Consider the following 72,089-nt stretch of genomic DNA (forward strand, 5'->3'; position numbering starts at 1 on the left):
CTTCATTAGCCTACTATAATATTGAAGGTAGAAATTAACTGATTTGTATACAAACACTTAAAATACACTTATTTATTATTCACGCCACAGCGCCAAAACGGTAATTATGTTTTTGAATTTTGTAAGAAAATAAACGTACTTTGAAATCTGAGACTTTGTTTCATATCAATAATAACAAAGCACAAAGATTATTGTGATTTATTGGATGGGATGCACGCAACAATGTTCCATTCATTCATCAACTGAAAACAGGATGACTAATCGATTCTTGGGATTTAAGAATCGACATCATTTCGTAAAAATGAGAATCTTTATTTCTTTATTTAAATCGAGAAATCTATATTTTTTACCCTGCCCTAGTAGGAACTATCACATTTTCAAAAATAGCCTATGGTGCAATACTTGCAATACTTGTACCCCCCATACCCCCCAGGCCATTGTCGCACCTGAACACGAACCCCTCGAGGAAGACATCTCTGAGCCTGTATCTACTCTTCATCCCACCACCCCAGTTCGTCCCACTACAGGTTTTTAACACTCTTCGAAAGACTTGTGGACAAAATGCCTCAACAATAGCTGTTATGTTGTGTTTGCGGTCAAAATGCCCCAACAATAGCTATGTTATGTTGTGTTTGTGGACAAAATACCCCAACAATATTTATTTTATGTTGTGTCTGTGGACAAAATGTCCCAACAATAGTTGTTGTGTTAAGATGTCATTAAAAATGTTCAATTTTTTTTTTTTGCATGTCTAGATCATTATAAAAGAAATCATCACCAACATGTTTTAAAAATATAATTAAGTTTAATAGAACTAAAGTTAAAATGAACCATATGTCCACACAAGAACAACCCAAAAGAACATGGTCATGTAAAAAAAAAAAAACACACACACTCAGAGAGTTAAACTATTTACAATTTTCATCAGAATTTTCTAATGTCTAATGAGGGGCTTGTGCGCTGATCAAAGCAGCAAGTCTGTCCCTTGTGGCATTCCCTGGTGTTTCATGTGCCTCAGTAGCTTCTTGTAGGGGAGGTTCTGGGTCCAGGATGTCAACTGCCACATCAGTGTCTGGTTCCAGGACATCTCCATTGTCAATACAAACATTGTGCAGGAAAGCACAGGATGCTATGACCTGGGGTGCAAACGTAGGACTGACCTCGAGGGCCCTGAAAAGTGTGGACCTCCAACGAGTCTTCATGATGCCAAAGGCCCTCTCTACAATGGAACGTGCCCTTGATTGGTGATAATTGAATTTCCTTTGCACTGGGCCATTTACAGGTTCCCTGTATGGAGTGATGAGGCAGATTGGTGTCTCCAAACAAGGATATCCGCCATCTCCCAAGATAAAGTATCCATTGGGTGGATAATTTCTGGCCAGATAAAAAGAACTGTTTTTCAAAATGCGTGTGTCGTGTACAGAACCTGGATAGCCTACAAAAACATCCAGGAACTTTCCAGCAGAGTCACAGATGGCTTGCATGTTTAGGGAGTAAAACCCTTTGTAATTTAAATAGTCCAGGCGATGAACTGATGGGGGCTTAATTCTTATGTGACAACCATCAATAGCACCTACAGCTTTGTTGAGGACGGGCGTTCCAGAACACTGGGCAAATCCATTAGCCACAGTGTCCAGGTCTGCAGGCTTCGGAAAGGCAATGGCTCTATGTAGATTATCCCAAATGAACTGTGCCACCTTGTGAATAATTCTGTGAACAGTGGATTTGGGCACACTAAAAACTCGCGACACCACACGATAGGAAAGTCCATGGGCAAGCCAATAGACATATATGTGACCCGCCACGGAAACCAGGGACGCAAGTCGGCAGCACAACTTACGAGCAAAATGAGAAAGAAGCGTTTTTTTTTTTTCAAAACTGGTGATTTTCGCTTTTTTGCAGAATCTGTTAGTTGAGATCACGAAGAAGCCTCTCCATGTTTTAGATATCAATATTGGTATATTGAAAATCGTACATTTTTAGGTTGAAATCGGCTTGTTTTGTGAGATTCTAGCTCGCAGTAGGGGCGTGTCATTGTCTGTGTGTATTTCCATACTGGATAAGCCGGCTTTTGTTTCTTTTGTTATTGCCCCCGCCCTCCAAGGGAGCGTGTTAGGACTGGGCGATATATTGATATATTTTTTAAATGGGATATGGAATTAGACCATATCGCATCGATATAGTTCAAAGCTGCGCTGTGATTCTTGCAGCAAGCAGTCTGCTGCGTGCTTTTGTAGCAGTCTGCGTCTCAACAGCCCAGTGTACAACGCGACAAATACTCACATTAAATGTTTACGCAGAGGAACAGGACACTGCAGTTCTCAAAAGTTCATTATTTGCATGTGCTTTAAAGCCTTGCCGGTTAAACATGTCATTCGCTGCTGAAGCGCTGTTCTAATGCGCTTTTCTGAGCACAAACAGCCGACGCGCGCATGCACTAAAAGCCTGTCTAACAGCGCCTGGATACTGGACTAAGTTATCTTTCGAGTCTTTTTGAGCTAATACTGTCAAATACACACAATGTTTACATAAAGAAAGTTGGTTATGTCTAAACTGAAAGCAAACCGAGAAAATTGAGAGAAATCTGCGTGTCATATTATGCGTACATATTAGACGCGTTGCTTTCAGGTCTTAAAGAGACAGTAGCCCTAATAGTAACACGCTGCCGCTTGTCCTTAAAGGGATTGTTCACCCAAAAATAAACATTTTGTCATTCTTTACTCACTCTAATGTTGTTCCAAACCTGTATTTATTTATTTATTGTGCTGAACACAAAAGAAGATATTTGGAAGAATGTGGGTAACCAGACAGTTGCTGGTCCCCATTGACTACCATAGGAAATAAATATAGAAGTCACTGGGGAACATCAACTGTTTGGTTACCAACATTCTTCCAAATAACTTCAACAGAAGAAAGAAACTTATTCAGGTTTAAAACAACTTGAGAGAGTAAATGATGACAATTAAACATTTGGGGAGAACTATCCATTTAATGTTAATAAAACAACATCACACACTGCTCTTGATTGAGAACTTTAATAAGAATCAATGTATAATTTATACAGTGAAGTCCATATTTGGCTTTGACTTTCACTGTACATTTGCTCTCACTTTGAGTAAAAAATATCGGTATATATATATCATATATCGATTATTCAGCCTAAATATATCGGGATAAGACTTTTGGTCCATATCGCCCACCCTACAGCGTGGTTACTTATTATGCAGCGCTCTAGCGGCTCTATCTGATATCAAAAGAGTTGCCTATACAGTTTTATCGGTAGATGCTAAGAGACATTTATTTCTATATTACCTGTTTGCAAACTTTTTTTTTTTCTTTGATGGCACATTTTCCTGACCTTTTTGCTCCCCCATGTGCTTTACAGGGGGTATGGCTTATCTAAATGAGATGTAAATGAGCCCTATTGTCACTCCCAGCAGCAGAGAGGTGAGAACTGCTCAATCTTTAGAGGCAGATTTCTCCACTTTTAATTTTTTTGAGTGCCTACCTTCAAATGGCCACAACTTCTCCAAATATTATCAGATTTCCATGTGTTACACATTGTTGGAAAGCTTGGAGACTACACTTTCAGAATCTGTGAATAACTCAAAATGCCCCAGAACCGACATGTGTCCTTACTTTCCGTGACCGGTCACATATCAGGACTTCCAATTCATTGCCCCATCCATGGTCCTGCTCTCTCTGCATCAGGCGCTGCAGGGCATGCATGGCCTGCCTATTTAACCTGAAGTCCTGCTTGATCTCTAACTCCACATTAAACCACAGGCGAAGGATGGGCACAAGGGTATTCAAACTGCAGTATGTCACTGGACGGTCACTCTGGAAAACAATGAACAACAAGTAGCCTAATAAAAACATGTTTTGCATTCCACATTCCACAGTCAGTGTAGATTTGTGACATTTACAACAATAACAATTTTAGCATTTAGTCTTTTATTTGTAATAAACACTTTAAGTGGGCTATTTAAAAAGTATTATTTATGTTAAATAAAGTTTTTTTAATATACTTATGTAAAAGTGTAACGTTACGAGTAAGATACATTTTATTCATTTAACTAACGTTATAATATTTAATATATATAATATTTAATATATATTATATTTAATCAAAATATTTAAACAAATCGGACATACCTGAAATAAATCCTCAAGGCAAAGAAGACCACGAATGCGTCTTCTATATTCCACATGTCTTCTCTGTTGATTCATCAGACGTAGATAATCGAACACAGCCCACACAACAGCTGGAACCGGCATTTTTCTGAATGAAATAGTAGTAGTAGACGAGTCGACACTGCGCGTGACATAGTGAGGTTTCCTGCGCGTGACGTAGTGAGGTTTCCCTCGTTTGCCGCGCTAATTTGCATATAGTGGTGTCCCATTTCATAGGGAAAGATCTTCAACTCCACTTCCCTCGTTGAGGGGACTTACTTCTGAGGGCACTTAAAACCAAGTGGAAGTTTTAAGGGGGGAGAAATGGGACAGGGCCTTAGTGTGCGCATGGTCTTCATACAGTACAGGCATTTGTCATATGGCGCCGTGGGTATAGGGTTCCCACCGCATCTCAACGCAGCTCGAGTTCCCAAGAAAGGGAACGTCTCAGATTACGTATGTAACCCTGGTTCCCTGAGAGGGAACGAGACGCTACGTTGCTTTGCCATACTCCCAGCATGCCTGTGATCATCTTGCTTTAGGCTTTTTCAAAGCTAGTGTGTTATGATCTCGGGAGTGCTTTATAGCTTCCTGGTCGATGACGTCACCCGCCTATGTCTCCCTTTTTCCATTGGACTGATTATACACATGCTTCACGACGCAACGCAGCGTCTCGTTCCCTCTCAGGGAACCAGGGTTACATATGTAACCTGTGACGTTTTTTGCAGGTCAAAAAATTTCTGCACTAACCGAATGTGTGAATGACACCATAAAACAGGCAACACCGAACCAGGTGAACACATTTCTGCCCACAGATCTGATTGTAATGAGAGCAACTTGAAATGACAATATGAGTGATAAAAACTCAGATTAATCCAGAAGATTTCCCCAGCAGAACTGGGATCTCTAATGCTCATGACACAAGCAGACTGTGAAGGCTCAACTGCAAGAGTAGCTTTAGATGTCACGCACTGTGCTGAAACAACAGCAACAATTCAGACCTGGTCAATGAAACTCGGTTTCATGTGAAAACAGGAATTAAGAATTCGAAACTGTTGAAAATATCTGAATTAACTGTGGTTCTCTCTGCATTTGTTTCTGTCTCAGGTTTAACACTGAAATTCCTCGGAGGACGGAAGCCAGGACGGGCCGGACTCCGCCTGCACCAAAGCAGGACAGCGGGATTGTAGAATATAACCTGAGATTCGGGAGATGGGTGAAAAAATAATTCAAGAGGCCACTCACACCTCACAGTAACACACTACTGCATACGTATGGCCCCCAGTTTAGAACTGGATCTAAATTTACAACATAATTGTCAGATTAGATTCCACCCATCTCCTAGGCATGAACACTGAACACACACCTCCATTACCATTCCCTCATACCATCTTCACCCGGAATAGATCAAGTCTTTACAGGCTGAACACTACACATAAGAAGATAAAGATGGCATAGAGCCCAAAAGTGACACTTCACTAAAGATCTATTGTCCATCATCACACTAACAGATCCAGACAGCTTCACACACATAGGATGGCAAAGCTGATCCCATGATGACAGTACACTCTACTAACTCATGGGAAAACACTGTAACGTACACATGAATGGCTACAGTCACAAATTGATAATGCAAATTCTAAAGCAGAGGCAGACCTGCTATTAAAATTCAAAAATGTTTAACTGATTGGTATTGGTGTGGTTGGAAAATCATAGGGCCCATGATTTCTCAACAATGCCTCTAATAACAGACACATTATAAAAAACAAACTAGATCTGAAGTGTAAACGCTTCAATCAATTACAAAAAAATACAATTCAATCCTGTCATCGACTGACTTAGCCAGCCAGCCACACACACACACACACACACACACACACACAAACACACACACAAACTGTTGTATGACTAAACACACACACACAAACAAACACACACACACTGTTACAAGGAATGAACGATCTCCATTCTTGTATCATGCAAAAGCCACTTAGATCGGCATAGGTGGCTTGTATATGTATTATATATGTATTTCTTCATGATTTTTGATTGAATATTATTATTGATATTACATGAATTATTGATGCATATACTCTGCATATTTGTATTTTGACCAATTGACCTTACAACAACTTTTTGGACATTGATTAAATTGAATCTCTGTGTTTGGGTTACACTAAATATTTTACAGATACTCTACATGAAATGAGGTTATAAACCAGCATTGTTGTTTTGTTGTGATGAAATTTATTTGAGTGTTTCCAGAGACAGTGTAAGAACTTGTTGGATCTTCTTTTGTCCTCTCTTGACCATGTTTCTAAATACATCAATTTAAGAGCTTTTTGCCAGAGACAAATTTGAATCTGACCATATCAATCCTTTGACCAATGACAAATGCCATGTAACTACTTTTGCTGTTTGTTGTATTGGATGCTCTTTTAAATCACAGGATCACTGCTACCGAAGGTCATGTCCTGTGTCCTGGTTCAGAAAGAGACCGCTGCCAGATTGCTGTCCCACTCGTTTGCTCCCAGACAGTGCCTGTTCTTGTGGAGGTGTGAAGTGTGCGATGAAGAATTGCATATCTATGAACGGTGAAAGACCATTTGATGGAGCCTCGTCATGCAGGGCTGGATAGTGAACAAAGACTGAACACTGACAAACTGTTATTGCTACAAAGCCTGGACGAAAAGTCTGAAGATGCAACTGCACACAACAGAAAGCATGTCTCTATGGATTGTGCCAGCTTTGAATTCCATGCGTGTGGCCAATGGTGCCAAACGGCGGACTGTAAGGTTATTTCAAAGCAACAAAGACATTTGCTTTTCTCTCAGACATTTTCAGCACAGCAGTGCTAAGAGTGATTTAGGCCTGTAGGCCAGAGGTTTGGGACAATAGGGAAGTTGTGATCATCTGATTGGTCAGTTTTGAATATCTCACACCTGGATGTGACAAGGTCGGGGGAAAATGACAAAAGGGGTTTGTAACGGGGGTTCTGTCTTTTTTCTTGGGATGCTGAGCTGGTCTTGAGACAGAGGCTCTCTGTCTCTCTCTCTCTCTCTCTCTCAGGTAACATTATACATTTATGCTGGGTACAAATGGTTTAAATTATCATTACATTACATCCATGTTGTAACTATTTTAAGTGTAAACATAACCTTATTTCACATTTAACCTTTTTAATTCATGGAGTCAGATTAAAACGAGATAATTGCATATGAGAACATGTCTTATTTAACCAAATTACTTTGAGACGCTGGAAAGACTTGAACACGCGCGTCCTTCACCCAATAGCATCCAGCTGCAGCCCCGCAGACTCACCTCCGGCTAGACACCAGTGGCTGGACACCAGTGGATAGACAGCCTACGTCATTTCCTTTTTCTCCGTCATTTCCGTTTCTCCGCTAATTTCCGTTTTCACCTCTGGATTGACATATATTCATTTTATATTTTCAAAATATTTATTTTCTGTTTTCACCAGTGGATAGACAGCATTCTTTGCAGGCTTTTGCACACGTCTTTAATATCTGACGTGTAATATCTTTCAAATTGGCTTAAACTGTCTTTATATACAAATACATAATTAAAATGTAAGTACTTTGAAAAAGAGAGTATAAAAATTTAGTGACTATAGTGTATTTAATCTTCAAAAAACACAGCTCATTAATTCCTACCGGGACGAAACAAGTGATTGGCTTGCGCGACTGTCACTCTCCGTCGCCATGACTACCGCTGCTATTACTGGCTCTGCCCACGTGCGCACAGTCGCGTTTTTAGGTGGGAGTGAATGGAATTAATGAGCTGTTTATTGAAGATTAAATACACTAGAGTCACTCAGTTTTTATACTCTCTTTTTCAAATTACTTACATTTTAATTATGTATTGGTATATAAAGACAGTTTAAACAAATTTGAATAAAAGTTTTTTTTTAGACAATTCTGACATAATACTTTATAACATTCCTTTAAATAAACTGACATACCTTTAAAATATATAATATAAAAGCTGTGTGCAAATTGAAATATGATCTTTATCATATGTCTTAACATAAAACAATTCTCAATAATATATATATAGGCTAATATAAAAGCTGTGTGCAAATTGAAATATGATCTTTATCATAATGTCTTTACATAAAAAAATTCTCAATAATATACTTAATATTATAACATCAATAATGCATGCAAACTGCATACACAAGAACCACCTCGAAAATATATATTGTTCAGATCATATCACTATTCTTTGTGACTTAAATTCAGCCTAGATCAATGGACTATAACGTTGTGTCAATACAACAGACTTGTACATGTTAATTAACTTGTACATGCTTCTTCTTCCTGCTCAGCTACTGTTCGGACGCTCTTGCTTACTGCTCCGCGCTTTGCTCTATCGCTTTTATATTTTTTATATTTTATCTTCTTTTATCAACTAATTTTAACCTCAGCAAATCAGCACAGTGCTCAAACGCTTGGATTACTACAAAAAAGCTGAATTATTTTATTCGACCAGCCTCCCACTGAAAGCTTACATTCCGGGGAAGAGAAAACACAACTGCATAAGGATAAGAGAAAATGCCTCTTCTGGAATCTACTTGCTGCACTAACTGCCACAGACTTTTGCAAAGGATTGCAGTTCTTGAAACAAAGTTATTTGCGGGACTACCAAACCAGACGGAACACACAACAGAGCTCCGTCATGGACGCCCTCAGCATACAGCAGGTGAGCCCCATGAATCTACTGCTCCTCAACAGGCCATACTGAGTGTAGAGAAACAAGCCGATCGACTTACAAATCGATGGCACACACAGGGAGCGAGACCCAAAGGCACTCGAGACATCAGATTGTCACGAGTATCACATATTGCCGCAATAGCATCCTCTACCCCAGATACGGCTCTGACAAGGATTGCAAACACTGGTCTCCTACCACCGCCTATACATCTTGAGAACAGATTTGAAGTATTAATGAATGTAAATGAGGAATCTCCAAACGTGATCGAACACAGACTGGATAAGCCAGTAGCTAACACTGATGCTAACTTGCGCTCAAGGTCGAGCAGACAGCGGCACAGAGCTCAGAGCCTAGCCGAGCACACGACTCTGATAGTGGGTGATTCAATTATCCGACACACTAGTAGCAGGGATACAACTACGTGCTGCCTTCCACAAGCAACAACTTCTGATGTAAACAGGGAACTTGAGAACATTCTGATGAAACATAAGACTGCAAATCGACTCATCATTCATGTGGGGAAAAATGATATTCATAAAGAGCAGTCAGAACTCCTTAAGAAGGATTTCAATGAACTTTTTGAAACACTTAAAAGACTGAAAGTACAAACATTCATCAGTGGACCACTCCCAGCAAGAGGAACAAACAGGTTTTCACGGTTGCTTGGGCTTAATACATGGCTCCAAAAAACCTGCAATATAAAAGGAGTGAACTTCATTGACAACTTCAATCTTTTCTGGAGTCAGAGGCAACTGTTCCAACAGGACGGACACCACCCAAACAAACTTGGTTCAAGAGTGCTAAAGGACAATATCTACTTCTCCCTCAATCATCCTTCTGCAGTGTGTGCCAATCCACTCAACCTGAATGGCACACACACACCTGGACACAGTATGAATGACCACAGGACTTCACTCCAGCACCTGAATGGACATGCGGTTGACACGTCACACAAGGACAATGATAACACCACTCAGCCACAACAACTTCTGCTCACGGACACAATCTCAGCTGAGCCCTGCCCACAGACAGACTGTGACATACTAGAACTGCTCCAAGATTCAACACCCAAGGACGACTTCCTGGAAAACAGCCAGGGAAACCAGGACAGCATATTACAGCCTCCGATAACACCAGAACAACAACAGCCCCTCTCACCAGACACGCTATCTCTATCTCCAGCATCTCCACTTCTGTGCTTCTCAGAGAGAATGGAAAAACTGGTCTTTGCTGGAACCAAACTATCCCATTCTTTTGCAAGCCCCCAGATATCAACCAAAAAACGGCAGGCCCCAAAACCACCAAAGCCTGCGGGCCCCGCTCGCCCTCCCCCTCCTCCTGCAAGAGTTCTTCGGGCTCTGCCACAACGACAGGGCTCACACCCTCCTCCTTCTGCTCGAGGTGAACTAAAAACAACTGATACCAGCTCTCATTGATATGTGTCGGGTCCCCGCTATGATAACAGTAACTTTCTCAAATGTTTACAGAACAAGCGGGAACCCTGTGTGCCTGTATCTTTCTCTATTGCTGTTCGATTACATGATAGAAAGTCTAAGGCCTTCAAAAGCCGTACAGCAAACCCATCTAATCTGGTGCCTATTACACGCCAAACTAAGACTGCTGTGCGGACAAAAAGTAAGACTGTTAAGTTAGCACTCTTAAACATCTGCTCACTTAAAAACAAATCACTTCTAGTCAATGACTTAATAACCACATACAACCTGGATTTTATGTTTCTAAATGAAACTTGGCTAGAAGACAAGTGCAGTGCAACTGTCCTCAATGAAACATCACCTCCTAACTTCACTTTTATGAGTGTCTGCAGAGCGGGTAGGAGAGGTGGGGGAGTAGCTGCTCTTTCTAAAGATGTCTATCCATGTAAGCAAATATCATTTGGTAATTACCCGTCTTTTGAATATCTGGGTATTGTGTTAAAAGGTGCTCCACGCATTTTACTAATCATTGTTTACAGGCCTCCAGAATACTCTTCAGCCTTTGCTGAGGATTTTACAGAACTGTTATCAACCATTTCCTCAGAGTTTGACTGTTTTGCTATTGCCGGAGATTTCAACATCCACATAGACAATGCAGAAAACAATATGGCAAAAGAAATCAAAACTGTTTTAAAAACTTTTGATCTGACTCAGCATGTACATGGACCGACACACAATCGTGGACACACTCTAGATTTACTTATCAGTAAGGGTCTAAACATTTCATCGATTGTTATTAAGGATGTAGCACTGTCTGATCATTTCTGTATTTTCTTTGATATATTGATCTCTCCTGCCATTGAAGCTAGATCTGTGTCTGTCAAAAAGAGATGCTTAAATGAGAACACTAGTGTACTATTTATGAAGGCTATATCTTTAACACCAAGCATATCTGCTGACTCTGTTGATTTTCTCCTTGATTCTTTTAACTCAAAAGTTAAAAGTGTAATTGATGATATTGCTCCTGTGAAGGTCAGGAAGAGTGGTAGACAAAAGGCACCCTGGAGAAACTCAACAGCAGTGCAAAATATGAAAAGACAATGCAGAAAAGCAGAGCGCATGTGGCGGAAGACAAAACTTGTAGTCCATTATAACATCTACAAAGACACCATCCATGCTTTCAATATGGAACTAGGCAAAGCTAGACAGACTTTCTTCTCAAATATTATTAACAGCAACTTAAACCACACACGCACTCTTTTTGCTACTGTAGAGAGATTAACAAACCCCCCGAGCCAGATTCCCAGTGAAATGCTCTCAGATAGCAAGTGCAGTGAGTTTGCTTCTTTCTTCTCTGAGAAAATCAATAATATCAGAAAGGTGATCAGCACATCCTTGAGTTGCACTGGGGTCAGACAGATCAGACCACAACCTGAGAAAGTTACTATGTCTGATTTCAAAGAAATTGATGGCAAAATTTTGGAAGAAACCGTACAGCACCTTAAAACATCAACCTGCGCCCTTGACGCTCTTCCCACATCTTTCTTCAAAAGTGTGTTAAACAGCTTAGAAGCAGATCTGCTAGAAGTGGTAAATGCCTCAACAAATTCTTAAGCTCAAACGGATACTTTGACCATTTTCAATCTGGTTTCCGATCGCATCACAGCACAGAGACAGCGCTCATAAAGATAATTAACGATATTCGCTTAAATACTGATACAGGCAAAATATCAGTGCTGGTACTACTCGACCTCAGTGCTGCATTTGACACTGTTGATCACAACATACTTCTTGACAGGCTGGAAAACTGGGTGGGTCTTTCTGGGATAGTCCTAAAATGGTTCAGGTCATACTTAGAAGCGAGAGGTTATTATGTGAGTATAGGAGACCATAAGTCTGAGTGGACATCCATGACATGCGGAGTTCCTCAAGGCTCAATTCTTGCGCCACTCCTATTCAACCTGTACATGCTTCCAATGAGCCAAATAATGAGAAAGAACCAAATCTCTTACCACAGCTATGCAGACGACACACAGATCTACTTAGCCCTATCGCCTAACGATTACAGCCCCATTGACTCCCTGTTCCAATGCATTGATGAAGTCAACAGCTGGATGTGCCAAAACTTTCTTCAGTTAAACAAAGACAAAACTGAAGTCATTGCGTTTGGAAACAAAGATGAAGTTCTCAAGGTGAATGCATACCTCCACTCTAGAGGTCAAACAACTAAAAATCAAGTCAGGAATCTTGGTGTGTCTCTAGAGTCAGACCTTAGCTTCAGTAGTCATGTCAAAGCAATAACTAAATCAGCATACTATCATCTAAAAAATATTGCAAGAATTAGATGCTTTGTTTCCAGTCAAGACTTAGAGAAAATTGTGCATGCTTTCATCACCAGCAGGGTGGATTATTGTAATGGACTCCTCACTGGCCTTCCCAAAAAGACCATAAGACAGTTGCAGCTCGTACAGAACGCTGCCGCCAGGATCCTGAGCAGAACCAGAAAATATGAACATATCACACCAGTCCTCAGGTCTTTACACTGGCTCCCAGTCACATTTAGGATTGATTTTAAAGTATTATTACTGGTATATAAATCATTTAATGGCCTAGGACCTCAATACATTGCAGATATGCTCACTGAATATAAACCCAACAGATCACTGAGATCATTAGGATCACATCAACTAGAAATACCAAGGGTTCACTCAAAGCAAGGAGAGTCCGCTTTTAGCTATTATGCCAGCCGTAGCTGGAACCAGCTTCCAGAAGAGATCAGGTGTGCTCCTACTGTAGCCACATTCAAATCCAGACTCAAAACACTTCTGTTTAACATTGCATTTACTGAATGAGCACTGTGCCGCTGTTCGTCCGACTGTTTGCACTGTATTTTATTTTATTTTTATTTTTTACTCTAAACTGTTTTAATTATTCTTATTTATTTTGATTATTTTAATTTCTTCTATGTAAAGCACTTTGAATTACCATTGTGTATGAAATGTGCTATATAAATAAACTTGCCTTGCCTTGCCTTGCCTTGCCTAATTGACCACAGTTTTTTGCCTTGCCCATTTGGATATTCTTATTTTTTTTGTAAATGTAACCACTTCTGTTTTTTAAAATATACATAGATTCATATACATGATCAGACAATTTACCAAACAATCCAGATCAAATGAACACTTCATGGTTTTGCAATATTTATTGGAAATTACACAATCAGAATGAAGATGCCACAGTCAGGCCCGTAAGGTTGTGGGAGAAGTAACCTAGAGCAACCTAGCTCTAGAATTGAGGCACACCAGAGTTCACTAATACCTTTAAAAAACACGACACAGTACCTTGAAAACAAGACGATCTTTTTTAAATAGCTAGTTTGTGCATTTGAATTCTGACATGACCTATCATCATCGACAGTTTATTATTTTTTCTTACCGCTGACATCTGCATGGCGCGTCAAATTTGAAAAGTGAATGAAGATACGGAAATGACGTCAATTTGAAAAGGAAATGACGTCTGCTGTCCATCCACTGGTGTCCAGCCACTGGTGTCTAGCAAGAAGTGAGTCTGCGGGGCTGCAGCTGGATGCTTCTCTCTTCACCGGCTGATCGAAAACCGGAAGTTGTGCTGAATAGCCGGCTTTTACACTGGAATGATCTACCTATTTCTATCAGATTGGAACCTACATTAACTGTTTTTAAACACAAGCTTAAAGAATACCTCCTAGCATTAGCATTGAATGGGGTATTGTAGTTGTTCTTGTAGGCTATTAAACTGAGGGGTTCATTTCGCTGTATGTTATTTAACTGTGGTGTTAATGTTGTGTGTTCTTATGGTGTTAATGTTGTGTGTTCTTATGGTTGTCTATGCGTTTTTTTATTTTATATTGTACAGCACTTTGTTCATTGACCAGTTGTGTAAAAGTGCTTAATAAATAAATACAATTTTTTTTTAAATGAAATCGATGGTTCCTTGAAGAACCTTTAACATTCATGGAACTTTACACAAAAGGTTCTTTATACCGGACAAAGGTTGTTTAGAATTTTCATGCTAAGAAAAAAAATGGTTCTTTTAAGAAAGCAGATATGGTTCTTCTATGGCATTAATGCAAGAACACCCCTTTAGAAGCTTTCTTTATTTTTTGTATGTGAAGGTATTCTTGTGCCAATACCTGTATACTGAAGTGGTTGAGTATTTCAGCACTGATCCAAATTGTAGGTAACTTATATTTTATCTGACATTACCAGTGTTTCTTCTTAGATACCAATCTTTCATTTGAAAGTCATGGGTCTAGTATCTGTAAAACCGCATTTTTCCATCTTAAAAATATATCTAAATTACGTCATATGCTCTCATTGACAAATGCGGAACAATTAGTTCATGCGTTTATGACCTCAAGGCTAAATTATTGTAATGCTCTACTGGGTGGTTGCCCTTAATAAACAAACTACAGCTAGTTCAAAACGCAGCAGCTCGAGTTCTTACCAGAACCAGGAAGTATGACCATATTAGCCCCGTTCTGTCAACACTGCATTGGCTGCCTATTAAACATTGTATAAACTTGAAAATATTGCTGATTACTTACAAAGCACTAAATGGTTTATCTCCGCAGTACTTGAGCGAGCTCTAAACGCATTATAGTCCTTCACGTCTATTGCGATCTCAAAATTACGGCCAGTTAATAATACCTAGAATATCAAAATCGACTGCTGGCGGTAGATCCTTTTCCTATTTAGCACCAAAACTTTGGAACAGTCTTCCTACCATTGTCCGGGAAGCAGACACACTCTGTCAGTTCAAAGCTAGATTAAAGCTAGGGTTGGTAATCCTGTTCAGAAACATTTTTTTTTTATACTGGGTGAAATGGTCCTTCCATTCTGATAGTAGTCAATACATTATGTGTTCAGAAAAAGGAATGAAAAAAATCTGACCTCTGTAGCAGCTGTAGGACAGTAAAAACTCTGACCAATCACTGCCATTCGGTGCGAATGTAAAGAACCAATCAGATGCCTTCATGTCTCGTGCCCGAGCACCACTGAGTGCACAGCAGTGATGCGCGGGTCAATGTATAAACAACCCGCACCCGACCGACGTTTTCAACTAACCCGCCCGCAACTCAGACTGCAAAAAAAAGAAAAGAAAATATTGCTTCTGACCCGCGTTTTTTAAAAGTAGCTATAGTAAATGCGCATCGTAGCGTCATTGGGCCGTAGACGGAGGAACTAGGGGTGCGCATTTTTCTGAATGCTGTATGATATAGGCAAGTGTTTTGTAATAAAAGCTTGATTTATTCATTTATTTCGTTTCATTTTCTTAACAATTAAGATCTGCATGTGTTTATCCAGTCTAATCGAAGTGTGCGTCTCTCCCCGGACTTTCCCAACAAAAACCCCGCCCCCTCTCAGCAAATAGCCTACATAAACTGACATTACTGAGCTATATGCGTTTAAAAGTAGCCTATTAAAATGGCACAATGGCATTGCTCAGTTCAACGCGTTAGGAAATCGGGTATTTTGTCCCGCGTCAGCTTTTATTCAAAAGTTAATAACGCGCTCAACATTCAGGTAAATAAGGATTTCCCACTGTCATCTCTGCAGACTGAGCTCGTGCGTCATCCTCGCGCAGTTATTCAGCCAATAAAGTGTAGACCTACGCACGTGAGCGGCATCAGTGTTTCTCACAGGTTCACGTTTAAAGTCTGTGTAGAGAGAACGGTGTCGTCTTAGCGGCCCCTAATTTAATAACAAATTATCCTTTCGACGGAAGTGAATCAATCAAAACTAACTTTAACTGGAAAATAACTTTATTCAAGAACCGCTATAAAGCCAAAATAATCTGTTACCTTAAACTATACGTTTATCTCTGTAAAGCAGCTTTGAAACAATCTACATTGTTAAAAGCGCTATATAAATGAAGATGACTTGACTTGCCTTGACTTAGAGTTATCTACTCCAGCTTCCCACGTCCGCTGTTTTGGTCAAATCTGACTTCCCTGTTAATTTCTTAAGGACAATTTGAAAATGATTACACACAAATAGCATTGACAAATGGGTCCAATATTTTTTTTTCATTTGTTTTAATATCATCTTATTTTTCTATGAATATTATTATTATACATCAAATTCAAATAATAAAAAAAGTATCTTATTATTATTTTGCACAGTACAACAAATAAATTTCGTTACTGCATTGCTTTGGATGTACAGATTTGATGCTTTGACAGCTTTGTTAAAACTCTATATCCTTCTCACATATCCATACAAAGGTGTAATAACATGGATAATCAGCCAAATGAAGGCGTAATACAGCACAGTCCTCTTCTGGAACGTAGTTATTGGGTTCCCCAGCCCCCCAAAACCTACAACAACAGAACAGCTTGTGTTTGTGTCACATATCGTTAGTTAAAGGGATAGTTCACTTTAAAATGAAAATTCTGTCATCATTTACTCACCCTCAAGTTGTTTCAAACCTGTATGAATTTCTTTCTTCGGGAAGGAAGATATTTTGAAGAATGTCAGTAACCAAACAGTTACCAGGTCCCATTGACTTCCATAGTAGGAAGAAAAAAAATACTATGGAAGTCAATGGCACCTGGTAACTGTTTTGTTACAGACATTTTTCAAAATATCTTCCTTTGTGTTCAGCAGAAGAAAGAAATTCATACAGGTTTGAAACAACTTGAGGGTGAATTTTAAAGTGAACTATCCCTTTAAGTAAATGCATTGTTTGTTACAGTTATTTCACATGTATACATAATGTGTTCTGTATTAGCCAATCAGATGTGGCTACGTCATTACGCATTGCTTGTTTAAAAGGTATGGTTTACATTATTATTAAGCAAGCTGCTCACCCAGAGGTCAGTTTGCTGCCATCAACCCACTTCCAGACTCCCTCCACATCACTGTCAGTCAGACCAATCCAGACAATGTTTCCACTTGTAAACTTTGCAATAAATTCCTGTAGAATTAAATATTGTTTAGACCATAAACAGTTTTCAGTAAAGATTCAGACACAATCTCTCACTCACCTGTTCCTCTTTGTTGTTTATGACCATCAGATGCGCTCCTCTCTGCAAGCAGTCCTGTCTGCTATCAGTCCAGTTTTTCCACTCAGAGGAAATTTAGTAGGAACTGAAGTTGTTTGTTATCCATTTAGGATTGTCAAAGCACTGACCTGTTGATGTTGGAAATTTAGCTCTTTAAACCTGAAAAATCAACTACCGTAATTTCTTTAATTTCCTGCCTTTTCTATTTAATTAAATAAAGAGCAGACATTTAAAAAAAAATTGTGCGCAACAATATGACTGTAACGGTCACCAGCTGGAGTGCCCTTGAGAGCCACCTGAGGGCACTCCACATCAAGACTATTATCATTCACTCACAGACTACATCTCCCATCATTCTCTGCCCGGACTCATCATCACTTGTCACTGATCACATTCACCTGTACCTCATTCACTGATTGCATTTCACCTGTGTCTCATCCTGTTAGTCTGTCTATTTATACCTTGTTCATTCAATCACTCACCGCGAAGTCTTGTTTTAGTGTCACACTGCATTTCTGAGCATTCTCCCAGTTTTCTTGTCTTTTGGTTTTTGGATATCTTGCCCTGTTCCCTGGTTTACTCTCTTGCCTCTGGTCCCTGGATTACTCTCTTGCCTCTGGTCCCTGGATTACTCTCTTGCCTCTGGTCCCTGCCTGTTTTGTTTGTTTGTTTGTTTGTACGGACTGCCTTCCTGTGTTTGACCCTGCCTGTTTTTGGATTACCCCTTAATAAAGCTGCGTTTGGATTCTCCACCTTCGTGTCTCAGAGCAGTTCATGACAGAAGACTTCGCCGCAAAATGAATCCAGCAGTTGTTAGCAACCAGGCCCTGAGGAAGTTCCTTTCTTCTGTGTTCCAAGATGGCCAGCCTATTGAGAGGTATGTGAGGGACTTTTTGTCTTGCTGTCATCTGGGAACGTTGGATGACACCCAGCTCATGGACCTGTTTTTGAGCGGGCTAGATGATGACGTTGCTCAATTTATGCCGGAGGACTATACAGGCTGGACCCTCAAAGGGTATGTCGACCTGGCCCTCTCCTTGAGCGGTACGGCATTTATTGTGGGCTTGGCTGATGAACCACCCTGCACCCCCACAGTACCCCCAGAGCCCTCACCGCTGGCCAGTCCAGGGTCTTCACAGCTCCACGTCCAGTCTGCCCAGCCAGAGTCAGTTCACGTCTCGCCCGCCTGGCCTGGGAATCGTCACGTCTTTCCAACCATCAAGCCAGCCACTGGATCGGTCTATGGACGTACAGGACCGGTTTCCAGCGTGGCCGATCCCCCGCTTATGTCTGCACGCGCTGCCAAGAGGGCTATTGTTCTAGGGTTTCGTCCTGCCGAGCCTACGCATCACGTCAGTCCTGCTGAGCCAGAGCCAGAGCTTCACGTCAGTCCTGCCGAGCCAGACAAGAGGGCTATTGTTCTAGGGTTTCGTCCTGCCGAGCCTACGCATCACGTCAGTCCTGCCGAGCCAGAGCCAGAGCTTCACGTCAGTCCTGCCGAGCCAGAGCTTCAGGTCAGTCCTGCCGAGCCAGAGCTTCACGTCAGTCCTGCCGAGCCAGAGCTTCAGGTCAGTCCTGCCGAGCCAGAGCCAGAGCTTCACGTCAGTCCTGCCGAGCCAGAGCTTCACGTCAATCCTGCTGAGCCAGAGGCCGTTCAAGAGTCTCGTCCCACCAAGACTGCCCTTACGTCTTTGTCTCCGGACAAGATGGCCGCCGCCACGTTGCCTGAGCCCTCGGACCCAAGGGTCGTCACCACGTTTCCTTTTCCTGAGACTGTGCCTGTTCCAGAGACTGAGCTTCACGTCACGTCAGCCGATCCAGAGTCTCGTCCCACCGAGACTGAATCTGTGCTTGAGCCTGAACCTGAATCTGTTCCTCTTTCTGAGCCTTTGTCTTCGGACAAGATGGCCGACTCCACGCCTGTGTCTTCGGACAAGATGGGCGACTCCACGCCTGTGTCTTCGGACAAGATGGCCGACTCCCCGCCTGTGTCTTCGGACAAGATGGCCGACTCCACGCCTGTGTCTTCGGACAAGATGGTCACCGCATCCCCGGAGCCCGTTCCTGAGCCGGTGTCTGTACCTGAGCCTGTGTCTGTACCTGAGCCTGTGTCTGTACCTGAGCCGGTGTCTGTACCTGAGCCGGTGTCTGTTCCTGAGCCGGTTCCTTTTCCGTGGTCTCCCGAAGGGTCGTCTCCGCCCCGGCCGCCCGAAGGGTCGTCTCCGCCCCGGCCGCCCGAAGGGTCGTCTCCGCCCCGGCCGCCCGAAGGGTCGTCTCCGCCCCGGCCGCCCGAACCGAAGGGTCGTCTCCGCCCCGGCCGCCCGAACCGAAGGGTCGTCTCCGCCCCGGCCGCCCGAAGGGTCGTCTCCGCCCCGGCCGCCTGCACAACCTGCTCCGCCCTGGTCGCCTGCACAGCCTGCTCCGCCCTGGTCGCCTGCACAGCCTGCTCCGCTCTGGCCGTCTGTCCAGCCTCAATCTCCAGGCCCTCTTCCGCTCCACCGTTTTATTTTCTTTATCTTAGTATTTGCTTTCATTTTCAAATTCTCCTTTGTTCGCTTTCACCCAGTGTTGCCAGACGTACGATAATTATCGTATTTGTACGATAATTTTGACCTCTGTACGATGTACGATCAATAATGAAAAAAATCCCATAATGTACGATAATTTCAAAATTGCCCGCAAATTAGTTAAAAAATCTCACGGAATCTAGATTGAGAAAGCAAAAGCGCGCATGTGTAGCGCGCGCACAGCAGAGAAAGGGAGCGAGAGACCTTGCGTGTGTGTGCTAGTGTGCGTGTGTGCGTGTGTGCCTCACGAAGCGCATGTAAGGACAAATTTTTTTTACAGTCTATGGTAAGGACCCAACCAAGCAAATTATTCAGATGATTATTATTCACCTATGATAGAATAGGTGATTTTGCTATTCTATGATCATTCGTGATCTGTTCCTCTCTCTCTCGCACTCAAATCTACGGCGCTCGTCTCTCCTACGAGTCATCCTAAATCACTCTCTCTCCAACTCTCCCTCTCTCATCTGTTATCCGTTTGTCTTGTATTGTTTAACTGTAAGTTATGTACATAGACATAATCAGTGTATAATGTGTAGTCCGTATATTCGGTAGTTTTGCATTTATTAAAACCATTATATGTTTCTGTGTGAAAGTTCATAATAATTACAAGTCAATGACATCAGATCCAAGAGCTACCAGGCTCTTATTATTTACTACATTGAGTAGTTTAATTTTATAAACACAGGAAAATTAATGTTCACGGCCGGAAAGTTAATATTTCTTGGCGTTTATAAGAAGGGATAACTTTAGTGAGAAATTGATAGGTTAATCTTATATGGTCGTTGCTGGACAAACACCTATTTGATAATCACATTAATTTCCCTTAAGGATTATCTCATAATCGATCTGAAATAAGATTATTGATATATGAATGAGGAATTATAATTCGTTGTGATTGATTATTCATATATTCATATAATCTATTTTCAATTTCGATAGTTTAATGTAACTGTAATATGCAATATATTAATCATATTCATGATTAGTTATTAAAATTCCCTATAGATCATTTGAGCTAATTCATATGGACCCAGAGTCCGAGTCATTTACGTTACAGCTCCATACGCTTTCTAATTGCTCTCGCAGTATTTTGATGTCATAGAGCGCTCGGTCGGTCTGCATAGCGCCGGCGCCGCCTCTTAGTTACAATTACAATGCAGGCTGCAGCACATTTTTCGAAATCGAATCACCACTACACTCACTACGTGTAACTGAACCGAAAACTGTTTCTTTCGGACGCGTACGACATAATGAGAACCGATGAGCTGGAGATACTGAGCATGCTTGTAAATATTTTCCCCGGACGAAATACATGCTACTTTATTATTTTGTTGCAAACCAAAAAGGGTTACAAAATAAAACATTGGAAATGTTTATGACTTAATTACTGTATTATCACTGTATGAGTTTTTGAAACAACTGGTGAAGCCAAAGTATTAAATTGTTTATTTAAAAAAAAAAAAAATCTTGTCTTAAATGACTGTGCATTGTTTTAGTTGAAGATGCTGTTGAAGGCTAAATGAAGGGTGTTTTAGGGTCTCAATAAGGGATTTTGGACAAAAATAACTAAGTTACAGTAGGCTGTTTTAACAGGAAGCAAGGGTGATTTATGAAATTCCTGTACTGTAATTATAGTTAATGACACATTCACAAATTTAGTCTGTATTAAATAAACTGTTTTAATAAAACTGTCAAAGTGTTTCAAACAATACACCATTAAAATTTAACAAAGAAGAATTGTTGAAACCTAGTGCACTTGCACACTACACTGTATTTAACTCAGGCAATGCCTGTTATTATCTTGCATTATCAAAAAAATGGGTTTTCATTTCTTGGAATCAAGGTCTCTGCAAGATACCCTCTCATTGATGCCACTGCGCCGGATGTTGGGTTGCTGATGTTGACTGCATCAGCCACTCTCTCATCAAAATCCTCCCAGATTGAAGATGGCTGTTCAGATGGAGGAGCTGGGAGGGTTGTGCGCTCAGCTTGAGTTTGCTCTTCTTTACTGGACCAAACCCTTGCAGCATCTGCAGTTATACTTTTGGCAGCTTCATCTGCAGCTGCTGCATCACGAAAGGCCCTTTGCTTAAATCTGGGGTCAAGCAGGGTAGCCTCAGAAAGCAGACAAAAATGCTCTATGTTGTGGAAACGATTTTGCATGTCCTCAGCCAGTGAATCCATCATTAAAATAACTGGGGCATGGTTAGACACAGCACCCCGCAATCACTGGACAACTTTTTGCAATCAAATTTACCTTGGATGCAGTCACAAATCTGTTTCAATAAAAACACAAAAGAACTAAGTCAGATCTAATAAGTTATCATTGTACATGAGAAGGGGGGGGGGGGGGGGGGAGGATTGAAATATGACAAAATCATTCACTTATTTCAAATATTTCACTAGTGGAAGCAGTTCTATGTTAGATTAAATTATAGATACCTTTACCCACTAATTTCAACAGTGACTTCTTCAAAGGGCTTCAAAATCTCACAAACATCCTTAATCATGTCCCATTCGTCAAGTGTCAGGGTTGGAAGGCTGGGGTTTACCAGTGCAATTGTAGCAATAATTGCTTCCTTCTGCAGCCAAAATCTTTTCAGCATGTAATACGTGAAGTTCCATCTTGTAATTACATCCTGCTTGAGGCTCAGCTCTTCAAGGCCCATTAGTTTTTGTGTTGCCTTTAGTCTTTCTGTTGCAACAGTGCTTCTGTTGTCATACTCAACAACACTCTTGATTTTTGTCACTGTCCCTTGAATGTGTTTTAAGCTTTCCCTCACAATCAGATTCAATGTGTGGGCAAAGCATGGCAAGTGCTTCCATTCAGCTTTCCGGATAGCTGCTTTCATGTTGCTGGCATTGTCAGTAACACAAGCAACCACTTTGATTGAGATTCCCCACTCTTCACATATCTTTTTAAGTTTGGCTGCCAGATTGTCAGCAGTATGTCGGTCAGTGAATGAAAAGCAATAATTTTAACTAACTCCTCATCCACTTTGCTTTGTTTGACAGGGCCAATTGGTGTTCTCACAAAGCTTGTCATCTGACTTTGTCTTGTCCTTTGGACACTGGTGCCAGATGAGGATGCAGTAGCGGCACAACTACCTGATTCTGATGCAGATTCTGTAGATTACTGCCTTACTTGCACAAGCAATGCAGCTGGATGTTTTCTCTGAAGATGTCTTCTGAAATGTGAAGTTGTTCCTCCTTGGCCTGACAAAATATTGTTGCAAAGCTTGCACTTTGCTTTCTGGGGTCCTAGCCTCATCAAAGTGAAGCCAAATGTTGCTCCTCTTTCTGGAGGTCATCTTCAAAAATGGCTTCTTTTTCTACCCGTCTCTGCCTTGTTGTTAGTGAACTTTGGAGTGAGAGGTGCAAAAAGAGGTGGGGCTTAGGGTACCCTAAGTTCTGTAACAGGATACAGCAGCTGTGGGGGAAGGGGTAGTTCATGCCCTTTGACTTGAGGTAACACCCAGTCTTTCTTGACAACAGGGGAGAGCCTTTAGTAGAATAAAAAGCCTAACCAAGAGATAATAGTTTGCTATTATAGCCTGACCAGAGAACACCACAGACAGGACAACGTTATAAAGTTGTGTTGCTTTATTAGATTAAAATAGTTTCTCAGAACAGGGCATCAATTCATCGATCTCTTCTTCGTCTTCCAAGGTCCAAATGATATAACGGCTGCGGAAAGAAGGGCCCTCACTGGCGTAGACAATGGTAATGTACCCCGCAACGAATCCTCAGGGCAGGTTGTGAAGAGCACTCAGGTGAGGAACTTCACACCGGGTCTACGGGACGGACGGTGAGCAGCACTCAGGTGAGGAACTTCACAGCGGATCTTCAAGACAGATCGAGATGGCTGAGAAGTGTGTGTGGGGGGGGGGGGGGGGGGGGCTCTCTTTGACATGGACAGTGGTAAGGAACTCCAAATCAAATCCTCAGGACAGACAGTGACCAGCACTCGGATAAGAAACGTCAGAGCGAGTCCACAGAACGGACAGTGAGCAGCACTCGGGTGAGGAATTTCTCAGCAGACCTTCAAGACAGGTTGAGATGGCTGAGAAGTAGGAGGCTCTCTGGAACTCCACACCAAATCCTCAGGACAGACAGTGAACAGCACCCAGGTAAGAAACTTCACAGCGAGTCCACAGGAAGGACGGTGGACAGCACTCAGGTGAGGGACTTCACAGCGGAGCCCTGCCTTTTCGTCACTCCGTGACATAAGTTTATTTAATAACAAATAAAACAAACTGGGGTAGGCTATGCATAGAAAGTTATAGGCTATTAAACAATTAAGCCAAACATGAAAATTAATTGTACTATTGTGAATGAAGGTTATATTGTAAGTTTTTTATGAGCTGCATCCTGGTTTCTGTAAAAAGTTGATGAAGACTACTTTATTAACTATCTTTAAGATATGTAAAACATCCACGTTTGAACATCCTGTAGTTCCTGTATTGGACAATTTAGTTGCTAAACTTAAATGAAACTTATCCAAGATGATTAATATTATTATTTAACTACGTTATTTACAAATTACTTTATTTATTATGTGTTTAAAGCTGCAGTCCGGCACTTTTTTGGGTTTAAAAATATCAAAAAAGACATTTTTGAAAAAAAAAACGTAACCAGCCAGTGTTCAAAACGATCTGCTTGCCTTACCTCGATTCAAAACGGTAAGCTTGTAATAATGATTTTAATTCCAGTGGTACTGGTGGATTTCCGCGGGAATTGCATGTCTTTGCGTCATTACGTCACTTCTGTACACATAGAGAAGGAGTCCCGGCTAGCGTGTGTGGATGATGGAGGTGGAGGTTTAGCTTAGCACTTGGTATGGCGGATCCCGAAAGTTTAAAGCGACAATCACCAGTGACAACTGGAGATTCACCAGTTGTAAAACCCAAAAGACTTCGGACTTCAGATTGGCTACAGAAAAAATATCTTTTTCACGTTTTGACGTGATATAAGCAATCGTTAGATTTAATCAGCATGATATAGCTACTGCAATGCTTCCCCCCACCCCCCGAATTTGGTCAGAACAAAAGTGAATGTTACTTACTTGTTCAGATGACATTTTCCGATGAAAATTCTAATGTTGACACTTTCAAAAAGTATACTCTGACATTGCTGATGACAGTAACATTACAGTATCCACAGCGAAATACTACACAATGAAATCAATTCACCAAGTTTTATGTCGAAAACCAGCAAATAACAAATAAAATTTGCATCAATATGCACTTGTTGTTTACATTAACATTAAATAATAACATTAAAAATGATGGCCAGATTTTAAAAGAGAGTCTTGCAACATGTTATCTACTAACAAGTACAAGTTCAAATAAAGTTTTGCCAAAAACGGTTTTACAAAAAGATAAACCTCACATATTTCAGCCTTTAAATCATTTTTTATAAATAAAGAATCAAAAAAGATAAATTACTGACATTTACAATGCACATTAGCTTCTCGATTATTAGTAAATTTTGGTCCGATTTTCCCGTGGCGTCTGTCGTTGCTATGCAACCATGCACTGCGCTCTCCACAACGACAAAGAAGTTTTAGTAGATAATGGATTTCCACCACCGATAAACGCTTGCTGTAGCTCCGCTACAAGATTTATTTACGGAGAAGAGAAAAACACCCTTAATGTTTGGGTGCACCCCCATCCTTCATGTGGACTGAGCTTTCAATAGCCTCGTTTCCACTGTCGGGCCAAAAGCGGGCGTGCTGCTAGTGCGTGCCAGGGCCAATCACGTTTCCACTGTTACTTCGGGGCTTGATCGAGCTTCAATTAAGAGCCCGCTTGCCGCACCCCTACATTTGAACGAACTTGAGCGCACAAAAGATGCGATATGTGAATGGCTCCTTGGCGAGCTCCCTCCAATTAGTAGCTCGCGAGCAACGTGTTGGAGACCCCTGAAGAGGCTACGGCTAGATACTTTTTTACTACTTTGTAATAACTTTTTGCGGCCAGCGTTTCTGGAAATGAATGAGGGTAAAACCTTTTTTAGACCTGACTAAATCAAATTTAAGACCTCGGATGAAAATATGGCTGTTTTTAAAACGTTTTAAGGCCTTAAATTTAAAGTTCAGAATTTTAGACTATTTAAAACCCCGCGGGAACCCTGATGCAAAAATTATTTTGAACCTTGTTTTTTTTCAATGGTCAGATTCGTCACTTCAAAATATATGCAAATGAACTAATATTTAATTAGATACAGCCTGATTAGCATATTTAAACATAAAATTACAGAAAACTTGCAATACATTTTTTTTCTCCTATTCATGCGAGTAATCAACTGGTAAAGTTTCATGGTGATATCTGTAAGTTAAAATTTTACCCTATTCACCTGTAGTGTCTCGCCTTAAGTTCAGCTTATTTGACATTTAAATGAAAAATTTTCTTTCAAAAATAAAAGAGTTGATCAGTTAAAGAAGAAACCAGTTTTATGGGAAATAATGTCATCATTCACAAAAGCCTTTATAGCGCAATACACTACAATCACTCAAATAGAAATATTTCACAGAAGTATCGGTATTGATATCGACACTGCGACACTGGTCTTGAAAGTACTTGGTATTAGCCTGACATCGTCATACTCAGATTCTAGTTAGAATGTGAGTCTGATACTGCTCCACTGGGCTGTGATTATGGGGTGTGTTTTCAACCAAACCAGGAAAGAAAATGCCTCTGCACTCAATTGGATAGACCTACAACCAATCAGAGCGAATTCAACAAATTGTAAACAAATCAAACCCATGCGCTCTTTGGTGACGTGGATGATTACGTTACTGTTGATCATCTGTCCATCATCTTATAAAGTCTGCCCTGAAAATTGACCTATGGCTAAGCCACGCCCCCAAACGCGATGAGCCAATCACAGTGCGCATAGCTAACCCAATACACTCGGACTTTCTCTGCTTCCACGTCCATTGAAATGCATTGCAGTTAGTCAGTTTTCATTCGTTTTCATACGTTTTTTTTTTTTCATTTTAAGTTTAAAATGGTGAACCAATGTACATGGGGCACATGCAACTGTGGAACTAGGGAATACTAGGGAACTTTTTTTTTTTTTGCGGTTTATCACGTTTACACTTTGAACTGTACTTTTTTGCCTGGAGCTGAAGCTTTTTATCGACCTTCTCAACAATGAAGTTATTAATATAACCCTCCAATGCATAGTTAAGGCCCTTTTGTCAACTTCGAGATGATATATAATCTTTCTGTCTCCAAAAATCATCAATTGCCTCCTGTGAAATGTCTCCTACTGTGACAGCTGCCATAGCGCCTGTCACCGAATGTTGACTGTTTGTCCGAGTGAGTGGAGGGGGCGTGGCTTAGCCATAGGTCAATTTGATTGGTCCGAACAGCTCTAGTTCGAGCATAGTTGCTCCACAATGGATCAAGTCCAGATCGAACTTTCCGACCTCAAATGGTGTGGGGACGGGGCTGGCATCCAGGCTAACTTGGTATTGGATCTAAAGGAAAATAATTGGTATCGCCCATCCCTACTTTTGATGTCATTTCTAGCGATAAATTACTATTGTACTACTTATATATTCAATTAGTTATTACCCAAGTTCGCTCTATTTTGTTGTAGATCATTCAATCGTTACGCTGTCTCAGAAGTCTGTCAAATATCAGTTTCTGAAGAACCTTCAGGTGCAAACACTTCCTGATAGGTAGCATTACATTTTTAGGAAAAAAAAGACTGTGTGCACATTTCAAGCTTGTGTAATGAATCCAAAATGATTACCATGTTCGTGAAGCTTGGCCTGGAGTTTTGCCAAGTCCTTGCTTAACTTCTCTCTCTCTTCTGTCAAGTTTTTACTCAGACTTAGCCAGTAGTTTTCCTCTTTCTCGGATTGGAACAGGCGGTTTTCTTTAGTGAGCTTTATGCACAGCACTGTGACGGCCACCAGCAGAAGAACACACAACAGCCCCAAACACATCATGGTGGTATTGTGACTTCCTTTCTTCTCAGAATCACTTCCTAAAAATGTAATGACATTGGATGTGTTAAAAATGGCATATTATTATACTACTCTATTTCTGCATGTGTACTGTGCCTAGTATGCACTAGGGCTGGGACCGATTCAGATGTTCCAATTCGATTCACAAGCTCTTAATTCGCTTTCGATTCGATTCGAAATTTAGATTTAATATTGATTCATTGAATATAAGAAACAGGCAAATGCACATTTTAAATATGCCCTACAATTTATAAAGAGGAATAAAAACACAATGAGGTTGGACTCACTTGCAAGGACACTGCAAAAAAATTATCCAAATGATTTCTGGAAAGAAATCAAAAGAATAAATAATTGTAAAACATCTTTGCCAACGAATATTGATGGTATAAGCGGTCAGGAGGAAATTACTCAATTATGGCAGAAACATTATTATGGGCTGTTCAACTGTGTTAAAAGCAATTCGTTCGCAGTAGGTAACATTGTTAATAATGAAGATGCGACTGTTTCCCCACAAGAAGTCTATGATGCAGTTATGATGTTAAAATATACTAAGGCATGTGGTATGGATAAGATATTTGCTGAACATCTAAAATCAAAGTCTATTTTATCTGTGATATTAGTGCCTATTTTTAAAGACAAAGTTGACAAAATAAATAGCATGGATAATTAATACAGATAATACCAATCCAGATGTATGCACTATTGGCTGGGACCGATTCAGATGTTCCAATTCGATTCAATTTCGATTAACAAGCTCTTAATTAATTTTCGATTCTCGATTCGATTTCTATTCTAAAATCGATTCTCGATTCGACTCAATGAATTTAGATTTAATACAAATCCAATATTTATAAAAAAAAGAACCGTGAACATAAGCTGAAGTCCGTTCAGTGTTTAATCAAATCCATTCGATAACTGTAAAGTTATTCGATTATTATTATAAATATAGTCAATTATACGTCTATAAATCCTCGTTGTTTAATAGTACGATCAATTGTTCCCTTTCAAAAGCTACACTCAATGCTGCGTTTGATTTAAGCATACTGTATCAGTGAGTCATATTTCAGCCACAGAAATTAGATATTTAATTTTTTATTTAATACAGTTATTGATATTATTGATCATACCACATGATCTCTCTAAATGAGACGAAGACCTTATATCGTTAAAATCTATTTAAAGAGATCAATAAACAATACATTTAAAAAAAAAAGATTGAAACCAGATTATTAACATTTCACAGAATTTTCATGAACACATTTTTTTATATATAAAAATCACATCGTAAAATAAGTGCACCATTTCATTTAATATACATTTTAATTAGTTTTGATCAGAACCATATGTTATCATGTCTCATCACTAACAGTTTTAAGTAAACAATCATTTGTGGCCTTGTGAACTTGTGTAGCCTATAGTATATTTTACTTTGGACCAATGATAGATCACAGCAGATGAACATGAAAAAAAAAAAAAAAAAAAAATGCATTTCCTCCAGACTGAAAAACACACAAGAGCAACTCCATGTTGCTTTATTTAGTTTTTTTTTTTTTTTAAGTTAACATACCTTTCTCTTCTAGAAAGGTACTCTCTTGCTGCAGGGTCAGAATTAACACGCTATCTATGGCGATTGGTTTTTACTTTGCTGTAGTGGCATCTGTTATTAAAACCAGCAAATAACAAATAAAATTAGCATCAATATGCACTTTTTGTTTACATAAACATTAAAATAATAACATTAAAAATGATGGCCAGATTTTAAGTGTCTTGCAACAAGTTATCTACTAACATGTACAAGTTCAAATAAAGTGTTGACAAAAACTGCTTATAATAAGATAAACCTGACATATTTCAGCCTTTAAATATTTTTTTTATTCAAAGAATGAGTAAAAAAAGATAAATTACTGACATTTAATATGCACATTAGCTTCTCGTTTATTATTAATAGTAAAATTTGGTCCGATTTTCTCGTGGCGCCTGTCGTTGCTATGCAACCATGAACTGCGCGACAAAGAAATTTTAGTAGATAATGGATTTCCACCAGTGATAAACGCTTACTGTAGCTTTGCTACAAGATTTATTTACGGTGAAGAGAAAAACACCTGTAGTATTTGGGTGCACCCCCTACTTTTCCACTGGTACTTCGGGGCTTGATCGAGCTTCAAATTATTAATTTTTTGATTGGGACAGTGCATGTTAATGAACAAACATGGAATACATACATGTAAACATGCCGGATTGTAGCCAAAGATCACACAGGTCACAAAACATTGCAAAATAACATTCACATCTACAGTAAGTACATCGTTTATCAATAAATGATCAAAAGTCCTATATACATTATTCAGATAAGACTTAAAAATTAATTCAGCTTCACGAACACTCATCCATGTACATTGTACACATACATTTTTTTTTTATAATAATTTCTTTCCCTTCCCCTTTTTTCTTCCTTCCTCTCCTCGAGTTACAACATACCCACTAATGTGTGCAACTTTGGTTTGCCCATAACCATTTTTTCAACTGGACTTTAAATGAGCTATATATGTAAGGCATTCTCTCAGTGTTATTAGACAGGCCATTTTCAAATTGATCATATTTTGAAAATCCAGTAGTCTATGTTTTTTTAGAACATGACAGTAGTGGTGGGATAGCGTTTTTTTATAGAGACTTTTTATGGTTTCAAGTGTTGTGGGGCAAGCAAGAGACCAGGTAGTCAAACAATAGTCAAAATAAGAAATAATTGAATAAAAATATGTTTTGGCAGCACCCATGGTTAAATTATTTCGAATATGCCGGAAATTTTGAATATTAAATTTGACCACCTGTGCTACTTTTTTTTCATGACTTTTGAAGCATAGTGGACCAAGGACTACCCCAAGGTATTTAAATTCTGAGACCAGGTCAAGTTCCACTCCATTCAGAAAGACATTTGATCTGGTTACTTCGACGTGGCGTTTTGAGAAGTACATGCACACAGTTTTTCTGGTGTTCAACATGAGGCATAAACCATAAAAGTGCTTGATCAGAGATGTTAAACTGAGTCAACCTGGATATTAAAATCTGATGGTTTACAGAGTCAAAGGCTTTCTTCTAATCTAAGAAGACAGCCCCGACACAAGGACTCTTGTCAAGCAGACCTTTCATGTTTTCTGTTAACACACACAGGGCACTATCGGTGGAGTGATGGGTCCGAAAACCGAATTTTAGTGGATGTAATGAAGGTTGGACATTTTCCAGATGGGCCGTCAACAGTCTGACTACCCACTTCTCCGCTAAGTATGCTGATAGGTCTATAGTTGGACATGTCTGTAGTAGCACCTGATTTGAATATTGGTGTAACTAAAGCCACTTTCCAATCTGCAGGGACTATAGAATGGTTAAAGGACATATTAAGAAGATGGGTGATTGGACGTACAAGAGGGTCCTTGTACTCTTTCAAAAATGTGTATTAAAGCCAATTTTTGTTACTTTATAGTCTGAGATTTCAGTGATTTTGAATACAGACTGATGTGGATCAGTAACATTGTCAGAACACAGAGATGACGCAAAATGCTGCGTAATCTCTTTCACAGAATTTATAAAGAAGTTGTTAAGATTGGTGGCTATAGAAAGAGGATCTTTAACGATCGAGTCATTCATTTGAAGCTTCATTTCCTTATTATTTTTGTTTAATTGTCGGGCCAAGCAGTTTATTTAGGTTTTGCCATACAAATGGCAAAAAAATGGCAAATGGCAACAAAAAAAAAAAACAGACTCTGTGTTACCATGTTTTGCATGTGAGTAAACTTCTGATGGTCTGTTGTTAGACCTGATTTCAAAAATTGTTTTAATAGCAGGTCTCTAGCTGACATCAGATTTTTACATTCTTTATCCACCCAAGGGAAGTGGCACCTTTTTTTACGTTTATATCTCCCTCTGCTTGAATGGGTTGAAATAACATCCTTCAGAGATTTAATCAATTTACTGCTGCAAAAAATTCAGGATTGTCACCAGACAGGATTGTATCCCAGTCCAGTGATGACAGGGCTGTGGCCACATTCTGTTGTTGGCTGTTAGGTATAAACTCATAAGGAGATCTGTTATTTGTGGAATTAAAAAAATCATTATTAACCCTCGACTTAGAAAAAAGTATAATATTATGGTCTGAAAGACCTGTCAGGAAATTGTAGGATCTAATTATCCTTTCAGGTCTATTACTGAAAAGTAGATCTACTTTAGTTTTAGAGTGTTTCGTAATTCTTGTTGGTTGCTGAACAAGTTGAAAATTGTTTAAATTGTCCATTGTATGCTTTAATGTTTTCTTATCTTTCTTAAAGTCCCAGTTCACATTGAAGTCTCCAATTACAATAATTTCATTGGACTTGTTGTGTGTTATGTGATGTTTAAGTACAGATTGGTACTCAACCAGAATAGGACTTTTACCGCCGCCGGTCCCGCGGCGGTAAAATTGCGGGGGTGTATTTGCTGCCTTTGACCGCTAAGAGGCGCTACAATCGCAGACTTTGAAAAGTGTCAGTTTATTCTCTCTATTGCCTAATCTGCCGCCGCGCCGCGGCTCATTGAGAAGGATTGAAATGTGGTAACAGATCAATTCAAGTTAAACATGTAGTTAAATTAATTCATATAATCACAAGACTGAAATTAAATGTAGGCATAATACATTTAATAAATAATGAAAACATTTCAACACAAAACATTGCAATAGAAAAATATTAGGCTACATCAATGAGGCTTTGCAAGAGCAACGTCTTATCAGCGGACCGACGATAGCGCAGTGGACAACGCAACAGCACGAACTTCATGGAGCTTCAAGCGATCCGAGATCGAATCTCACTAGCCTTGGCTGACAGCGTTAAATGTTTTACCATTCTTGATGCTTAGATAGGTAACTGTTTATTGAAGTCAAGCGTTTTGTTTAATTATCAATGGCACATTACAACATAAATTTGCTACATTTGAGTAGAGCCGCTGCACAGACGACAAAACTGATGAAGGAAGATTGTCAGCCGATCACGTCAGAAAATGAAATTGACGAAGCTATCTTTAATCTGCTAAATTATTGTTTTGTGAATCATTCACGAAATTGAGATGACTGACATTGATACCCGAAATAGCAAAGGAAGAAATTTTTAAAAACAGATCCTGGACATTTCAAGGTTTAAATAAAGTGTCGGGGCAGTTTATTTATTTAAAACAGGGTTGCATCGAGTTAGAGTTTATTTTCTTTGTAAGAAACAGAATCTTATTCTTGCGACATTTTAAATCTGTATTGCCAAAGAAATTGCAGCTAAATAAACAATTAAAATAGTAGGCTAGTCTACAAAACGAAAATAGTTCAAAGCAACATAAATTAAGATCATGCGTTTTTATTTGCTTCTCTCTCGCGCTGGATCTCTTTTATTTTAGTTTATTTAGTCTCCCTGCACTGCGCGCGCCGGGTCTCTCTCAACCCATCATACAGCTGATAATAGCTACTGTATGTCGCTGTGTGTCATCCAGGGCTTAATTTGAGCCGGAACACGCCGGAACATGTTCTGTCACCTCCGACATTGGATCCGGAACCTTTTTTATTGGATCCGGCACCTCCTGTGTCACTAAAATGTTTTGCCTAGATGAAGAAAAAAAATGACTGTTTGTGTAGTGTTCAATGTTTGTGACACATGACTTGCGCGCTTGTTGTACGAGTTGAGATTGCTGTTAGCCTCGATCGTTTCACTCAGGGGAAAAATGTCAAAAAGACAGGAAAGTTTGCTTAACTTTTTCAAATACGCTGGAAAGTCAGATCCCAAACAATCAAAAATCGTTTCCGCTGATCAAAAAGGAGACCACGGTGGACACAGTAGTATCGATATCTTGTTATTTCGACATAAATAAGGGCCACATTAAGCGTTCTTATAGCCTAATGGTTTTCTATGGGAGGAAAATGCTTAACCGTTCATATTATGCGCTCATCTGATTTTTTGTAAAGCCCATTTGTTAGGATTTTAGTATCATAATGATTAGGCTAATAAATGCACGCACAATTATCCGTGAACTTTTTTTTTGAACAAATGCCTTTCAACTTGTGTGTGCAAAATTCAGAATTAAATTAATGTGCAGAAATTTGTACAAATAGAGAGTAGGCTATAAGCCTACTATACTGTTGTAGCCATTAAAAAAAGTGCGTTTCATATTTGTTAAAATATTATAATGGTTTTTTTTTTTCCATTTATGTTGATTTATGAAAAGTGAACAGCACGACCGAGATAGGATGCGCAATATGAGACATGAAGCGGGTCAGACATGATTTTGACCGTTGAAGTTGTTATAGAAAGCCTTTCTTTATAGGGCACCTATTATGGAATTTTGAAATGTACCTTTCATGTAGTGTGTAACATAGATCTAAGTGAACAAAAACATCCTGCAAAGTTTGAAATATGAAAGTGCACCGTATATAAAGTTATTGTCTTTCAAAAGTAAGAGTCGACTCGGAGTCATTTTTATGAATCGTTAGAAGACCGAAGCTTTTTCTCTGACTAGATGACGTCAACTTGTCAAGTTATTTGAATATGATACGCCCACTTATTGCGCTCCAAGGCCAGGGAAAACTGGAAAATATCATGGCGACGAGACGCTGTGTTCTGAACTTCTGAAGTGCGACTCAAAAGCCAACTTTTTTCATCTGCCCATGGAGGAGCATTTGAAGACTAAGTGGCTACAATTCAAATAACTATACCACAGAAGTATAGTCCTTGTGCTTTGTTCGCGCCATTTTGAAGACGATTGCTTTACCAACTTAAATGCAATCAAACTTGGATTCGCGAGCCGCATGATATTGAAGGAAGGTTCAGTTCCAACTTGTATTTGCATCAGCTTCCTCCTCCGTATCACAACCTGTAAGTGTTATTAATAATTTTTGCTTTTATATTTTATATAGCATGCTTAATAATTATTTTGTTTGTTGTGTAAGCACCGTTTAGCTTCTAGGTCTTCAATGGCAATTAAGATATGTGAAGTGTTTGTCGTTGTTTTCGGAGTTGTCTAAAGAATAGAGTAATACCTCGTAGTAACGTAACTGCATTTTTTTTGTGTGTAAAAACGTTATGTTTATGCATCGGGCTAATGCAAAGAAAGACTGATTGTGCTTTTACAATATGAACTCTGGGCTATGCTCGCTAACATAAAATTAAATTATTTATCTTATTTTTCGTTTTTTACTACAAACTATAAAGCAGTGGACTATAATCATTATTATAACACAATTTAATTGATAAAAGCATCATTGTACTCCGTGTTAAACAATAAGTATTATCTATGTAAACACTGCTGGGTCATCTGACCAATCAACGCAAATTAGCGCCGCGCAAAGGAGGGGTTTGGAAAAACGAGTCGTTGAACGAATCATTTGGGAGTCGGTGAGCAAATCAGGTAAAAATAAATGCATATTATACGAAAACAAAAGTGTTTTTTGACATTGCATGCATGTAAAACTGTTGTTGGGGACTCCCTAAACAACATTAGGAACATTTTAAATGTCATAATAGGTGCCCTTTAATAATAATAGCCTACATCTCTTAGAATAGATCTATTTGATTGAATGCTGAATGTTGCGCTTGTTCAATTTAATAAAATTAAAACTTTAATTGTGATCATTAACAACTGAATATTAAATATTTAGTGACCAAGTTTTGCGCAGCTCCCCGTCAATGAGCAGCACCCACTCAGCACATGCTGTCCCAGCAGAGAAGCTACGTAGGCAGTGTAATTATACATTTTTTTTATTATTTTTTTGTTCCGTTACCCCCGTTTTGAGTCACCGTATCCACCCCCCCCTCTGCGCTCCGGGACCTCCCACTTTACAAATTAAGCACTGGTGTCATCCATACAAATCACGAAAAAAAACTGTAACAAATGATTTAGCCTTTGTTGCTTCAAAGACACAGAATGCCTGGTTGAATTCACCGTACAATAAAACGAGGTGGATCGAGAATAAAATAGCTCTGTATCTGCTGCTCACTCGCATTCGTTTAGTTGGCAAGAACGCGTTTCGTCGATAGTTCATGTTTAGATAATGCCAGATTATTGACACACACACTACTCAAACATGTTAAAATTCTACAAAACTAGTTGAAACAAATGGATTGAACTTCAACTGAAAGTGTGTGTGAAACCCCTTTAAATACAATACATAAAACTACAATATTGATCATTTAAGGGCCTACATTTGGACACATCGAGAGATTTATCTTTAAAAGTATTTTGCCTTTGCCTGGTCATCAGGCTCACTCTGCATATGAAAGACAGAACATTAACACCTCCTGAACCCCCAACCCCCACAGGCTATCTGAGTCTGAGACCGACTTACAACAAAGAGAAGTCGCAATTCACACTTAATTCTATAGACATTAGCATTAGGCTAAATAGGAGTAAATGAATAAATGTAAATGTAATGTAAAGTGTTGATAATGAAATAATTTAATTATTTAGGCTACATGTAGGCTAGTAGGCTAATATTTCTGTCATGTAAGTTTATTACTAAACATTTAATTATTTCAATAATTGAAGAAATAAAACTCTACCTCGGTTTGGGCGAGCTTTTTCCAAGCAAACCTAAATACAAACGCATGTTCATTTGTTCAAATGCATGTTCATTTGTTCATGTTCATTTGTTCAAACGCATGTTCATTTGTTGTCATGAATACAATGTTCAACTCCATGTTAAATTCCGCGGGGATCTTTGGATCCTTACATCCAGGGTGCGCGATTTGTGAATTAGCTATTATTATTTTTTATATATAAATCTCGAACCACAGTGCTTGCTGCTGCTAAACTAAATAACATTTATAGAATAATTATGAACTTAAATGAAACAATATCGCAACATTTCGACTAATAAATTATCTGATCTGTTTTTACAATTTAATTCAGGGCGATTTAGCCTATTTAATTATAGCGAGATTTTCAGCCTTGTCCGTTCATCATTGGGAAGCTCTCACATAATAGCTAGTTTGAGTAGATCCTCTGCACCTCTCGGTTTCATACGGAATCAGATAACATTTATTAAATATTTAGACATTTGACTGAGCGGAGGCAAGTGGCTTTCGGTTCATTTTTGTGACGCGCAGTTCACGGAGACAGAGACGACATGCACATAAACTTTTGTCGTTAGCCTAATATGAATAAAAGTTTACAGTTTTGAACGATGTAGGCTACTCTACTCTGATCTATATGACTACGGAGTAGCCTATTAGGGCCTAAGTTATTTTAGCTGTTATGAGAAAAATAAATCCAAACGAACGCGCCACTGCGTCGCCGAAAACAAATTCAACATGCCAGAATAAAACCCGACTTTAGAACAATGGATAGCAATGTGCCAAAATACTTAATTATAAACTTCAATATTTCATTCAAAATAATCTCAAAACGCTTTGTGACATTTTGAAAGCTGTGCATGCATTAAGGCACTGGAACCATGAACGTAACTGAAACTGGTTCTGATTTTATTGTTTGTCGTTTAAACGTGCCTGTTGCATATCTTTATTTTATATATTTTAAATGTTCTATTGGTGAAGTAATTTATAGCATTGATTACTGTGGAGGGGGGGGGGGATTCAAATAATTCAGCAGAAGCAGGGATGTTTAGACCAGAAGGAAATCTTTAAAAAACATGTTTTTACAAACTCTTTATAGGAACAAAAAAAAAAAAAAAAAAGGCTATCCTGTATAAAAAATGTTTTTGTTTGTTTGATTGTCTGCATTAATAATAGGCTATGACATGCATTAATAGGCTAATATAAAATGTACAATAGTCTATGTTTGTCAGGGATTTGAACCCGTGTCATCCAAATGACCGATACGTAAGTTCTACCACTCGGCCATGAATTTACTCACTGAGAAATGCCCAGTTTCTCCAGAGAAGGGCTCATCATTTGTCTCATTCCTCAATAGAATAGTAAACAAATAATCAGCTTCATTGCATCCAATTTATTTTTGTTTGTTATTTTTGTTATTATTATTATTATTCTATCACGCTGCTCCCAACGGGCAATAGGCTTATGTCGCCCACCGACGTCTAGGCGTAGGCTACAATATGAAATAAAGGCTACATTGTTCTCGTCTCTATTTTTAAATTATGATTCTATTTTTCTGTCCTAAACAATGTTCTATAGTAGCCTATTTCATCTGTTAATTGACATTAACCCCGCTTACATTTCAAAATACGTTAATAGCTGCTGTTTTGCACAATGTCCCTCTGCGCCACCTGGCGGTCATTTCGCGAATGACTTTGAAATGCAACTGGATTATTTTTGCCGCGGTGCCTGGCGCGGCGGTAATAGGCATTCTGGTTGAGTACCATCTGTAGTACCTGCAGTTGTTCATAAAAGTCAACTTTGGCTAAAGGAGGACGGTAAAGGCAAACCAAAGTAAAAGTCATCTCCACAGAGAGGGACATTTTCACTGAAACATTTTCAATTTTGACCTCACTTGGCACACTTAATAATTTTTCACATACAGGAATACACCCCCACCTCTTCCTTTACCTCTGTCCCTTCTAAACACATTGTAGTCAGGGAAAACAACACCAGCTTCGGGGGATGATTCTTTAAGCCAAGTGCAGTTGTTTGTAGCCTCCTAGCTGCTACGCTAGCAGTAGCAGCCCCTGCGGCCGCCGTGTTCGACGCATCGAGGGCTATTGAGGATTGTATCTCAGCTGCCAATCCTTCTAATTAAGAAGGATCCTCCAATCCTTCCAATTAAGAGCGTGCTTGCCGCGCACCTACATTTGAATGAACTTGAGCGCGCAAAAAGATGCGATATGTGAACGGCCCCCTTGGCGAGCTCCCTCCAAAAAGGCCACGAGCTGCTGGTAGCTCGCGAGCGACGTGTTGGAGACTCCTGTAGAGCTCCGCTTTGTAGGCTACGACTCGATACTTTTTTTGCTACTTTGTAATAACTTTCTGCGGCCAGCGTTTCTGGAAATGAACGAGGGTAAAACCTTTTTTAGAGCTGACTAAATGAAATTTAAGACCTCGGATGAAAATCTGGCCGTTTTTAAGACGTTTTAAGGCCTCCAATTTAAAGTTCCGAATTTTAGACTTTTAAAGACTCTTTAAGCATGAACCCTGGTTTGCTTGACCAATGAGAACGGTGGAATTTCCAAGCGGGAAAATTCCTCTGTGGTTGATTTATGAACCTTTGTCTTAAGCGTGCTCATTTGCATGGGCAGCTGGATTGGTTTCTGATGAAGAAACTAAGAACTATTCTTGTAATACTAATATGTTGCGCAGCTATCCACATATCATATACACGATCATTTCGATCTTCAAAATACTAATTTATAGAGACCAAACCTGGTATAGGTGACCATTGATTCTATTGTAAAATACACAGCATCAACAAAGAAATAGTATTAAAAGACACTACACAAGACAGTAAATCATTCACAAATCAGTTTGTCTATAAACAGAGGTGGAAAGTCCAGGGGTCAGAAAGTAAAAGTCCTGCCATATGTTTATTCCACCCATGAACTCAGTCAGCTGATTTCACTAATCAGTTCTATCTCCTGGCTGAAAAACTGTACTAATTAGCAAATCCAGGTGATTGGAACAAAATAATGAGGAGGACTTTTACTTTCTGAACCTGGACTTTCCACCTCTGTCGATAAATGAATGCAGGAAAGTCTGTTTTAATGTCTGTAGGTTTTAATGCAGGGGCCCTGACCACATTTATAACAGCAATAAAACTTATCTGATCGTAGTCATGGTAACGAAGACCTGATTTATATCAGTCCTTACATCCGTGTCCATAATATTGAATTTCTGCAGTACAGTACTGTAGTGTACAATGCAGTTAAAGTACAAACAGGTACAGGTGAAACTCAAAAATTTTAATATCGTGCAATTATTTCAGTAATTCAACTTAAAAGGTGAATAATATAATATATTATATAGACTCATTACATCCAAAGTGAGAGATTTCAAGCCTTTATTTGATATAATTTTGATGATGGCAATTGAATTATGGAAAGAAGTAAGAATTATGGCTTACAGCCTTTTCACAATATTCTAATATTGAATTTGGGGTTTTCAGAAGCTGATTTCATAATCATCAAAATTATAATAAATAAAGGCTTGAAATATCTCACTTTGCATGTAATGAGTCTATATAATATATAAAATTATTATTCACCTTTTAAGTTGAGTTAATGAAATAAATTAACTTTTGCACGATACTCAAATTTTTGGATATATATTTTTTTATATATATATATTTTTATTTTATTTTATTGACCACCCGTATATTATTAAATACAATATATCATTATGGCTGATTCAGGTCCTGTCACAGTGTCTGGTTTGGGTATTCCTGGTGTCCACTAGAGGTCCTCTTCCTCACGGTGTCATCCACATTATACTACATTTCCCATAATCCTTTGTCTGTTACCCATCAATGTTAATTTCACACAGCTGTTCCCTGTCTTCATTGTTCCCAGCTGTTCCTTGTTAGTGTCTGTGTATAAGTACCCTGTCTGTCTCAGTTCATGTCACGGAGTCCTTGCTATACGTCACCACACTTGTTGTTTGTCGGTTTCCTGTTTGTTGCTTTGTACCTTCGGATTGCCTTATTGGATTTTGACCTTTGCCTGGACTGATGTGAGTACGGATATTCCTAATAAATTACTGCTATTGGATCTACCTTTTCCTGTGTGTGTTCCGTGACAGGTCCAGAATGCAGTGGTTAGTGGAAAGACAGGGCTTGCATGTACTGACGCGCACTTTAGAGAGAGAGAGTGGACACATCTCAAACAAAACCTCTATTCCTTCTCAAGAACACGCTACTGGAAAAGTGTTACATGCCGCTCCATCACCAGAACAACAGGGCAGTTCAAAAGAACAGGGAACCATCAATGATTTAACATTTCTGTCACATCAAAATCATGACAGTGATCTGAGTTGTGTGAAATGCCAGAAATTCTATCAGGCTTCTGGAAGGCAAACAAGCTGATACATGGAACTTGAGACCAGAGTGCATCTGATCTCTGGCACAGTTCTAGGAAACTTGGAATTACAGACAGTTCAACAAAGAAGGTGCCTGTACGTGCAGGCACAAATAGTGAAAAGTTTTTGTGCGAGCACTTTTACCCCAGCATTTGTAGTAACTATGCTACTAATTTGTGGAAAGAAAAGGAAGAAACAGCTTGCAACCAATTGAAAGAACAGGGAATAAACATAACACACACGGGCACAGTTGTATGTGGTGCAGAGCCGTGGTTATCAACAAGTCCGGATGAAATCATCAACTCCTGTGAGCTCCTAGAGATTAAATGCCCTGTCCCCAATAAAAATCACCGGACACTCAGTGAACTGTTATCTCAGAGATTCAGTGATTTCAAGATAGTGGATGGAAAACTTGAGGTTCAGAAAACTGGTAGCCGAGGCAAGTGAATCACATTAAATTATTTAATATAAATTGACATATTGTTTTGTTTACATTTTTAAGTGTACATTAGGGATGTGCGATACGACTATTTTGACAGTCGTTAAAACGGAGGTTTAGTAATGACTTGTCAACTAGTATAAAATTAAGAAAAATTAAGAAATCCATAGAAATCAGTAAAAAAAAGGAAGAACATTGTGTGTATGTTCGATTCATTTTAAATACTTAATTTATTATTCCAATATCCAAATATGATACTAAATCCCTCAGGGAAAAAAGGGTTTCTATTTGTGACGTGCTGTCTTTGCATTTGACCATTGCACATTATACACAGGACAAGCGTTATCTGAATAAACATTAGCCAATATATTTATAGGTAACAGTTTGACATTGAATAGACAGGACCAATAAGAGCAAAACGATTTAGTCATTCTTAAAAGAATATCAAGTATAAGTTAAACACATCCAACGTATCACTGGATTGTGCCCAAGCGTCTGAGCCAGATTTTACGCCTCCGACATTAAACGCATTTTTAAAACATGGATGGATAATACAAAATGCTTTCTGACATAAAAAAAACAAGCAAGAACAAAAAGTTTAAACCTAGCATGTCAATTTTCATTTTACAATCTCTCTCTCTCTCTCTCTCTCTCTCTCTCTCTCTCTCTCTCTCTCTCTCTCGCTATAACTACGTTGTGTGGTGAAGGTTGTTACAGCGTTGACACAATGTTGACATTAAACCACGTTCAGGGCCATCGCTTAAGGTTGTGCATAGGGTATCTGGACAACCACTGGACTACATATGTACTCGTCACTGCCCTGAAGTGGGAAAATCAGCCTTAAAATTTCAACCGCCCTACCGTTGGGCCGTCTTTTGTCTCATTCTTCATCGAGCAAGGATACGTGAGTATTGCGTTTAATTTTTCTCAGCTAAATAAGATATGTAATTATTCAAACACAATCTACAACTTCATTTTCTAATGTGACTAATGTTGTAGCCTAACCGCTCACACACCTGTTTAGTTTTCCCTTATGATTTAGTGTCATTCCTGGACTGATTCCAGTTACCGACCTTTCGAACACGCTTCCCCGTCTGCCATGTACAGAACCTGGATTTGTTCATTAAATGTTCTGATCTGCCTTTGCTTTTTATGTTTTATTTATTATAGCTACTTAAAAGAAATGTGTATATTTATGTATTTACTTTTCACTAATGTATGAAGTGCAATTTGATTACCAGTTCATTTGATTGCAGTTTTAATAAAGTTAAATTAAAGTAACCTTCAGTAATTTTTACTCTTAAAAGTGTACACTTGCAGATGTTGATTATAATTAGGCTAATTTACTGATAGGCCCATTAAATAATAATAAGGATAAACAATATTTAAAAAGTAGCCTATATAATTATCTAACATTTGACTAATTAAAAATTAACCTCATAACATGCTAAATGGGGGATATCTATAGGCCTATCTAGCATAAAATAAATCAATTGTCAGAACGTCGTCTCTCAGTTGCTGAATGTCGCGCAACAACGTTGCTACAGCCCTGTCGCGTCTTACAATTCTGCGGTGTTACAAAGTTGTGAGCACGTAGACAGTAGCTAAGTTTCCATCCACACGTTTTTATCCAAATTAAATTATATTGAATGAAAAATGCCTTATTGAAACAGTAAAATTCGATTGAATTTCATGAATATCGACTCAAATGAAATATGTTTCGTCTCATCGGATTTAATCTTGATCGATATACGGCTTATGCGATAAATGCTGAAGGAAACGTTATTTGCCGAATAAATAATGAATTGCATTTTGTCTAGCAAAACTTTGTTTGCAAATGTTGGCTTGAATGTTGTGCGATTCAGTGCGAAAATGAATGGAAACACCTTAAAATGTCTCAAATCAATTCGATATACCAATTTGATCGCAAAACAGCATGTGACGTCATTACGCACTGGTTTTTATTCGCTTTAAAGCCGTTGGATGGAAACATACTTTCACCAGCTTTATTCGCATGAGTTTTTTTTACTGAACTTCAGATAATTAGATTGACTAGAGGATGGAAACTACTGACGTTGCCATAGCAGAAATGCAACGTGCCACAGACGTTGCCACAACGGAAATGTGTTTGCTGGGTAATATCTAACCCAACTAGCACATTTCTCATATTTTGTCTTTAATTTAGTCGTTCTGCCAAAAAACAAACAAAAAAAAACACTTACTACAGGACAGTACATGGTAAAACATCCACCCCAGCCCATTTACCTTCTGGAGTCAGAAGTACAGTGACCATTGTACTGTCCTGGCTTCAGAAATCAGTCAGACGGCGGGAGTGGAAGGAGATCGAGCGGGATTCTGTGTTGCTGTCAATTTTCAGTCTCTTTTCAATGATAGGCCTTAAGCATTCAATCAGACCATATCATCTTGCTAATATAGAATATAATACTATTTGTTTCATATAGTAAACTATTTCCCAAACTATTCTTTAAAAAAATATTAGGCAGCATGCACTGTGCACTATTAGGAAGTTAGTGTGCCATTTTGAACACAGCCATTATCTCAGCCCAGCTTCTTCCATTTACCACAGGACAGAGATATTGTAAGTATATGAGAAAGGTAAGAGGATGTGCATTGAAGAACATAATCATACTTATCTGTTTTCTCCGATGGTTGAAGTAATCTAACTCATGGGGTAGTTCTATAGTATTCGTACAAACAAATGTAACCATGGTCATCTCATCGCGATCTTGTGTAGCCATCTTTGGTTTCCCAGCAGAATTCATATCTTTGGTTTAGAAAGAATGTATTTTGACATTAGAAAAAAATTAGAAAGAGAATACTGTTTTTAGGAGGTGAGAGTAAAAAGTGTGAACTTTAAAGGACAAGTTCGGTATTTTACACTTAAAGCCCTGTTTTCAGATAGTTTCTGATGAAATATAACAGTTAAGATTAAAATGTGGACACATGCTGCTGGCCCGAGAATTTTCGGTTTCTTTCGCCTCTCTGAATTCTCGGGACAGCAGCATGTGTCCAAATTTTAATCTTAACCGTTCTATTTCATCAGAAACTATCTGAAAACAGGGCTTTAAGTGTAAAATACCGAACTTGTCCTTTAAGAGAATGTGGCATCCAAACTGAACAAAGATTAGTTGAAAACGAATCTCTGAGGACAATTTACTACATTTAATACTCTACATTTAAGTTATAAATTCTGAATATTTCCTCCATTTCTTCTTTTTAACAGTTTAATCGTCATACTTTGTAAATGGCCCAGCACCAGCATAAAATAGCACAAGGAGTACTAGGGGTTTGAAAAAATAAAATTTTGCTGGTTTTTGCTGATATATGTCAAAAAAATTCTTATTTGTAATTAAATTATTGAAATTTTTCAATGCAATACAATTCAAACAGCAATATAATATACTCCAAACTGTTTAAAATTATACAGAAATACCTTGATGCAGGCCGACTGTCATGCATGCACAAGCATTCAACGCAGATAAGGATGTGATGACACTTCACACTCCAAAAATAGGCATGGGTTGTTATTACTCAACTTCCTTAAGCTGAAAGAGTTGGTTCACCCAAAATGGAACATTCTGTCATCAGTAATCACCCTCATGTTGTTCCAAACCCTTAAGACTTTCGTTTATCTTCAGAACACAAATTAAGATATTTTAAATGAAATCTGAGAGATTTATCTCTCTCCTTGACAGCTATGCAATTACCACTTTGATTCTTCAAAAAGTTCATAAAGAGTTGTAAAACAAATCCAGATGAACTGAGTGGTTTAGTCCAAATTTTCTGAAGAGATTAGATTACTTTATATGATGAACAGTTTGAATTTGTGCTTTTAATCACTTATAAGCATTCATCAACTCACATCAGTTGTGGTAAACAGAAGCTCAAACATGTTTGCTTGACGTGTAAGAACCAATGAGGTTCATTACACAGCACGTTTGAGCTTCAGCAAGAACCAATGAGGCTTGTATTTATAGCATAGGGGAACAGACGCTTTAGATTCTAGAGAGCATTTTATTAGATATATATATCCTTCGGATGAGACGTTAAACCGAGGTCCTGACTCTCTGTGGTCATTAAAAATCCCAGGATGTCCTTCGAAAAAGAGTAGGGGTGTAACCTCGGCATCCTGGCCAAATTTGCCCCTTGGCCTCTGTCTATCATGGCCTCCTAATCATCCCCATATATATATATATATACTAATTGGCTTCATCACTGTCTCCTCTCCACCAGTAAGCTGGTGTGTGGTGGGCGTTCTGGCGCAATATGGCTGCCGTCGCATCATCCAGGTGGATGCTGCACATTGGTGGTGGTTGAGGAGATTCCCCCCTTCTATGTAAAGCGCTTTGAGGTCTCAGATAAAGCGCTATATAAATGTAACGAATAATAATAATAATAATTAGACAAGATGTGATGAGAAGCTGAAGTCAAAAATTCATGATCCATTTTTATGTGTTGTAAAACCGTCAGATCTGATTCTCTTAATTAACATGGCGGCGTGTTATAGACCAACTAACATGATCATTGTAACACAGTTCGTTGTTATGGGAAGGAGGAAGCGGGAACCGGCGAATGTTTAACACACTTTAATAACGTAAAATCAATAAACAACAAAACAAAAGTTAAGGCAAAACGAAAGTGTCGCGCAGGTGTCGCTCATCATCAATCAGGCCATCGGCCTTGCGCCGTTGTCTCGTGGCCCTCGTCCTGCTCGCCACAATCATTATGAATGACGAACACATTAACTTAAGGCTGAAGTCTGCAAGATTTTTCAGATATTCACTGAATTCGACACTATGCTCCGACAGAACAACATAAATCAGCCGGTTTTAGAAAAAAACACACGCTTCTACCTCCACCTGGAATCTGTTATTTGTTTTGCAAAAATCCACCTCTCCCGGTTCTTTTGGTCCAATCAGTGCTGGGCTGTGTGAGATCTGACTGTCAATCACAGTTCGTGCACACGCCACAGATCCCCCCTCGTGCACGTTACAATATCACATGGGCTGCGTTCGAAACCGCATACTTCCCTACTATATCATCCAGGTGGATGCTGCACATTGGTGGTGGTTGAGGAGATTCCCCCCCTTCTATGTAAAGCGCTTTGAGTGTCCAGAAAGGCGCTATATAAATGTAATGAATTATTAATTAATTATATAGTAGGGGAAAAGAGTAGGCGAGCGAAAAAGTATGTACGAATCATAAAAGAGTAGGCGAGAATTACCTGGGTGACATACTAATTATCGCGAGATTATTTATAGTGCTTATAGTGATTATTTATAGACTTATAGTGCGTTCGAATATGCCTACTTTCCTACTATATAGTAGGCGAAAACAGTACGTGAAAGAAGAAGTACGTTCGAAACATCAATATTCATAAAAGAGTAGGCGAGGAGTTCCTGGATGGCTTACTGCTTCCAGACAGATTTTCGAGTGCAGTCCGATGGATACTCTTCTATCCCAGGAGGCCACGCGAGAGGATACGTCATTATCAAACATCACGGAGATCAGCGACGCGGGGGGTTTCAAATGTAAGTAAACACGGTTCCTTGTGTTAAAATTGCATGTGATAAACTACTATAGAGTAAACGTTTTAACGGTTGAAGGTGTAAAGTTAGACAGTATAGTTGTGATTTTGCTGTAAAAACACGTTTTATTATGTATAGCTCTAGCTGACAGGGGAGCTCCAGTAAGGACACGTAAGTTAACGTTACGTCTCTAAACCATAAACATCTTAAAGACGCTTATTTTGAACGTCTATTTACATCTGACAGGAAAATCTTTTATAAGTATTGCAGTATTGCACAACATGAAATATACATCTGAGTGGTATGTGTGCTATTATGAGAACAAATCTATAAATTAACTAAACATAAGTTATCTATTTTATTGGTCCATTAGTACTGTTGATAAATTGAGGAACATCTATGTTGGATAAAAAGTTAAAACAACCTCAACATGTTAATGTAGTGTTGAGCTCATAAATCACAGGTTATGGGAGTCTTGTCTGGATGTTACAGGGACAGATGAACAGATGTGTGTTTATCCGGTGGAGAGAGGCTCATGAAGCTGATGCTGCATCAAAGGCTTTGAGTGAGTATACTACAGAAATTAATAACAACAACTATTTAAATATTAAGTTGTAGTTTATTTTAATTATTGTAATTTCAAACAGAGCTATTACAGCACTTTTCTGATTCTTGATTTCTGTGTATTAGACTCTACTATGGGTGACACTGCTGTCACAAATTCTGATTCAAATTCACAATTTGAAAATTCTGGGGCCCCTCTTTACACAGGATCAGAGATAACAATTGCACAGGCAATAGTTCTAATTTTGTCCTTTTCTCTGAGGCACAGTTTAACAGCAAGTGCTGTGGAAGACCTTTTAAAGCTCTTAAATGTCTTTCTCCCGAGTAGCAACATATTGCCAGAGTCTCTCCACCTCTTCCGAAAAATATTCCATGATCCATCTGGAATCTCTAAATGTTCACCTTTTCTGCAACATTTGCCAAACATATCTTCCAAAGAACAACATGCATTGTCCGGAGTGTAATGAGATAAATGACCCAAAAAAAGAATATTGCAGAAGGCAATTTTTATATAAGTCTCTCCATCGAGGACCAGCTAAGAGACATCCTACAAAAAGATGATTGTGCATTTCAATCAGAAGTAGATGTAACAAATGATGTGAGAAAGGGTGAAATGTATCAAACACTTCCTAATTTCACAGCTAATGACATATCACTACTGTGGAACTGATGGCATTCCAATGTTTAAATCTTCACCTTTTTCGTTGTGGCCCATCAGATGTGTAATAAATAAACTCCAACCAAATGTTCGTTTCAAAAATATGATACTCGCAGGTGTCTGGTTTGGGCGTGGTAAACCTGACATGTCCACCTACCTTAAGCAATTTGTGGATGACATTCTAAAAATAAATTCACAAGGTCTGGAATGGAGGTACCCACATACAAAAACAACTGTGGTGTCTAAAGTTTTCCCTGTCGTATGCTCATGTGACGCAAATGTGTGCTTCATGGTATACATCAGTTCAATGGTGCATATGGATGTGGACACTGCTTAAATGAAGGGAAAACAGTGCCAAAGGGAAGAGGATATGCCAGAGTCTATCCACCCACTGAGGCACAGAAAAGAACCCATGACCATGTCATTGAATGTGGGCAGAGGGCCATTGAGAATGATGTTGACCATGTGTTTGGGGTGGAGACAGTATCACCATTAGTCCTCCTGAATCCCTCCACTGGTTTTGACATTGTGAACAGCTTTCCAATTGACTACATGCACTGTGTTCTCTTGGGAGTGACATAGCAATTCTTGGACTTGTGGTTCAATAGCAAGTACCATGACAGCCCATGGTACATTGGGACATCACATAAGCTTGTTGATCAGAGGCTGCTTGCCATCAACCCTCCATCTCATATACCAAGAATACCACGGACTGGGAAAGTTGCGCAAAGGTGGAAGGCTGCAGAATGCAGAAGCTGGCTATTGTTCTACAGTGGCCCTGTTCTGTACAAGATTCTTCCAACACATTTTTTTGAAACACTGGCTACTTCTGGTCACTGCCATTTTTTGCATTCTGAAAGACACTGTCACAGAAAATGTCTTGGCAGCAGCAACATCCAAGATCACAAAGTTTGTACAGGAGATACCAACAACATATGGCTTGTGCCAAATGTCCTTCAATGTCCATCAACTTACACATTTGGCCTTCTCTGTCAAGATGTATGGACCTCTTTGGTGTACATCTGCATTTTCATTTGAGGGTCACAACCAGAAACTGAAGAGGTTTCGTCATGGAACAAATTATATTCCATCTCAAATTGCACGCCAATTCAACATACTTCAGTCAATTCCCCAACTACTTAAACGAACAACGACTAGTGCTGATGTCTCAAATAGGGTGGGGAAACTTGTCAATGACTGGCTAGGTGTTTATCCTCTTGTTGCTAAGGCACAAAAGCTAGAAGGTCTTGTTTTGCTGGGATGTTCTCGACAAAAAATGTTATATCACAAAGATAAGTTCTTAATGCTCCCTGTCTGTGATCTATCTGAAAATTATGAGTACTCTGCAGAGACATATGACAGAGCAATTGTGAATGGAAAACTGTTAACGACAGAGAAATATGGAAAGGAGTACAAACACAACAGTTTTACTGTTCAGCTAAATAATGGTTGCATTGGAAAGATTGAGTCAATTGTGAATATCATACATGACCACAAAAACAATCCGCTCATCCAAGTTCAGCTTTTACAAACCACACTTACTAGTTTTGTGTCTGAAGGATCTCCTTCCCATATAAAAGAAGTGGTGCCAACTCCAACACGTATGATTGTATAACCTATGGAAATTGTCCTCAAGGTTGTGCACATATGCTTTAAAAAAACATGATATATTGCATTACAACCAAACAGCATTGAGCTTGACTGATGTATAAGCCTAGCATAGAGCCCAGCTGATGGCTGAATGTTTTTTATAGTAACAAAGTAACACAGCTGCATGGTGTTCCTGCAAGTGTAAATAATCCCTTTATTGTGTCAACTATATGACATTCTACCTAAATATTATTTATATTATTTTATTTATGAATCTATCTATAATTTATATAATTTCTTAATTGAAATGATTAAAATGATCTTGCTGTATAAATGTTTATAATGTTTAATATTATATTTAATTTAATATATTTAATATTTAATGGTGTTCCTGCAAGTGTAAATAAATCCGTTTATTGTGTCGACTATATGACATTCTACCTAAATTGTATTAATATTCTTTTATTTATGAATCTATCAATAATGTATATAATTTCTGAATTTAAATGATTAAAATTATCTTGCTGCATAAATGTTTATAATATTTCATTGTAATTACATGGAAAAACAGCACAACATACAGAAATACTGATATAGAATAAAAAAATATATATAAATACTACAGGACAATCTGAAATTTCATGCAAATAAATCTGAACGAAGGATTCTAAGAATCCAATAAGATCCTACAGGACAAAGTGAAATTCCATTCAAATAATTCAGAATGTCCAATAGGTTTATAAGAATCCAATAAGATCCTATTGGAATCCAGTAAGATCCTACAGGACAAAGTGAAATTCCATTAAAAATGTTTTAGAATGTCCAATAGGATTATAAGAATCCAATAAGATCCTACAGGACAAACTGAAATTCCAATAGGATTTTTTGACAAGGGTTGTTTTTCAAAAATAAAAAAGTCTTTCTTCTTTCTTGACCTGACTCTAAATGTTTCTTCAAATTTGATGTAGTGTTTTTTTTTGTAGCTAGATAGCACTTTGTCGCCACCAGATTGTACAACGAACCTTAATATTGCCATCTTTAGCTGACACAAACTCAAAATAGTGACGGGGTGATGCGGTGGTGACGCGTTCAAGTAACATGTAAGGGTGGCGCTGCCAATAAAGCACCTAAAAGCTGTATAGCTAGCAAACATATAGCACGAAGACATTTTAATAGTTTATTAATAAACAAGTGTTTTCTGTCAGTGTCGGCTGCAAAGATGAAGTTGACGATGCTGACTCGCGATCTTCACTGTAGTGAACGTGCCAGAGAGAAATGCTCATTTCATACGGATTACATACAGCAAGTACACTCCAGTATTGGTTCTAAGGATATTCTTAAGGATGTGTGGGATGGCAAAAATATGGCTGAGAATGTTCTCTTCCAAACGGAGAGTCATCACTGAGCTTGATCCTGTATCAGGATGCATTTGAAGTGGTAAACCCACTGGAATCTGGAAAGAAAAAGCACAAGATACTTGCAGTGTATCTAACTCTTGCAGATTTAATGCCACACAACAGATCCAGCACTGATCACATACAACTTGTTCTTCTCTGTAAAGAAAACGATTTTAAGGCCGGTGACACACTGGATGCGTGGCGTGAGCGTGGTGTTTCTGTTGCGTGTCAGCTGCGTGGCGGCTGCGTCGCGTTTTCTCTGTCTTTACACACCAGAACCGTGCTTGACGCGGCGCTGGCGCGCTGCTGCTGCTGTAGCTGACAGAGAGGGACAGAGTTTCTCCACCTCTTCAATTAACCTGCCGTCGTCCATCGTTGCAAACTCGAAGTGTAGCCTTCTTGAAATCACCCTTGTTCACATATGGGGAGAGAGTTGTGGAAGGCTATACTTCATGTTAAGCATACATACATATAAAGCCTACTGATAAAGGACACCGTCAACAGTATTGACGGCAAAATAGACTATGTTTGACAGGTGCAATATTTGAAAATTGATAATTATTAATTTTTTTGTTTTTTAAATTACATTTATATCAGAATTTATGTCAACCTATAGACTTTCAAACATCAAAATGTCATTAATTAATATGTATTTGTGTACAAAATTACATATAAACATATTTTCCTATTATAATTTGAATGGAAACGCTTCCAACACGCTTGCGTGTCGCGTGAAAAATAGGCGTCGGTTGTCACGCAAGCAGTGTGCAAGCTCTAACCTGTTAACATGGGAGCCGAAATAAAAACGGACACGCCACGCAGCTGAGACGCTTACGCCACGCATCCAGTGTGTCACCGGCCTAAGTATTTTAGTCAAGACTTGGTTATGGGCACCCTCATCAATGATCTTAAAGATCTTGAGCTCAATGGTGTTACCCTGTCTGATGGAAAGGTCTACAAGGGAACTTTGTGTGCCATTGTAGGTGACAACCTAGGTTCACATAACATAGGAGGCTTTGTGGAGAACTTCAGCAGGAGTTCACACTTCTGCAGATATTGTGATATCAGCAGAGAAGCATTCCATGCAGATTCTCTTATCCAGGCCACAAAACGCACAGTGCAGTCAATACAGTGATCATGTTCAGAGCAGTGAAGGACAGTCTACATCTAGTGGAGGTGTTAAATTTGACTCTGTGTTTAATACGCTCAAATACTTCCATGTATGTCAGCCTGAGTTGCCTCCATTTCTTGGCCATGATCTTTTTGAAGGTATTGTATCCTCTGATCTGGCACTGTACATTAACCACCTTGCTAAGGTGGATAAAATGTTTAGCTATATTGAGTTGAATCGACGAATAAATCAGTTCAAGTATCTCTGTAGGGATGCTAATGACAAACCATGTGATGTTAATCCAGAGGGTGAAAAACTTGGGGGACATGCTGTGCAGAATTGGTGTTTGCTGAGAATGTTGCCCGTTTTGATCGGAGACAAAGTAAAAAATCCAGGTGACAACAAAGTATGGCAGTTGGTTTTGTAACTTAGAGAAGTTATGGACCTCATTTGTGCACCTGTAATTTCAAATGGTCAGATAGCCTACCCAAGAGTTCTGATTGATGAATATTTCCACTGCCGAATACAAACCTTTCCTGACAACCCACTGAAGCTCAAACATCATTATGTCAGTCATTATCCTGAGCTCATTATCCAGTTTGGGCCACTTATTCGCCTATGGACTTTAACCCTCTGGGGTCTAAGGTGTTTTTGGGGTCCTTGAGATGTTTTGACATGACCTGATATTTGTATTTTTTTCAGTTGCTTATAAACATATTAATGGCAAAGGTGTAATTACACTCTATTTAGCACGAACATGACTATCATAATATGTGAGCAACATGTATGTACATGTTTGCATTTTTGAGAGAATATTATTTATGCGTGGTTATTCAAAAAACTCAAACTTAAATGTTCTGATATAAGACCACAAACGACCAACTTCACATATTCCCACAATACTTTTGACTAATGGATGTTGTCGGCTAGAGTTTTTACTTCAAAATGATCTGAAAATCATCCGGGCTAATCGTTCACATTAAACAATAGATTGATTTAAATTTTGTAAGACACTTTTTGTTTGGAAAGGCAATATGCAGGGGGCCGTGAATGATCCAACAAGGTCATGAATAATGTCCTCATTCACACCTGGAGACAAAGAAGACCTGCTAATGCTGCATACTAATGAGCCTTTCACTGAGTGTGTCACTGAGCCACACAGAATGCAAAGAATGCAAAGACAACACACACACACACACATATATATATATATATATATATATATATACATACATACATACACACACACACATCTACAGAATTGGTTCAGAGTTGGAAACATCTTGAAAAAAAGTGTATTTTTCCACAAACTGTGTAGGCCTATGCTTGCAAATTGTATAATATCCAAGGTAAACATTTCTAGTAATTGTGCAGTTAATTCTCATTCGTATTTTCAGAAAGTTTTGGATGTAGGCTATCCTCTCCCCAAATTTGTCACTAATAAAACACAAAAATAATTTAAAGAGAAGGCTTATATTGACCTTTTAAGATTTTGTTTGCACCTTGGAAATTAGGTTTTATTGTGGCAGTACAAACTTTATAATCTATCCAAAACGAAATGTTGTCTTTCATATTTCGTCTGTAACATATCGTCTTTTATAATATAGCCTATATTAGGGCATAAATGTTAATTTGCAGTTTAATATGTTGCTTATACAAAGACAAATTTTATTTCAACGTATTCAGTCGATTTTTACTCATCTCAGTAGGCAATAGATATTTCATTCACACACACAGACACACGCGAGCTGTAACGTTAGTAAACGAACGCATGCACATGTGCCGTTCATTCATTCAAACACAGAAACGCGCGAGCTGGAGTAAACAACAGCATGTGCCGTTCATTCATCAAACACAGAAACGCGCTAGCTGGAGTTAACAACAGCATGTGCCGTTCATTCAAACACAGAAACGCGCGAGCTGGAGTAAACAACAGCATGTGCCGTTCATTCATCAAACACAGAAACGCGCGAGCTGGAGTTACAACAGCATGTGCCGTTCATTCATCAAACACAGAAACGCGCTAGCTGGAGTTACAACAGCATGTGCCGTTCATTCATCAAACACAGAAACGCGTGAGCTGGAGTTACAGCAGCATGTGCCGTTCATTCATCAAACACAGAAACGCGTGAGCTGGAGTTACAGCAGCATGTGCCGTTCATTCATCAAACACAGAAATGCGCGAGCTGGAGTAAACAACAGCATGTGCCGTTCATTCATCAAACACAGAAACGCGCTAGCTGGAGTAAACAACAGCATGTGCCGTTCATTCATTCAAACACAGAAACGCGCGAGCTGGAGTTACAACAGCATGTGCCGTTCATTCATCAAACACAGAAACGCGCTAGCTGGAGTAAACAACAGCATGTGCCGTTCATTCAAACACAGAAACGCGCGAGCTGGAGTTACAACAGCATGTGCCGTTCATTCATCAAACACAGAAACGCGCTAGCTGGAGTAAACAACAGCATGTGCCGTTCATTCAAACACAGAAACGCGCGAGCTGGAGTTACAACAGCATGTGCCGTTCATTCATCAAACACAGAAACGCGCTAGCTGGAGTAAACAACAGCATGTGCAGTTCATTCATCAAACACAGAAACGCGCTAGCTGGAGTAAACAACAGCATGTGCCGTTCATTCATTCAAACACAGAAACGCGCGAGCTGGAGTAAACAACAGCATGTGCCGTTCATTCATCAAACACAGAAACGCGCTAGCTGGAGTAAACAACAGCATGTGCCGTTCATTCATTCAAACACAGAAACGCGCGAGCTGGAGTTACAACAGCATGTGCCGTTCATTCATCAAACACAGAAACGCGCTAGCTGGAGTAAACAACAGCATGTGCCGTTCATTCATCAAACACAGAAACGCGCTAGCTGGAGTTACAACAGCATGTGCCGTTCATTCATCAAACACAGAAATGCGCGAGCTGGAGTAAACAACAGCATGTGCCGTTCATTCATCAAACACAGAAACGCGCTAGCTGGAGTAAACAACAGCATGTGCCGTTCATTCATTCAAACACAGAAACGCGCGAGCTGGAGTTACAACAGCATGTGCCGTTCATTCATCAAACACAGAAACGCGCTAGCTGGAGTAAACAACAGCATGTGCCGTTCATTCATCAAACACAGAAACGCGCTAGCTGGAGTAAACAACAGCATGTGCCGTTCATTCATCAAACACAGAAACGCGCTAGCTGGAGTAAACAACAGCATGTGCCGTTCATTCATTCAAACACAGAAACGCGATTCAAATTTAAACAGTCTTTTGCGGTTTACAGACACCATTTCATATCGCTATTAGAACAAAGCACTTACTGATGATCTGCAGCTGGATCCGTTGTTCGGCTACTCCAGCACGTTTGAGGTAAAATTTCCAGGATAATCACGATATTATTATTCCTCACAGCGAGTGTGTCGTCCAGCTGTTGTGGGCGTTGACTGGTTTGCATGTGTTGCTTCAGATAATCTGCGTTTGAATAGCGCGCGCTCTCGATGGGCGTGTCACATTAGCGGAGTAATGAGGTGCCAGAACGATAATGAGCACAGCTGATCTCTCGCTCTTTTTATATAGATTACATAAACAGAGAATATTTGTTTTAGATTTGAATTAGATAATTTAAAACTACACACTTGAATGATTATAGAGATATATAGCTCATGTCTGAGTGAATAGTATTCGCTGAGTTTTGTTTGAGTTTAGAGAAGTGCTTCAGAAAAAAAGTTCACGGAGACGGAGAGGCATAAAGCACTCCCTGTTTACTTTATTTTACAAAAACACAATGTTTTATTTCGATTGTAAGTGGACACATAAAAAAGTAGACATTTAACAGCTTATTTTTTCATATTTCTTAAGTCTGTATGACCAAAACCGACGGAGTATTTTAGGTCTATTTTGCTGCTATGTAAAAAAAAACGAGCAAAACGCGCCCGCGCGTTTGCCGACCTCAGGGGGTTAAGATTCGAGAGCAAACACACATGTTTTAAGCAGTGTTTGAGAAAATTGTGCAACTTTAAGAATCCATGTTCTACTCTTGCAGAGAGACATCAGCTTCTGCAGGCCTTTCTGAGTGCTGGTACCTTCTTCCCTCCAGGTGTTTCAGTGGAGAAGGGCACACAGTTTTTCTCAGATGACTACAATGATGTAATCATAGAGGCAGTTGCACATCACAATTTTGAGTCCACAAACACTCTGATAGTCAATGAAGTGACTAGGGGTGGGACGATACAGGTACCTCACGATTCAATTCTGTGGCGATATGTGGTCCACGATATGATAATATCACGATTCGTGATATTTACGATATTCAATATATTGGGAGAAATTTCATCAACGATATATCACGATATATGTGACTGAAAAGAAAAAGGATAAGGAAATAAGGAAATTTTATGCATTTATTAATGCCAACATTTCCAACATTGTACAAAGAAATATGCATTTGCATAATAACTCACTGCCTTGACGATATCCATATGGGGCTATACCTCAGTGGTAGCAACCATACAGCGTGCGCATAGTATACACTGTCACACACACACATACACACTCTCTCTCTCTCTCTCTCTCTCTCTCTTGTTTTTTATGTTGAACGGAATGGCTACTGTTCTCTGCTTTTCAACAAATCATTTGCACACACATTCTGTCATTTTTCTATCTGAAGCTATTGCCTGCAACATTGATAGCTCCGGTCTCTGTGTTTAGCGCAAATGCTCACGTGATTGCCGCCGGCTCGGGATAAAATTTGTGCAGGACAGTCGTGCCGTGTACCAGCTGCTTTGACGCGATTATCAGTTTAACTGACTCGTAATGTGTGCAATATCTCAGTCACGACCTCCCGAGTGTCCGAACTCGCACCGCGTACGGCCGCCTTTACTTGTGTTCTTCACCGGCCACTGTTTGCGCCACTTTACCCCTATTTACTCGAACAGCGCCCCCCGCAAACAGAATGGTAGATATTGGGTAGTGACAGTGACACTGACAACGGGTAAATTAATCATTTTGTGTTGTAATAAAATATCGATATTGGGCGTTAGTGTATCGATTATTTATTGCGACAGAGAGCACAACAATATATTGCAATATTGATTTTTTTCCCCACCCCTAGAAGTGACTGTGAAGGGGACAAAATACAGAAAGAACATGCTCATTGTGATTGATGATGATGATGAGGGGCTTGTCACTGGAAAAATCAAAGTGATTCTCGTTAATAAGGATTCAGCAGTATATTTTATTGCTGAAAAGTATCGTGCCCTGCGTATTCCTGACATGGCTGTTTACAGCCTCACACTGATGCAGAGAAGCTACTGTTGTATTAATCAGGAGAATCTGCTAGATTACTATCCCTTGCCTGAGTACACTGTCCATGGCACACCACTGATAATTCTTCACCATTCTTTCCCTCTAGTCCAGAATGATGGTGAACATGAGTGAATAAATCAAAGAGATCATCTGCAAGACCTTGCCAAATCTGTCTGAAGAGACCCAGTTACAAAAAAATATAAAAACTTCAGAGCTCCGGCTTGGAGTCAAAAGAAGACTTAAAATATGTACAACAGGAAGACATTGCTGATCTGTTACCTGTTATCCAGTGCAGAAAACTCCTGGATGCATTCAAGGTATGGTTAATTTAGTGTGCCATTCTCTTGTTATATTCCCTTGTTTATTCAATTGTGGGATTTCTTTTTTCTAAAACTACATAATGCACCTTTACACTTTTCAAATATGCCTAATATAAGGAGAGTTAAGTAGACTTTTGGCCAAATGTCTGCAGTGACTCTGATATAGTTTATTAGTTATGTGCCCTAATTCTTTTTTTGTTTGTTTGTTTTTTTAGAAACCGAGACAGTTACATTGGATCTTCAAGTCATTCCAACTTCGTCACCACTGACGAGTAGTGATCGGTCGGTGTCTGGGTCTTCATCCCCAACATTATGCACCCCGCCTAATTCTAGCTCATCACAGCTATCGGCCATTTCATCATGTTCAAGCCAGGCAAGAAACAGCGAGCCAAGCAACAGACCTTCCACATCTCAGATAATGATAACATAGCCAGAAACATTCCAGGTCCCTTGGGAACAAATGCCACTGGACATTCGTTCTGCAATTGCTGATGGCAAGAGACCTAAACCAGTTGAGCGACACCATATGGTACGAGTACTCGCGGATTAAATGAGAAGATATGAAGCTAACCCCTCTCGCGCACAGTGCCTAACTGTGGTTCGAAATATCATCAGGCAGTACCCAAAGAGTTTTGCTGATATTGCAACAGATGGTGTGGAGGTTATACATCACTTTTGATTCAATTGAAAACCGCATTGAGAATGTGAACCGTGACGGAAGCTTCTCATGCCACCGATCCTCTACAGGCAAGAGGGGTCCAACTGACACATATGGATGTACACGTTTTCAGCCAGAGCTACCCCCAGAAGAAACCGATGACACTGTGGAGAAGCACCGCCAGAAACTGGAGGAGATTTACAGACAAGAAGGGTGCAGGTGGAGCCGAAAGAGCAGAAGTTAAAAATCGAATGGAGCTCACATTGCAAATGGCCTTTTCTTTTCACGCCAAGGTATACAGATGGTATTCAACCAGAATAAGACTTTTACCTTGCGGGTGTGTATTTGCTCCCTTTGACCGCAAAGAGGCGCTACAATCGCAGACTTTGAAAAGTGTCAGTTTATTCTCTCTATTGCGTAATCTGCCGTCGCGCCGCGGCTCATTGAGAGTGATTAAAATGTGGTAACAGATCAATTCAAGTGAAACATGTAGTTAAATGAATTCATATAATCACAAGACTGAAATTAAATGTAGGCCTAATACATTTAATAAATAATGAAAACAGTTCAACACAAAACATCTGCAATAGAAAAATATTAGGCTACATCAATGAGGCTTTGCAAGAGCAACGTCTTATCAGCGGACCGACGATAGCGCAGTGGTCAACGCAACAGCACGAGCTTCACGGAGCTTCAAGCGATGCGAGATCGAATCTCTCTAGCCTTGGCTGACAGCGTTAAATGTTTTACCATTCTTGATGCTTAGATAAACAATTAAAACAGTAGGCTAGTCTACAAAACGAAAATAGTTCAAAGCAACATAAATTAAGATCATGCGTTTTTCTTTGCTTCTCTCTCGCGCTGGATCTCTTTTATTTTAGTTTATTTAGTCTCCCTGCACTGCGCGCGCCGGGTCTCTCTCGAAATTAAACAAGATTTCAGGGTAAACCCCCATTATACAGCTGATAATACTGTAGTATGTCGCTGTGTCATCCATACAAATCACGGAAAAAAAAACTGTAACAAATGATTGAGTCTTGCTTCAAACAGAATGCCTGGTTGAATTCACCGTATAAAACGAGGTGGATCGCGAATAAGCGCTCTGTATCTGCTGCTCACTTGCATTCGTTTAGTTGGCAAGAACGCGTTTCGTCGATAGTTCATGTTTAGATAATGCCAGATTGTTGACAAACACACTGCTCAAACGAGTTAAAATCCTACAAAACCAGTTGAAACAAATGGATTGAACACTTCAACTGAAAGTGTGTGTGAAACCTCTTTAAATACAATACATAAAACTACAATATTTATAATTTAAGGGCCTACATTTGGACACAGAGAGATTTATCTTTAAAAGTATTTTGCCTTTGCCTGGTCATCAGGCTCACTCTGCATATGAAAGACCTCCTGAACCCCCAACCCCCCACAGGCTATCTGAGTTTGAGACTGACTTAAAACAAAGAGAAGTCGCAATTCACACTTAATTCTAGACATAGCATTAGGCTAGTAAAGTGTTGATAATGAAAGAATTTAATTATTTAGGCTATTAGGCTAATATTTCTGTCATAAAATTGTATTAATAAACATTTAATTATTTCAATAATTGAAGAAATAAAACGCTACCTCGGTTTGGGCAGCTTTTTCCAAACAAACCTAAATACAAACGTTCAAACGCATGTTCATTTGTTGTCATGAATACAATGTTCAACTCAATGTTAAATTCCACGGGGATCTTTGGATCCTTACAACCAGGGTGCGCGATTTGTGAATTAGCTATTATTATTTTTTTATATATAAATCTCGAACCACAGTGCTTGCTGCTGCTAAACTAAATAACATTTATATAATAATTATGATTCTTACTAGGACTGGTTGTTAAAGATCCCTAACTTTCAGCACAACAATTGAATGGAGATGTCATCTTGCGTGGGGTGAAATTTGCACAGAACCCATGGTGCCACGAGTGCGACACATCTTCAGTTGTGTGCCCGACCTCATTGGGTGTTTCGGCCACTTATCACAAGACACCCTCCGCCGGGGTTGGCCCACCACGGGTTGATCAGACCCGGGTGTGTGTCGCACGGTGGTGATACCATGCGATCATTTGGCAGCCCATGTTGCATCCCTACGTTTCAGCCACAGCCAGTGACTGCTCCGTTCCGCTGCAGTGGCAAGTTCTTTGATTGCCCTCCGTTGGGACTGCCCTCTGATCCCTACTTCCTTCAAGAGCCTTGTGGTAGAGCTGGCCACAAAACCTTGCATCCCACCTCCACTGGCCACACCTTCACATTCCAGCCCCGCCCCTCTGCTTCAGCTGCTAAGTTGGCATAACGCAGCCTCTTCCGTTCGAATGCCTCGTCGATGGCATCCTCCCATGGGACAGTCATTTCAACAATGAAGACACGCCGGCAGGACATGGACCAGAGGACAAGGTCTGGGCGCAGGTTGGTTGCTGCAATTTCGGGTGGGAAGTTGAGCCTCTGGTTAAGGTCTACTCGCATTTCCCAATCCCGGGCTGCGTTCAGTGGGCTAGAGTTTGGGAATGATGGCTTAGTCCACTGTTTCTCCCCTTCCCGCATGAAGGTTGTTCTCCGTGGGATGGTAGTCTGGGCATTTAGTGGCGTGGCATTGGTGGTTACCCTCTTGTTCTCAAGTTCGGCAGCCAAGCACCTCAGCACTTGGTTGTGTCGCAACATTTCGACAAATAAATGATCTGATCTGTTTTTACAATTTAATTCAGGGCGATTTAGCCTAGACTACATTTAATTATAGCGAGATTTTCACTCTTGTCCGTTCATCATTGGGAAGCGCTCACATAATAGCTAGTTTGAGTAGATCCTATGCACCTCTCGGTTTCATACGGATTACCTAATCAGATAACATTTATTAAATATTTAGACATTTAAAGGCTTTAAACATAGCCGATTTCTTATCGTGACTGAGCGGAGGAAAGTGGCTTTCGGTTCATTTTTGTGACGCGCAGTTCCCGGAGACATGACGACAGATAAACTTTTGTCATTAGCCTAATATGAATAAAAGTTTACAGTTTTGAACGATGTAGGCTACTCTACTATGATCTGAATGACTAAAAAACTACGGAGTAGCCTAAAGGGCCAAAAAACTATGGAGTAGACTAAAGGGCCTAAGTTATTTTAGCTGTCTGTTTTGAGAAAAATAAATCCAAATGAACGCGCCGCCGCGTCTGTCGAACACTAATTCAACATGCCAGAATAAAACCCGACTTTAGAACAATGGATAGCGCCACTCGGCGTGGTGTGCCAAAAATACTTAATTATAAACTTCAATATTTAATTCAAAATAATCTCAAAACGCTTTGTGACATTTTGAAAGCCGTGCTTGCATTAAAGGAGAACTCCAGTGCAAAATGAACCTTTGGTCTAATTACACATTGTTACCTAGTCAACCGTTATCTGAGATTTGTTTTCATGATTATCGAATGTAAATAGTTGTATCTCTAAAAACAGTTTAGCCTGTAACGCTAGTATATGGGGCATTGAGTAATGACAAATAAAAATCGTTTGTTAACCCTCAGGGGTCTGAGGTGTTTTCTGGGTCCTGGAGGTGTTCTGACATGCTCTAACATTTGTGCTTATTTCTGTTACTTGTGACATTTTCATGACTAAAGTATTATTACACTGCATTCATCACAAACTCTGCTACAATAATATGTGAGCAGCATGTATGTAAAAGTTTGTAGTTTTGAGATAATAACATTTATGCGTGGTTTGTGAAAATGACCAAAAAAAAAGTCACTGAAATAATGTCATGAAACACAAACTAATTATTTCGTCGCAAGGCTTTTGAAAATTGTATCACGTAGCCTAGAATATTTGCTCCAAAACTATGTGAAAATCATCCTGAATACTCATTCAGATAAGACAATATATTGATTTAAAATTTGTATGACATGTTTTGTGTAAGAAAGCTTTATGCGAGGAGGCGTTAACCACCATGAATATTGAGTGTTTCACACCTGAGAGAGACAAAGAGCCTCCCATAATGGCCCTATTAGGAGCTCTCAGGCACTATCATTACATTACCTTGCACAAAGAATGAGGAGATTTAAAAAAAAATGGCTTTTTGATTGTTTGAATTTATTTACAACACAACATCATCCAAAGATACACAACAAATGGCAAAAAGCACATTATTTAACACACTGAACTAAAGACAGAGACTTAACCAGTCACACACCTTTCCTTTCCTGAAACATAGTGCATACCTGTCATTTCCAAGGTGTTTGATTTTTCACTTTACCTCCTCATGCTCATGTTAAAGTCAGCAGGACGGGTAGCTACCTAAAAAATATATATATATATATATAAAAGCTGTGAGCATGCTGATATCAAAAAGAAACCAGGGCTGCATGATTGTGGGAATACATTTTAGATTTCTGGTGAAAATTCCTTTTTAAAATTTACAAAATACACACACACACACACACACACATATATATATATATACATATAAATACATTTGTTGTGCCTTGTAGGCATATACCTGCAGGGCTGAATCAAATAATAACAATAGTATAGCAGGCATAGTTAAAAAGGAACACTTCAGTAACACTACACTTGAGAAAAACATATTGATTATCATATGTTACTTCAAATGTTTACATCGATATGACGTTATGAAATGAGATTGGAGTAAAGTCATGGTGCGTTTTGCTTTTCAAACGCACGTCGCGCGACTGCGTTTTCAAACTCTCACAGCGCGTGCAGGGGACATTCACTGAAGCATCGAGCAACAGTTCAATGGCAATATGAAGTTTATGCAACAATAACACTTACTAATATAATTCAGGATTATTTCTTACCTTAAAATCGTTCTTGTCTTCAAATCGCGATCTTCTTCTTCAGATGTAAACCCAATAATCTCACAGCATGTCTTCCAAACTCGACGACTGCAGAGGACTGATAAAGTTTGCCGCTTTGTTGTTGAGGTAATGGGGGCGTTCGCGCGACACATGGACGATTTGCATCTCTATATGTTTTGCGCGTGTGGGTGTGGTCACATTAAAACTAACGAGGAAGGGTTAGAGAAACTGAATATCTTGTTGGTTTTATACAAATTACTTAAACAGAGAATATTTGTTTTCGTTTTGAATCAGATAATTTAAAACTACACACTTAAATGATTATAAATATATAGAGCTCACAAATGTGTGACAAGTATTCGCTGAGTTTTTTTTATGTTTAGAGACGTGCTCAAGAAAAAAAAGTTCACGAGACGGAGAGGCAGAAAGCACACCCTGTTTAATTTCTTTATTTTACAAAAGCACAACGTTTTGTTTTGATTGTAAGTGGACACATACAAAAGTAGACATCTCACAGATTCTTTTTTCATTTTTATTAAGTCTGTATGACCACAAATGATGGAGTATTTTAAGTTTATTCAGCTGCTATGTGAAAAAAACCCGCAAATCACGCCGGCGTGATTGCCGACCCCAGGGGGTTAATACCTCTAACAAGGCTCAAAATAGCCCCACACTAACACAGTAGCATAATGAGGGTCCCTACATGCAAACCGAAGCATTGAGAACTTTGACAGTGTCCAGACAGTTTAATAAGAAGATATTTTATACATAGTCAACTTCACGTATACAAGCAGAATCCATCTTTGAAAAACAGACTCTATCAATCGATCTACGAACCACCGATCCAAATGCGCTGGACCATATGAGATTCTAAACAGTTCAGTCATTTGGATCGGCTGTTCGTAGATCGACTGATAGAGACTGTTTTTCAAAGATGGATTCTGCTTGTATACGTGAAGTTGACTGTATGGGGACATTGGTTATTTCCCTCGGTCCTATTACATTTCGTCCATGGCGCCTGGTTTTGGTGAGGTTGAAGCCAACCTCATCCACATAAATAAATTTGTGGCGAATTACATGGGCATCCATCTCCAATACTCTCTGTAACAGACAAAATTATATACAGATGAGTAAATATGGTATGTCTGAAGTACTGGAAGTAGTGTTGCATACATACCTCTACAAAGTCATGTCGCAGATTCTTGACTCTGTCAGAGTTTCTCTCAAATGGCACCTTGTAAAGTTGTTTCATCGTCACTTGGTGCCGTTGGAGGATGTGTTGTATGGTCGACAGGCTTACAGCATTGATGTTGTTGAATATGGTGTCATTATTCAAGATATGCCCTCTTATCTCTCGAATCCTAATTGCATTGTTGGCCAAAACCATATTTATAATTGCAGTCTCTTGTACATCTGTAAACAAGCGTCCTCGTCCTCCATGATGTCTTTGCCTTTCCACTCTGTACAGAATTCAAACACAGTATGTGTTCAGCATAGGAACTGTAAACCATTTACCAAAAAAAAGTAGTACAGCATGATAACCAACCTCATTCATTCAATGCAGTGCAGTAAATGGATGGCTTAGAGTTACAAATGTTTATGCAATACTATGCAGTCATACGTATTTTACAGTACATTACTATAATGCTAAAATAGTCATTAGATAGTTGCATACCTGTTCTCATTTCTGAAGGTTCGAATTGTGGACGCCACTGTAGCGCATGTCAGATGAACACTTTGCCTCTGATTAAATAAATCCAACCTAATCCCATACAACCCTGTCCTTCCTGTTTTGCCACACAAGGTACAGGGTGCTTTCTGCTGAGTAAAGTTAAAGACATTACCGCTAAACAAATACAGCTTTGTTCTTCTCTGACAATCTGGAAGAAGAGACGACATGGAGCCGGGCATTTGAATATCTCATGGACAAGCCGATCTGAGAAACAGATCGCGTCTGTCTGGACCAGCAAGAAACATCCTGTATTGCTCCCCGGGGAGCAACACACACACACACACACACCACATATACAGACATTCTGTTCCTGGACATTGTGGTCAAAATCAACCCTTTCCAATGTATTTTAAAATGTATTTGTATTGTGTGTCACGGTCGCTATATGATAGACCGTCATAACGATAAGTGTGTGGTATAATCAAGTTTGAAATGCTTATTTTTATTAAGAATCATGTAACTCCTTGCTGGCAAATCACAGAAACACAATCTCTGATATGGTTTTATTCAAGAAAGACTACTGATGTCGAATCTTTAACTCAAATTATGAAATTATGCATTCTGGCATTTATATCAGGTTATAAAAGATTTTATTTCCACCGCACATCCGCCCAGGAGGCGTTTCTCTTAGCGAGCCAAGAGAGTTTGGTCTCATCTCCTTCAAAACACCGCGCGTAGCTCTTCTCGGTGTGTAATACCTCACCAGAGAGCCCGCTGTTCTTCACCGCAAGCTTTCTTTCGTTTGCTTTCTTTTAGTTTTTACTCTAAGTCTTTATTTTCTTGATACTCTGCCTCAAATCGGTATTTTCTACCAACTTAAGCCTAAATTAACTTGACAAAGTTCGAGCACGCTTTGAACCTGAGCTACTCGTTTCACTTTCGCCTTGAAGATTCTACCACGTGACCCCACGCATCCTTCCGACACAAGACGCAACAAAAAGGGCAAAGTAACGTATATCTTTAAATTGACTATTTGAAAAGAACTGCTGTTTTAAAATTGTCTAAATATTGCTAAGGTTTTGGGGTCTCATTTTGATGTAAACTGTGGAAACTGTTTTGTCAAAAGTTCTCATTCTTCTCAGATCTCCTCACAGACACTTCTCTCTCACTCTGTCTCTCTCTCCCTCTCTCTCTTGCACTCACCTTTTTGTCTCATTACGATCGTTTTTATTTTCGTTAGTTTATTATGCATATTTACTCATGTGTTTTTGATTTAGTAACATTGTAATCGTTAGCCCGTTTTACATTAAATTCCATAATGTTTTGAATTGAATCTGTCTGTTCCATTATCACTAAAGAGTCAATGAAAGGTGCGATCAAGTTACAAGCTCTACCTATTGTAATATCATAAATCCCTAAATTGTCTAAAGCACGAAAATATCGTTCCTTCGTGGCTACAGGGAACGTTATTTGACTGTGTTACAAGACTGGTAATTCCCTATGCAAATTTTGTGTGCACGTCTGCTGGACATACATATGATGAAAATCATCCAGGCTAATCGTTCACATTAAACAATAGATTGATTTAAATTTTGTAAGACACTTTTTGTTTGGAAAGGCAATATGCAGGTGGGCGTGAATGATCCAACAAGGTCATGAATAATGTCCTAATTCACACCTGAAGACAAAGACATGCTAATGCTGCATACTAATGAGCATTTCATAGGTGTCACTGAGCCACAAGAAATAATGCAAAGACAACACACACACACACACACACACACACACACATATATATATATATATACATACACACACACATACATACATACATACATACATACATACATACATGCATATATATATATATATAACTACAGAATTGGTTCAGAGTTGGAAACATCTTGAAAAAAGTGTATTTTTCCACAAACTGTGTATGCTTGCAAATTGTATAATATCCAAGGTAAACATTTCTAGTAATTGTGCAGTTAATTCTCATTCGTATTTTCAGAAAGTTTTGGATTATGTAGGCTATCCTCTCCCCAAATTTGTCACTAATAAAACACAAAAATAATTTAAAGAGAAGGCTTATATTGACCTTTTAAGATTTTGTTTGCACCTTGTAAATTAGGTTTTGATGTGGCAGTAAAAACTTTATAATCTATCCAAAACTAAATGTTGTCTTTCATATTTCGTAAGTAACGTATCGTCTTTTATAATATATATTAGGGCATAAATGTTAATTTGCAGTTTAATATGTTGCTTATACAAAGACATTTTATTTCAACGTATTCAGTCGATTTATACTCATCTCAGTTGGCAATATAGATAGTTTGCTAAAAGCTAAATTCAGACACGCGCGAGCTGTAGTAAACAAACGCATGCATATGTGCGGTTCTTTCATTCAAACACAGAAACGCGATTCAAATTTAAAGAGTCTTTTGCGGTTTACAGACACCATTTCAAATCGCGATTAGAACAAAGCACTTACTGATCTGCAGCTGGATCCGTTGTTAGGCTACTCCAGCACGTTTGAGATGAAATTTCCAGGATTATCACGATATTATTATTCCTCACAGCGAGTGTGTTGTCCAGCTGTTGTGGGCGTTGACTGGTTTGCATGTGTTGCTTCAGATCTGCGTTTGAATAGCGCGCGCTCTCCATGGGCGTGTCAAATTAGCAGAGTAATGAGCTGCCAAAACGATAATGAGAACGGCTGATCTCTCTCTCTTTTTATATAGATTACATAAACAGAGAATATTTCTTTTAGTTTTGAATTAGATAATTTAAAACTACACACTTAAATGATTATAGAGATATATAGCTCATGTCTGAGTGAATAGTATTTGCTGAGTTTTGTTTAAGAAAAAAGTAGACATTTAACAGCTTATTTTTTCATATTTCTTAAGTCTGTATGACCAAAACTGACGGAGTATTTTAGGTCTATTTTGCTGCTATGTAAAAAAAAACGAGCAAAACGTGCCCGCGCGTTTGCCGACCTCAGAGGGTTAATGCACATTTTCAAAATTACAGACAATACTTTGCATATTATATATGTAAATCTTTTAAGTTGACTTTTGAGGAAATTTTAATCTAACTCACAGGACTATTTTAAGAGGAAAAACATGCTCCTGTGGGCTTTTTTCCCCTAAAACATTGCCAAAGATGCTTGTATGCTGAATGTTCTTACTCATATAATCAATAAGGTCTTAATGTTCCTTAAATAGTCTTAATGGTGTAGTTTTCCAAGAGAATTTGGTAAGTGTTCAAACTTATGTCTTAAAGGGTTAGTAACCCTTTAAATAAAATAAAAAAGTCAACTATAGATTATGCCCTTCACGTTTGTTAAAGGGTTAGGGGCAGTCTCTGACGAGCAATCTAAGAGTTTAAGTTTATTGCCATAGTCTAAAGCAGACAGTACTTTTCCATTTTTTGTATTCAAAAATGCTCTTTGAAATAAAGGTATTTGATTTTGAAGTTTGTTGTATTGCTTATATTGCATAATATTCACAATAATGTATATCTTAAGCAACTTTCTATAGGCCTGAGAACAATTAAGTTTATTGCAATTAATACTGATTGCAATAAAGACTGATTTTAGTAAACTTATACATTTAGTTATTGTATTATCTACTGTGCCTGTCTACAGTAAACTGTGAAAAGTTAAAGTAACAACCTAAACAATATTGCAATTTCCAAATAATCACAGAAATATGCTGCCTTTTTTTACTAATTTACTGTATTAAGGCCCTTTCACACCGGACGCGTAACGGAAAAGCGAATATTTCGCGTGCGAATAGTTCGCGTCAAGACCATTCACATCAGCCGCGATGCGAATTTGCGACGACTGTGACCTTTTAGAGCTCCAACATTCCAAAACATTCGCGGCAACTCTGAGGAAACTATGGACACTTCATCATCCAGTGAAGACGAGCTTTTTATTTTCTTTAAAAGACTGAAAAGAAGGTTTTGGGTGCACCCACTCTTAAAGAACAGAGAATCTGAAGGGGAGTAATTCAATCTAGTACAGGAGTTAAAATTTTATCATGGCCGGTTCCGAACTTACTTTCGGATGTCCGTGGGACAATTTGAGGAGCTCCTCCAGACAGTGGCACCGCATCTGACGAGACAAACCACAAACTTCAGGGAACCAATCGATCCGGAGCAGCGTCTGGCAGTCTGCTTAATGTGAGCTGTCCTCTTAAAATCGTTTACATGCAACCAAATAATCCATGGTAATCGGATTGAAGACTGAACTAAAAAAGTATTCATGTAACCATCACCATCCCTCTGGTTAAGCTCGATCCGAACGAAATTTCGATTGGATTGAAAGAGCTGGTTTATTCCTTTTCTAACCCGATCGAGAGAACATGTAAACACTTGATCGGATTGAAAACCGAAACTGAAAGAATTGCGCTTGTGCGATGACGCTGAAGTAGCGTAATGACGTGTGACGCGCTGAACAAGCTGTCATATAAATGAGTGTCCTGTCATTCTAAAATTATCTTGTCACTGCGTCTGTGAAGTGGAGCAGGACAACGTCCCACCACCAGTCCTTGTTTCAGACCCTCATCCACAAACGACTGGTTTTGGGCATTTTTACTGCGTTATAATAAATATGAGCAGTTAAATAGGCTACTGTCTAAGATAAGAAAACCTTTATTTTTCCCACAGAGGGTAAATTGTATGCCTATGGACTACCGAGACTAGTTTACCTACTACACCTATAGTTTAAATAAACATTCAAAAGGTACTTTAGTGTTTAATTGTTTAAGTAACTAAATAAGGTAACAAAGGTAGTATAATAACACCCAATGACAGGATATAACTGAATCAAAGCATCACAGAAGACCCAGGAACAGTTTTACCTTTTATTGTTAGGCAAGGCAAGGCAAGTTTAATTATATAGCACATTTCATACACAATGGTAATTCAAAGTGCTTTACATAGAAGAAATTAAAATAATCAAAAGAAATAAGAATAATTAAAACAGTTTAGAATAAAAAATAAAATACAGTGCAAACAGTCGGACGCACAGTGGCACAGTGCTCATTCAGTAAATGCTGCGCTAAACAGATGTGTTTTGAGTCTGGATTTGAATGTGGCTACTGTAGGAGCACACCTGATCTCTTCTGGAAGCTGGTTCCAGCTGCGGCTGGCATAATAGCTAAAAGCGGACTCTCCTTGCTTTGAGTGAACCCTTGGTATTTCTAGTTGATGTGATCCTAAGGATCTGAGTGATCTGTTGGGTTTATATTCAGTGAGCATATCTGCAATGTATTGAGGTCCTAGGCCATTAAATTATTTATATACCAGTAATAATAGTTTAAAATCAATCCTAAATGTGACTGGGAGCCAGTGTAAAGACCTGAGGACTGGTGTGATATGTTCATATTTTCTGGTTCTGCTCAGGATCCTGGCAGCAGCGTTCTGTACGAGCTGCAACTGTCTTATGGTCTTTTTGGGAAGGCCAGTAAGGAGTCCATTACAGTAATCCACCCTGCTGGTGATGAAAGCATGCACACGTTTTTCTAAGTCCTGACTGGAAACAAAGCCTCTAATTCTTGCAATATTTTTCAGATGATAGTCAGTGTTGGGAACGTTCATTTTAAAAAAGTAATAAGTTATAGTTACTCACTACTTGTTCCAAAAAGTAACTGAGTTAGTAACTGAATTACTCTATAGTAAAAGTAACTCGTTACCAGGGAAAGTAACTATTTGCGTTACTGTTTTTTTTTTTTTTAAGTAGCTATAATCCAAAGAATTTGGATTTTTGTGAGCAGTTTTCACAAGTCAGTTGAAATGAGTAGAACAGACGGGTGTTTGTACATAACTTTCGATATTTATTGCACGTCGACAGACAGCAAGAGGTTTATCCTGCACTTCAAGTAATAATTTATCTTTGTAAGAAAAGTAAACGGTTACACCATATAAAGTGCATAACTCTAGCAAATTAAATCAAACTCTCTCAACCAGAGACAACTGGCGAACTAGCATCTGTGGTGGAGGTATCTGTGTTTTTTGCCACTAGCTTTGTAGATGCGCGTGTCAATGTGAGATGCTTCATTAAATTAGAGTTGCTTACAACGGATGTCGACAAAGTCTTCGCTCCTGGACATAATGTACACATTACATGCACGTTCTTGCCTTTGACAACAATGAATTTGAAGTAGTGCTTATATCTCCACCAACTTTTCATCGGATTGCTCCTGACTCGCCATCTCTGCTGCTCCGTCAAATCTGTTTAGCGCCGCGGTTGTGTGTGTGGGTGTGTGTGGCGCCTGGCACGTGTGCTGGCATGTGTGTAAAAACATTGGCTCTGATTGGCTACCATGAAACATGACTCTGCCTTAGCCAATCATAATCGCTTACATCGTTATTAACCCACCTCCTCACTAGCTGCGAGCCAGGGGTGCGTTCGGAATCGGATTACACAGTTTATTCAATCAATGCTTATAACGCACCGCATTTAACATCCAGTAACGTTAACGGCGTTGTAACGACGGGAAAAGTAATTAGTTAGATTACCCCGTTACTGAAAAAATAACGTCGTTACCTAAAGCCGTTATTTTAAACGCCATTATTCCAAACACTGATTATAGTATGCTGATTTAGTTATTGATTTGACATGACTACTGAAGCTAAGGTCTGACTCTAGAGACATACCAAGATTCCTGACTTGATTTTTAGTTGTTTGACCTCTAGAGTGAAGGTATGCGTTCACCTTGAGAACTTCATCTTTGTTTCCAAACGCAATGACTTCAGTTTTGTCTTTGTTTAACTGAAGAAAGTTTTGGCACATCCAGCTGTTTACTTCATCAATGCATTGGAACAGGGAGTCAATGGGGCTGTAATCGTTTGGCGATAGGGCTAAGTAGATCTGTGTGTCGTCTGCATAGCTGTGGTAAGCAATTTGGTTCTTTCTCATTATTTGGCTCATTGGAAGCATGTACAGGTTGAATAGGAGTGGCGCAAGAATTGAGCCTTGAGGAACTCCGCATGTCATGGATGTCCACTCAGACTTATGGTCTCCTATACTTACATAATAACCTCTCGCTTCTAAGTA

At 39.1% G+C, this 72,089-nt stretch overlaps 1 long non-coding RNA gene across 1 annotated transcript; it reads right to left on the reverse strand.

Moving 5' to 3' along the window:
* Positions 1–17,393: 17,393 nt before the first annotated feature.
* On the reverse strand, positions 17,394–44,843 carry LOC307004285. Its single transcript, XR_013798972.1, has 4 exons — positions 44,810–44,843; positions 44,006–44,140; positions 27,720–27,956; positions 17,394–17,513 (listed from the first exon to the last, which is right to left on the reverse strand). It is a non-coding gene; the product is annotated as an uncharacterized lncRNA (long non-coding RNA).
* Positions 44,844–72,089: the final 27,246 nt, after the last annotated feature.

This window comes from Phoxinus phoxinus, assembly GCF_949152265.1.
Source record: "Phoxinus phoxinus genome assembly, chromosome: 9".
Taxonomy (NCBI): Eukaryota; Metazoa; Chordata; class Actinopteri; order Cypriniformes; family Leuciscidae; genus Phoxinus; species Phoxinus phoxinus.